General features: G+C 41.0%; 1 protein-coding gene and 1 long non-coding RNA gene across 4 annotated transcripts; both read right to left on the bottom strand.

Annotated features, from left to right (window-relative positions):
• Positions 1–21093: 21093 nt before the first annotated feature.
• On the bottom strand, positions 21094–26525 carry MARCKS (myristoylated alanine rich protein kinase C substrate). The gene is made up of 2 exons (XM_061623653.1): positions 25729–26525; positions 21094–23801 (listed from the first exon to the last, which is right to left on the bottom strand). Exons 1-2 carry the CDS (start codon positions 25825–25827, stop codon positions 23037–23039), a joined length of 864 nt encoding a protein of 287 aa, XP_061479637.1. The 5' UTR covers positions 25828–26525; the 3' UTR covers positions 21094–23036.
• A 226-nt stretch (positions 26526–26751) lies between these two features.
• LOC133383268 (uncharacterized) lies at positions 26752–38034 on the bottom strand. 3 transcript variants are annotated; one of them, XR_009762227.1, is made up of 3 exons: positions 37729–38034; positions 31398–31521; positions 26752–28383 (listed from the first exon to the last, which is right to left on the bottom strand). It is a non-coding gene; the product is annotated as an uncharacterized LOC133383268 (long non-coding RNA). The 3 variants fall into 3 exon arrangements; XR_009762225.1 differs by lacking the exon at positions 37729–38034 and adding an exon at positions 35251–35326; XR_009762226.1 differs by lacking the exon at positions 37729–38034 and adding an exon at positions 35236–35325.
• Between the last annotated feature and the right edge of the window lie 32669 nt (positions 38035–70703).

Raw genomic sequence — 70703 nt, 5'->3', positions numbered from 1 at the left:
CCAAAACTTTTCTTAAAATTCATTGCATGTGTAGAACCTCCAAGCTGTATCAGTGAAGAATCTACAACTCATTATAACCACAATAATACCACCTCTCTGTGTGTCTCCACCAAGGTACTAGTTCAATCAGACTGGAAGCCTAATTGAAAAGGTTGAGGAAGAACACTTCATCCAGGTGACCCAAGAATCTTCCAGCTGTGTGTGTGTGTGTGGGGGGGGCCAGGTCAGAAGCATCCCAAAACCTGAGATTTTAGGGATGGGCCCAAGTGGTGTCATGGGGTGGGCCCGAGTGATGTCACGGGGCTGGGCCGAGTGATGTCATTAAGCATGATACATTAAGCATCAATCACAGTTGCTTGGAGTGTACAATTAAAAAAAATATCTGACTGGAAATTAAGCTAGACACCTTAGCTAAAAGATGGAGCCTGGGTAGGGAACATTTAATCTTGCTTTTGGCAAGAAGGGTTTAAGTGCCTTCGGGCCAGGCCAGTCACCAGGCCAGGCCTTCGGGCCAGGCCAGTCAGTTAATGCAGAATGCTGTGGTATGATTGCTGACATGAGTGAGATCCTATCAGTACATAATACCTCTGCTCTGAAATCTGCATTGATTGCTGATTTGCTACCAGGCCAAGTTCAAGCTGTGCTTTCCATGTTATGGGTGCCACATAGTACTTGTTCTGCTCTTGTAAGAAATCAGTCCTGTAAAGTGGCAGCATTTTGGATACTCTGTTCATAGGGTTTTCGTGGTAAGAGGTATTCAGAGGTGGTTTACCATTGTCTTCCTCTGACTTTGGACACATATATTTTGGACACATAATGAGACGACATGATTCACTAGAAAAGACAATACAGAAAAACAGAAGGGAGTAGAAAAAGAGGAAGACCAACCAAGAGATGGATTGATTCCATAAAGGAAGCCACAGACCTGAACTTACAAGATCTGAGCAGGGTGGTTCATGACAGATGCTATTGGAGGTCACTGATTCACAGGGTCACCATAAGTCAAAATTGACTTGAAGGCACATAACAACAACAACGAAGTGGCAGCACCTACGCTTTGGAACTCCTTGCCTATTGACATTAGGCAGACGCCTCTTTTCAGCACCTACTAAAATCATTTTTGTTTAGGCAAGCCTATCCACGCATGTAGAAGCTATTGTGTTTTTAAATCTGTTTTTAACTCATTATTGGTTTTATTAATTTGAATGTTTTTCAATCCATGTCTTTAACTATCTTTGCCAATAATGTTATTGTTTTAATTCTTTCTGTAAACCGCTTTGAAATTTTTCACAATAAAGCAGTCTATAACTGTTGTAAATAAAATACATAAATAAATTTTGGAGTCACAGCTTTTAAAAATGTTTTTAAAAATATTTTGTTTCAATATATTTTAAAGTCTGTTTTTATTATTTTTAAAGTGTTTTTAGTGCTCTTGTTTGCCGCCCTGGGCTCCTACTGAGAGGAAGGGTGGGATATAAATAAATAAAAATAAATAAATAAATAAATAAATAAACTTCATTCACCCAACCCAAAATTCAGATTCATGCCACTTTAAGCTGTTTTGCAACTGTTTATATTTTTTTTATGGTTATTGGTTTTTAAAGGGATTTATTTCTTATTGTGAGCTGCCTTGGTTTCCAATCACCAACCCATGCACACGCATGCATGCACGCACGTGTAAAAATGCACCCCATATAATAGTTTATTGTCAAACCAGTTGGTCATTGAGGAACATTTTTTTTAAAAATCAGTATTAGTTTCCTACATAATAAAAACTGTGATACCTAGGTAAACCCTGCCTAATTGCTTTAAAATAGGGTTGAAGGGGGAGAGAAAGATTTACAACACAACCACAAGTCTGTGCTATGTTTACTCAAAAGTCCCATTAATTTACAGCACAATCCTAACCATGTCTACTCAAAAGTAAGTCCTAATGGAGTTCAATGGGGTTTACCTCCAGGTACATGGAAAACAAGTATTGGATTAAATACTTTCATATTTCATAGCCCAGGGTCTGATTCTTGCACACAAGAGAAAAAACTTTAAGCCATATTACTTACACAAACTGCAAGACCTCATAGCCACCATTTTCTGACGTTGAAATTAAGCCTAGGCATGCCTGGATCAACAAGTCACAACCTGGCTTCATTTATTGGCTACAATCCTGAAAGGGCGGGGTTAGAGCCAGAGCTTGAAAAAGTTACTTTTTAAAACTACAACTCCCATCAGCCCCAGCCAGCAAAGCCACTGGATTGGGCTGATGGGAGTTGCAGTTGGAGCTAGGAGCTGTTCTAAAGATCTGTAAAACAGATTTAACAGTCACGCAGGGGGGACAGTTGATGTTTTGGTGTATATCTCAGGAACCAGACCACCTAGAAACTTAATTTTTTAAAAAATTGAAGCTGAGAATCTGGAGATTAAGGGGTGCTACCCGGAGAGCCCCCCAAAAAACCAGAGACTCCGGCCAAAAATGGAGACCTGGTAACCCTACTGTGTGTACACCTTTGAAAGATATTATTGTTAACTGTGGGGAAGAAAAAAACTGACTTCAAATTAATCTCAATATAATTTTAGTTCATGCGGATGTTAAAAGTAAAACAAGTATTTTCCCCAGACAGTTCAGATTTGTCTGTCTGCCAAGGGTGCAGACCGATTTGAAAGATATTTGTCAGATAAGTAAGGTTACACTTGTCAGGGACTTCTTTTAAGTAGGCCTTAATGGTTGCTCACTATTTGAAGCATACCTTCATTAGTAATTTTCCAGTGAATGTACATGGAAATTTAGGATTGCTTCATCTATCCAACTTCTGTCCTGGCTCCCGACCAAAGAAGCAGACTCAGGACTCAAAGACTGAGTTTGGCATGAAGGTTTATTCAAGCAGTCAGTACAAGAATGCAGCATCAAAACATATGAGGCGTATCATGATACAGAACAGGTGAAAACTGGCAAGGAAATAGGGATAGGATTGCCTTTGTGTCTTTTAAAGACTTAGAATTATTTAAAATCAAGGTTGAAAAATGCAGAAATTAAAAATGTCCAGCCTATTCCAAGTGTTCCCCTGGGAAGATGGCTTGAATGAAAAAATAAGAAATAAACTGAATAATTTTCTGAAGGCTTACCACCTAAAATAAACAAAGAACACATGAGAACAAAGGAGCAAAGCAAGAAAGTTATTATAATTCCTTCCTTCCTACTTACTACCACAATATGTGCCCCACCACCAAATTAAATCCCCTTTACAATCAAATCTTATCTATATCTCATTCACTACATTATATTCTTTCAGGGATGTGTGTGTATGTGTATATTTACATTAGGGATGGGGAAGAATATCCACTAAATCAGACTTAGTACCAGATTCCAACTAATGTAATCCTATTACTGACCTTGCCCCATACTCTGACTTTCATCTTCTGCAGTTTAAAAGTTAAAAAAATGCCTGGCTGAGTTTTAATTAATTTAATAAATTTTGCATTGAACTGAATGATAGTGTCGGCCATGCTCAGTAAGAAACAACTGTCAGTGTTCTAAAAGCCAGACTTACAGTTGCTGGGCTTGCCTAATCAGGGGGCCACACCCACACCAGACTTTGATTTCCTGTGAGACAGTTATGGCTTCCCCCAAAGTATCCTGGAAAGTGTAGTTTGTGAAGGGTGCTGAGAGGAGACTCCTATTCCCCTGACAGAGCTCCAGTGGCCAGACTGGTTTAACAGTCAGCCACTCTGACTGAAGGTCTGTGAGGGGAACAGGGCATCTCCTAGCAACTCTCAGCACCCTTCACTAACTACACTTCCCAGAATTCTTCGAGAAAAACCATGACTGTCCAAAGTGAAATAAAGGCCTGGTGTGGATGTGGCTAGGGGCAGCTTTGGTTTAAATTTGGGTGGGAGGCTACATGTGCCTGCTGTAGAATAAAAAGGTGGAGGAAATGCTGAAAAGCAATGATACTGTTCACAATGTTTTCCTTTTGAAAAGGAAAGGGGCTTCCCCTCCGCCCAGTGCCCACCCACCCAATATCCTACCCTTCCCCTCCTCCAACCCTCCCTGCCCCTCCACCGGGCCAGTGTTGGACTCCCCACACAGCCGTGTAGCTCACTGGGTGACCTTTGGCCAGTCACTGCCTCTCAGCCTCAGAGGAAGGTAATGGTAAAACCACCTCTGAATACCGTTTACCATGAAAACCCTATTCATAGCATTGCCATAAGTTGGGATCAACTTGAAGGCAGTCCATTTCCATTTCCAAACATGATTGCACAGAAATAAATTCCACTGAACTCAAAAAGTATGCAAATGATCAAACTTACCCTTCCTTCTCCTTCCTCCAATTCCCTCCCTCTTGCCCCTTCCCTCCCCCTTCCTTTGCCCCTCCCTCCCCATCCCCTTCCAATCCCTTCCTTCCCCCTCCTCCCCAAGGTCAGTTTTACCTATCTTAAGCATGATTGCTTGGGAGTCAATACCATTGAACTCTATCAGCATGCAAATGATCAAACCTGCTCTCCCCTTCCCCTTCCTTTGCTCCCCTCCAATCGGCTCCTTCCCCTTCCTCCTCCCCATGGTCAGTTTTACCTATCCTAACAATGATTGCATAGGAGTAAATCCCATTGAACTCAATAAGCATGCCAATGATCAGACCTGCCCTTCCCATCCTTCCCATCCTTCCCCTCTCCTCTCCCTCCTTACTTCTTCCTCCCCTCTTCCTCCTTCCCTGCCCACTCCATCCATTCCCCCTGTCAGTTTTACCTATCCTAAGCATGATTGCACAGGAGTAAATCCCACTGAACTCAATAAACATGCAAATGATCAAACCTGTCCTTCTCCTCCTCTCCCACTCCTGCCTGCTGCCATCCCCCTCCTCCTCTCCCCATCCCCTGTGGCCAGTTTCACCTATCCTAAGCATGATTGCAGGTGAGTAAATCCCACTGAACTCAATAAGCATGCAAATGATCAATCCATTCTCAGCAAACTTGCACAGGATTCCATTTCTTAATGGGATTAATCCCAGATTAAAAAGCAGACAAATTCACTAATAGACAAAAAACCCTTGTGGTTTAAGAACGTATAGCCCACACATATTTCTATCGAAGTTTAGAAAGCAGGGAAATTGGGCAACTATAGTAAATGCACCAGGGGAGCAGGAGATCTGACCTCCTGTCTGAGCTATTGTACTGCCCTATAAATTTGTTAAAATGCAAATACAATTTGGGTTGGTCTTTCACAGTCCAATCCACTTCCTGTGTAGCTTGGAAGAATTTGGTAACGTGCCTCTGAGCACTTTAAATATGTCTGATTTACTTTGCAATTTTAGTGAAGTTTCCAATAGGAAATCATTTTCTTTTATTTCTGTTTCTGTGAATATGTGAAGTACAGCAACACTTTGCAAAATTTAAACTAAAAAAATTCCAAAAATAATTGTAGAATAATGACACTGACTATTCTGCAGAATACTCCAGTGGACATGAGGAGTGTCTCAGTTTGCACAACATAAAACAGTAGGAGGGGAAATATATTCTAGCAAAATTCTAGGTGTGCTCTGTTTTTAATTAACCATGCCTACCTTGCCTTAAATGAAGTGGTTTAAACATAAGCAGGCTGAAAACATGCATCGTCTTTTTTCCAACAGCTAGTGTCATTACTATAAACAGCTGGTATAGCACAGTGGGGAGGACAGCCTGGCTGGGAGTCCAGAGTCTGTGAGTTCAAATCCCTGCTCGTGTCTCCTGGGTGTGAAGGGCCAGCTAAAGATCACTCCCACAGTGAGTGGCTCAGGGGTTACGTGCCATGCCACCTGTGCAGCCGTGGGCAAGCTGCATAGTCCCAAGGAGACCAGTTGCCCCCCAACTGGCAGTTGTGGACAAGGAAGGGTCTGGCTTGTGCAGCTGTGGCAAGCTGAGCAGGCCCTAGCCAGCTGGGGAGGACTAGCCTCAGACGGAGGCAATGGTAAACCCCCCTCTGAATAGCGCTTACCCTGAAAACCCTATTCATAGGGTCGCCATAAGTCGGGATCGACTTGAAGGCAGTCCATTTCCATTTCAGCGTCGTTACTGAAGGAGCAACATATTGGAATCCATCTGATTTTACATCAAACTGCAGTTTCAGATTCAACTGTTAATGCACCCAAAATAGAAATAGAACATAACCTCCAATTTGAAACGCAAAAGGCTGTCTTCACCATCATATGACATTGACCAATAAAAAGGATTTGAACTTAAAAAAAATTAATTTGACACAGATTTCTAGGATGAATAATGAGGGAAATAAAATTTTCTAGGTTAGATTCTCTGTAGAAACATTAGTAACACAGGAAAGAAACAAAGTAAGAACACCAACAAACATACAAAAATATTATTCTCCATCTTTGGAGATGGCAGATGTTGCCACCACTCACTATATGCTCAGAGGCACATTACCAAATTCTTCTAACCTACACAGGAAGTAGATTGGACTGTGAAAGACCAACCCAAATTGTGTTTGCATTTTGACAAATTTGTAGGGCAGTACATTATCTCAGAGAGGAGGTCAGGTCTCCTGCTCCCCTGGTGCATTCACTATAGCTGTCCAATTTCCCTGCTTTTTAAAGTTTGATAGGAATATCTGTGGGCCCTAGGTACATTCTTAAACAGCAAGGTTTTTTGTCTATTAGTGAATACACACACACACACACACCACTACATACCTATATTAGAATGACTGCACTTTGGTACTGAGCAGTCAGTAATGAGCAAAGGATTTTTATTTATTTATTTATTAAATCTATATTATATCACGTTGAGTCATTTACCACACTTTGTTCCTGTGTTGTTCGAAAGGTCATAATCAAAAGATTTTCCTAGGGGAAAAAAATGTCAAGGTCAGAACCTTCATATACTAAACAGCCATCCAGGTGGGTCTGTTTGTTGTACATATATGGGATTGGTTTCCCAGATACAGCCTGACAAATTAATTAGAACCTAGGTTCTGGAGGAAAACAACATTATTGCCCTGAACTTTTTACCTATGAGCTACCTAGCTTGCTGGCTGGCTGCATGACATACATGAATTTCTAAACAGAAAGAGTTCTGTAGCTCAGCTCAAAGGTGTTTCCTGCTGAAAAGGTCTGCTGGATGGAAAATGTTCATATGCCATTTTTCAAAGAGCAACTTTTGCTGAATCAGTAAAATTAATTCAGCCATCTGAAAAGAATTACAGAAAAATTATGATGCGAGCACTCAAGAAAAAAGTCATGCTCTATCGGGGAAACTTAAATGTATATAAACCAGCAGTCACACAGAGATCTATTAGGAGGTTGCATGGAATGTTATTTACAGTACTAATTTCATACTGGGCTGTGGCTGATTCATGCCCTTACTGTTATTCTTTATTACAGTGGCTGCCGATTTTTTTCTTGTTACTATGAGTTTTTGCCTAAATTTGCTTGCTCTATCATATCATTATTTTCACTACTATATCTAGTAATCATTATGTTGCCTTAAAATGATATTGCAACACAATTAGGATACATTGCCAGGTTAACATTTAACATGAATTAATATTTAGAACTGACTGGAGCGATTCTCATTAAGTGGAAACATGAGAAAGGTATGTAGGAGTGAATCATCCACCCAAATGTCTCAAAGAGAATTACCACTACTCAACCTTAATTCACAAAACAACATTAGAAGTTGTTAAATCTGTAGAGGATTACCACTACCACCACCAAAAGGTTGCTGCAACAGACAGATACATTTGCACAAAATCAAGAGGGCTTTTGAAAGACCAGGATTAAGCAGGCCACAACTTTTGCTAAATGCTTTAACTTAACAACAACATAAAACCTAAGGCTAGCGAGGAAAAGGGCTGCTTAAGACCTATTCATGCCTTCTGAAATCACACCCAGAGCCTTCTAGTTCAGTCCTGAGTCACACCCTCTTAGAAAGGCTGCTCTAACTTCTATGGATGAATAGGGTGTTCACCCTCTCAGCAGCCACCCAGATGCTGTTGTTCACTCTTCCTACAAAATCACTGCATATATTCTGCAGTGATTTTCCACCCATCATCATACTAACATGTTCGGGGTTCTTTTCCTTATTTCTCCTCTAAAAAGCTCATCTTCCATCACAGGCCAGAATCAGAAATTATGAACCAATCAGACTACCATTGACCTAGAATACTGTGCGTGTATCTATATCTATGCCAAACCAATGTAATTAGGTCAGACATGAAAAAATCCTTCTTCCAATAAAGAGCAACCAGACCAGGGCATTTCTCTTCAAAGTGAAGAAAGGTATGCGGTGCTGCCTGCCCAACTCCACAAGAACAATTAAAGGGGGGGGGGAAGAGGCTTATGTAGCCACTCTTCCCACCTTGCAAAAGTCTTGCAGTAAGTCATTGTTGGATAATTGTGAGACGTCACCCTAGATCCTGTGTACCCTGTAGTGGGCTGGATGGTGGGTGACACTTCACTGCTACTGCAGTCTTCCCCTGCCCTGAAAGCTGCATGACACACAGCTTTCCCCAAAGAATCCTGGGAACTGTAGTTTACTATCACAGAGCTACAATTCCCAGCACCCTTAACAAACTACAGTTCCCAGGATTCCACTGTTTCTAATTGCATGCATTCAATCTGATTCTATTTTTAAAGGCTAGTTTTAGAACACTTATTTTGATAAGATTTACAAGTTCCTGTAAGGAAAAAAGTTTACAGCAGCACGCCACCTAAACATTGTAATGTCTAAATGTTCTTAACCTTGTGCACTGCACACTCACGAGGCTCCTATATGCACATAACAGTGTCAACATGCCCCTGACAGTAGCAGCACCGGAGTGCATGGGATAACAGCACTTCAATGTTACAGCTTCAGCACAGAGCACATCCATGCTGCAAAGCTTTCAGTGATGTTCATATGGAACAGAAAGATCAAAACTAGCCCTTGATGAATATTAAAACAGCACTGTCCAAGTGAGATAATAATCAATTTAATGATTAATTTAGACCTGGGGAATTGGAGCACAAATACCTTCTCCACCACAAGCTCTGTGGGTGGTTTTCAGCCTGGTCCTACAGTAGTACAATCAGCTCCCATAGCTGAGTGGGGAGAAAACCAAGGTAAGGGAGTGTGGAGATAAAGAGAGCTGCTTCACCAGGCTATATTGCAAATAACTTGCTGGATCGTGCCCAATAAGAACACAAGTTATGAAGAAAGCCTACCATGTACTTTCTTTACTAGTTTAATATAGCGTTGAAGATTTTTTCCCCACCCAGCAGAGGTGTAGTTGTCTGGGGTCTTGGGGGGGGGTCTTAGACCTCTCACATTTTTGGGAGCAGGGTCCCAATATCTCCAGTATCCTACAAGCAAATCAGCATGAAAGGAGAATGTGGTAGTCACTGAGAAGAATCTTCTAACATGCTTCCTTGTCCTTTCCTGTTGTCGGGAACCAATCAGAGTGAAAGAAGGTGAGTCAGCCACTGAGAAGAATCTTTTCAGTAGCTAACAGTCCCCAGTTTCATGCTTACAGTAGGGCCCCACTTTTTGGCATTCAACTAATACAGCAGTTTTCAATTAGAGTAAGACCCCACTTATATGGCACTTGTTCCGCTTTTACGGAGTGTTTCGCGCATCAGGCACCATTTTATTGATGGAGTTTCGCTTTTAGGCAAGGGTCTGGAACGTAACCCGCCATATGAGTGGGGCCCTACCGTATTGGCTCCTAGGGACGTCTGTTGTGGAATTCTTGTTAATCTCATTCTCAAACCAACAGGAAAAACGGGTGATATGTGTGGCTGTGACTATCATGAAGGGACCCTGCACTTCTGAATTTGCCACTACTCTACTGCCGCCCAGAAACTATTTTGAAACATCTATTTTATACTCAAGAATAATCATATTCCCTCTGGCAGCATGTTTAGCAACGAATTAGGCAAAAAGGGGGCTCTGCAGCAGTACATTACAGTGGCCTCACTGTGTCACTAGAGAGCTTTCTATGAAACCCATACTTCTTTCATGTCCATTTTCTACATAATGATCAAATCTGTTCAAAATGTATCTACCTTTAATACAATGGCTTCTGCCCACTCTTTATTAAAGTGCTGCATTCAGCCATGTTAATATCATCTATCTCTAACAATCCACTTTTTCTGGAAGGCTAACACTAGTGAAAAGAAAATGAACTAGGGAAACCCAGCTTACATCGATGTTTAAATTAAAAACCTCCCCCTAGGGGCCAATGATGATTTAAATGCTATCCTCCATTGAGAAATACCTGTCAAGAAATAAGCACACACAACACTACATTGAGATTCAAAATCCATGTATTTTCAGAACAGATATGTGAACAGACACTCCAGGTAGGAATCTCATCTCCTTACATTCCTAATATGATTATAGCCCTGTGACAAATAACTTTACTTCCAAATTGGTCCTATGTTTTGGTTTGCAGTACAGATTAGTGCACTTTCAATATATTTTGCTTGATTTTAGAGGGCCAACTTATGATTCTCACATGTGAAATGAACAATGACAGAAAACAAGTACAACCTGTCCATCATTTGTTGCCTGTCATTAATTCTATACATGCAAACAGTTGCTTCCCAAATCCAAAATCCAGGGTGACAAATCTGTGCTGGATAGCTTTTGGGTAGTTCCAGAGAAGGAGTAAAAACCCAGAGTGGTATGTGGATTTTCCCAGCAATTCAATAAGCAATGAGAGAAAAGGAAACAAATTGCAGTGATCTAGAGGCTGAGGCTGCCAATCCTAGGCACTTACCCGGCATAAAGCTCCATGGAGCACAATAGGGTAGTGTCTGAGTAGACACACATCAGATCATACTGTGAAGGAGGAAGGAGAAGTGGAGGTTGTGAGAGATACAATGTTTATAGCTGGCAAGACAGGAAGAGGACAGCATAACATTTATCGTATCACAATTATTTAATAATTTAAATAACTCAAATGTATGTATTATTCCAATTTATTTTGTTCTGGGTGTTTGTATATACAGTGCCTTGCAAAAGTAATCAGACCCCTGACCAACGCTCTTACGTTACTTAATTACGAATAGTACATTGTAATTTCGTTCTGCATATTTTATTTTGAAACACTGAAACTCAAGATCAATTATTGTAAGGTGACATTGGTTTTATGTTGGGAAATGTTTGTAAGAAACATAAAAAACTGAAACATGTTGTTTGCGTAAGTATTCAGCCCCCACACATTAATATTTGGTAGAGCCACCTTTCCCTGCAATAACAGCTTTCAGTCTTTTGAGCAGGTATGTACCAGCTATGTACACAGTGTTGGAGGGATTTTGGCCCATTTCTTCTTGGCAGATTTGCTCCAGGTCATTCAGGTTGGTTGGATGTCGCTTGTGGACCGCAATTTTCAGAAAGCGCCACAGATTCACAATGGGATTGAGATCGGGACATTGACTGGGCCTGTAGGACATTCACTTTTTTGTTCTTGAGGCACTCCAATGTTGCTTTGGCCTTGTGCTTGGGATCATTGTCCTGCTGAAAAGTGAATTTCCTCCCAAGCTTCAGTTTTTTAGTGGACTGAAGCAAGTTCTTTTGCAGTATTTCCCTGTATTTTGCTCCGTCATTCTTCCTTCCATTTTAACAAGATGCCCAGTCCCTGCTGATGAGAAGCACACACACCCCCAGCATGATGCTGCCACATACTTCCCTGTAGGGATGGTGTGTCTTGAGGCATGGGCAGTGTTAGGTTTGCACCACACATAGCACTTTGAGTTTTGGGTAAAAAGCTCTATCTTGGTCTCATCTGACCACAAAACCTTTTCCCACATCGCAGCTGGGGCACTCTCATGCTTTCTAGCAAACTCCAGATGTGCTTTCAGATGGTACTTTTTGAATAACGGCTTCTTTCTTGCCACCCTCCCATAGAGGCCAGTGTTACACAGAGTTCTTGATATGGTTGACTGGTGCACCATTACTTCACACTTAGCCACTGAACTCTGTAGCTCCTTCAAAGTGATTGTTGGCCTCTCTGTGGCTTCTCTCACAAGTCTCCTTCTTGTTCAAGCACTGAGTTTTGAGGGATAGCATTTTCTTGGTAGTGCCCAGGTGGCGTGATGCAGATTCCACTTCCTGATTATTGATCCAACTGTGCTCACAGGGATATTTATGCATTTGCATTACATTATCTTTCACTTCTGTTGAATGCTCTTTGGTCTTCATTTTCCTTCAGATCCGCAGCTGAGCAATAATCCTTCAACAGTGGGTTTTTTATCCTGACAATGTGACAGCAACTTTAATGGTTCACAGGTGGAGGCCAATGGTAAGGTATTTGTGTCCTCGACAGGGCAATTTCTTTCATCTGTGTAAACAGGGAGCTTCCACAGCACAGGGGTTGAATACTTATGCAAGCAGCATGTTTCAGTTTTTTATGTTTCTACAAACATTTCCCACCATAAAACCAGTGTCACCTTACAATAATTGGTTTTGAGCTTCAGTGTTTCAAAACAAAATATACAGAAAAAAATTGCAATGTACCATTTGTAATTCAGTAATATGAGAGGGGTCTGATTACTTTTGCAAGGCACTGTACATAGGTGTAAAAGGGGGGGGGAGAGGAAAGGTTGTAAGTAGTTGGTATAATGACCTACCACCCAAGGCCTGGAGAAGGACGTCTTACTGTCCAGGATGGGCTATAGTTCACTGAAGATATACTGAAGTGGTTTTAGCTGGGAGAATGATCTACAACCCATCCTGGACAATGATGCTTCACTTACACACCTTGGGTGCTAGACCAATCCTAACTTACTCCACCACTTACATTTTCCCCATTTACACCTATTGTATATAGGCATCCAACAATAAGAACATCAAAAGAGCCCTGCTGGATCCGGCCAATGGCCCATCTAGTCCAGAATCCTGTTCTCACAATGGCCACCAGATCCATGTGGGAAATCTGCAAGTGGAACCTGACAACAAGAGCACTCTTCCCTCCTCTGGTTTCCAACAGCTGGTATTCAGAAGCATATTGCCCGACTGCGGAGGCAGAGCACAGCCATCATGGCTAATAGCCATTGATAGTGTTATCCTCCATGAATTTGTCTAATCCTCTTTTAAAGCCATCCAAGTTGGTGACCGTCACTGCCTCCTGTGGGAGTGAATTCCATAGTTTAACTTTGTGCTGCATGAAGTACCACCTTCTTTTATCCTGAATCTTATAACATCTAACTTTATGGGAAAAGCTTTTCTCCATCCACATTCTCCATAGCATGCATAATTCAAACATTTCTATCATGTCACCTCTTACTCACCATTCTCTAAACAAAAAAGTCTCAAATGCATCAATCTTTCCTCATAGTTCCATCCACTTGATCATTTTTGTTGCCCTTTTCTGAACCTTTTCCAGCTCTACAGTATCTTTTTTGAGGTGAGGTGACCAGAACTGTATACAGTATTCCAAATATGGTCACACCATAGGTTTATTTAAGGGCATTATATAACCCCTTATATACGCAGGTGATCACTGCAGGTGAGGGCCTCCTGCAGATACCATTTCATCAGGAGGCCCATTCTGCACAACACAGGAAATGGACCTTCAGTATTGTGGCACCTACCCTTTGGAATTCACTCCCCTTGAGTATTAAACTAGTGCCATCTCTTGTCTTTTTGCACCTATTGAAAACTTTCCTCTTTCAACAAGCCTTTTAAGTAGGGACCTTATCTCAGTCTGCACCTGTGTTGGAATTGTTTTTAGATTTTTAAAAAAGAAGTTTTAATGATTTATTTTTAAAATATGTTTTTAAGATATTTTAAATATATTTTTTAGTGTTTTTGTTTGCCACCCAGGGCTCCTTCTAGGAAGAAGGGTGGGATATAAAGTTAAATAAACAAATAAATAATGATATGGGCACTTTTGTTTTCAATTCCTTTTCTAATAATCCCTAGCATACAATTTGCCTTTTTCACAACTGCTGCACACTGGGTTGACATCTTCTTTGAGCTATCCATGATGACCCCAAGGTCTTGTTCCTGGTCAGTAACTGCTAGTTCAGACCCCATGAGTGTATACATGAAATTAATATTTTTTTGGTCTCCAGATGCATTTTGCATTTGTTTGCACTGAATTACATTTGCCATTTTATTACCCATTCACTCCATTCGGAGACATCCTTTTGGAGCTCTTCACAATCCCTTTTTAATGGGCCAGAACAATTTAACTCCAGTGAACGTGACCACTTTACTTCTGAACCCTAACTCTGGTTCATTTATGAACAATTTTAAAAGCACAGATTCCAATACTGAACCTTGGGAGACTCCACTTTCTAAATCGCTCCATTTGGAGAACTGTCCATTTATTCCTACTCTCTGCTTTATTTCCTAGCCAGTTCCTGATCCACATGAGGACCTCTCCTCTTATTCCATGACTGCTAAGCTTACTGTGAAAGCTTTTGGAAAGTCCAAGTACTCTATGTCAGCTGGATCACCTCTATCTATATGCTTGTTGACACTCTCAAAGAATTCTAATAGGTTTTTACAAAGTCTAATTAATGTGGAGTTCAAATTGGAGTGATTTTATTAATGACTTTATTCATGAAATAGTCTACAGATTGGTCATAGCAGGCTGCTGGGGGCTCTTCTGCTCCATCCCTCACCCCAAACACTACTGAGAACAGTATGAAATAGACACTTCACCACTTGAAACAATCTGTAGCATGACACGGAGCAGATGCAACTGTGATGGAAAAGTCAGCTCTCTTTGCAATCACTGCTACAGACTCCAAATTTAGTTCTAACCCATGTTCCACCAACTTCAGACTGAGTTTCTCCACTCCCTACTGTTTCATCATGCCAAGCTCCTTAGAAAACCAGTGGAAGAAAGCATTTAAAATAAAATGTCACCAATCCAGGTCATCCTCCCATTGCAGAGATCAACAAGGGCTTTGACAGGGTCACCACTCAGGACAATAGGAAATGTTCTCAGAGCTGCTGGGAAAATCTTTAGCCCTTGGGGTAGACCATTTGAATTGTCCTTAACCTGTGGAGTTTAGGAATTCCTATAAGCCTAAACCTCACCAGGTAATGATGAACTATCGATGACAAGGGAAATACATCAAGTTCTACTGTGTATAAATCCTACTGTCCAGCACAAAACAGCAAATCAAGAGTATGATCCTATTATATATGGAAGAACATACATAATTTGAGATAGATCCATAGTTGTCATAACAGACATGAAATCCTGAAACACACCTTAAGGGGGGGGGGCTTGAAATTATCCAAAACAATACATCTGGAGGTCCTCAACATCACATCTGAGAACACCCGCACCAGCTGAAGCAAGGAGACGATAGTAGAATGGGTTGGGCGGTACACTTAGAACATCTCCAGTTTGTGCCTTGTGCACAAGTAGGTACACATATTTCAGCGGTGAACATTTTTCAGCCCAAGAATGACATTTGCTCATGGACAACCTTCCAGGGGTTACATGCCAGTGGTCGGTGGGGACAGAGGCAAAAAGTGGATGGAGAAATTGATGTGATTTTTACTTTTGTACAGCAGGCTACATACCATCCATGCAAAGTCACACACATACCCAGTTCTCCACCCAGGCAAGAGGCATTATCACAGTTCAAAGAAATATTCCAGCCAGGCCAAAAGCAATTGAGGAGGGCATAGAGTAGAGACATTGTAAGGTGTGGCCTCGGGAGGAGGCATGGCCTGAGAACAGTCCTGAGGGCTAGACAAAGGCCTCAGCTTCCCCATCTCTTACATACACAAAATTAACAAATTGCGAGATAAAGTGTCTGAAGAGAGAAATGAAATCCTTAAGGAACTCAGCCATACATTGGAATAGGTCTTGAACAGTCTTCTGTAGGACCCATGGCAAACACCAGCAAAAATGTTAAGCAAAGGTCTGAAAGCAAAGTTGCTCTTTGGCTGAAATCAAACAAGCACATTCCCTATATTGTTTTAGGGATATCTAAATGAATTTGATCACATTCACATTCCAAGGCAACCCAAGACTCGTAAATATGTATCAATGATCTCATGTGGATACTTGATATGAACTCAAAGTTCAACTTCATTAAAATTCTATTTTCTTATTTGATTTCTTAGTCTGGTCAAATATCAATGAACTTGGATTCCTTAGAAATAGAATTGCATCTTAACTTGTGCAAGTGGTAAAACACTGATCACATCTCACATGTAACAAGACAGTTCTTCAATTTAAGTCACAGCATATTCATACTAAATAGAAACCTTCGTTTTATCTTGAGGCACCCTCATGAAACCCTAGTATCCAAATGATTAAATTAGTGCTTTCTTTGTAAGTTGCTTTGCTTACCACAGGGTACATTGATTAATGGCAACTTTACATCTACATTCCCATGTAGTCATACACAATTATTGCCCTCTTGTCTCCCTGGAGCAATTGTGGTGTTGAGTTGCTGTATAGTCTTCCCAGGTAAATATACTGATTTGTCTCCAGAAAATGTTAACCAGGAACTATCAATTACAACATTGTATAACAAGAAAACACAGTTCTTCAACATATTTCAGTCTTGAATGTTAATATTTTTCCAAGTCTCTGAAAAGGCCAATTCTGAATATATTCAAGTGCTTTCTAAAATTACACCTCACATTACTAAATGCTGTACATATTACATATTACTAAATGCTGTACATATTAGCTATTAGGTACAGAACCTTTAAAAGAGGCTTTAGGAAACAAAGAAATACATCTTGCAATTCTCATAATTATTCAAGAGCATACAGGCATAAACAGATACTGTATCTTTATCACAGCTTCACCTGTTACTTTCAGATCCAGTTGTATGCAGAGAACTAACTCCTGCTTATACAGTTTTCAATGCTTTTTTGTCAACACAGACTTTTCCAGCTAGAATGCCTGCCTGGCTTTTCTCTGATATTATGAATAGCTGCTTCTTACTTACAGAAAAAGAAGATATACCTACATTCAAGCCATAGTCCAGGTAAGCTAGTAGAAATGAAACTAGGCATAGTTGTAATTTATTTATAGATAGGAATAGGAATTGAGAATTTTGTTCTTAAATCTAATTAAAGGCACAATCCTATGGAGTCATAGGATAAAGATCTCCCCTTTGCCTGCAGAGAGGGAGATTAACTCTTGGAGGCCTCCCTACTTACAGCCAGGGAAACCTCCACAACCACAACCACCCCTCTGCTGACAGCAATATGAGATGCAAGGAAGAAAAAAGGGGTGTGTCAAAGGCATGCTAGGACAACTTGAAGGCCTAGAATCCACAGGATCCAAAACATCCCCCATTCCCCTAGTACAACCTCAAACCAGGATGAAAACTGCTCTAGTCCTAACACTGGCATGGTGAATTTCCCTCCCATAGGAACAAATGGGAGGAGAATTTAAGGAGAAGTAAATCTGTGCCTCCTCTGGCTGATGCAAGCCCAGCTGGCCTTGAATATGGTTCATCTGCCATGGATGCTCCTTTCCTGCACCTTATAGGATTGCTGTGCCCATCAAATAGTCAAACATTGCTCAGTTTAGTTCATTAACATTCATTACACTGAGTTAACACCACCACCACCTAATTTCAGTGACTATAAAACAGGAAGATTATGGCAAGAATGTATCCCAAAGTTGATGGTTAATTTTCACCAGATATAGCAGAAAGTATTGGGAGTGGGAAAGGACAAAACACATCACTAATTACTTTACAAAAGATGTTGCTGATTTTCCAAAATTGGAGTATTTCATCCTTGAAAATTCCAAACAAAAAAACTTATCTCCAAAGATGGAAGTAAGATTGTGTGCGTGCAATCACACACATATATTTGGGGGAATATATTTACCTGAATTTCTTCCCACCACTTTAATAAGGCTTTGGCTTGGAATATTGGAAATTGGGTATTACAGATGCAGTCTAAAGCAGGTCTGTTTGTATGGAGGGTTCCGCTGCAGTGCAGGTAAAGAGCTTGGTAGACCCTGTTATTTTTCTCGCTATCTTAAACGACCACCAGTTATTATATACACTGTGGATTCTATAAAAAAATTCCAATATACAAGTGGAAAGTGTCTGCAGTTATGAAGAAATGAGGCCCCCAATCTATCTGCATCCTTCACTCCCCCCTCCCCCCCAAAATTGATTTCTGGTCATTAGGGCATAGTCAACTTTTTCCAGACATGTTTATTTTCTCTATTAAGCTAAGATTATAAACTTCTTCTTTTTTTTACAGAACACAAACGATTTATGATGGATTTAGATAGTTACTGTTCTAAAATGTGTGGTAGTCTGTGCAGTCACAGTACAATCCTATACATGTGTACATAAAACTAAGGCTGCGAACACAACATGCATTTATAGCACATCCCCTCCTCCCACCATCACCAAGAATCCTGGGAACTGGGATTTACCCCTCATGAAGCTACGATATCAAACACCCTTAACAAATTGCAGTTCCCAGGACTTTTTTTTTTTTTTGCAGGGAGGGGTGTATACAGCCTTGGTTGCCTTGAATTCAATGGAACTTACTACTACTGGGTATAGGTTGTCAGCCTAAGGGAACAAGTAGACTAGCTTAGCTAAAGGATACTACTGCATAACAGACTCTACAGCTGAAATTTATTGAACAAAGGAGGTGTTCATAGAACACAAACTGATTTTGCATGTGAGCTTTCAGAACTGACAACCAGAAGTGCAATGTTGAGCAAATTATAATTTTGAGTAAGTCCACCTTGTCAGTTAAAACACCCACTGGAACTGTAAATTTTAAAACTATTGGGTGACATCCAATGTTGTCTGCCCACTTGTGCAACAGAAATCTACTTGTGCAACAGGACTTTCGGTTTCTCTTCTCCCTCCTCTAAGACCTCCATACTCCCAAAGCCTGCTCCAATCCTCCAGAGCAATTTTTTTTGGGGTGGGGGTGATTTGCAGGGGAGAAGTAACTTGACCTGAACCATCTTGCAAGCTGTACATTCATATAAATTTACTATAAACTTGTTGAAAAACATTGTTAGCAATCACAATGGGCCAACCAACAGGGCATCAAGACAAAAATTTGTATTCAAATCTCAACAAGACAGTCTTGGGCCAATAACTCTGAGATTGTAACAGTACCTACGGAAATCAATAGTGTTTACATCCACTTTGAATTGGAAGTCAAACTCCAACCACATTTACACAGAAATGGTATTTATTTCCACACATGCATGCCTTGGATTACAAGCTTGATTCTTCATTGGTTTAAAAAATGGGAATTAGGATACAGTTCATAAGGCTTAATAAGGTATCAGCACCTAATCCTATGCACCCTTAGAAGCAAAGTGCTATTTAATGAACGGGCTACTTCAAGGTTAGAATGTAGCTTTAGTAATTTTGTTCATAAGTGCTGTATACATTACAGTCAACAGTACATTTCCATTGTAAACTGTTCCATGTAGCTCTTTTGAATGCTACTGTTTTTCAACATCCAATTATTTCATGTTCCACTTACTAAGCAATGGTGCCCATTTAACTAGTTAGTTCTACTATGGGACAAGCCAGTATTAAATTGTCTGAGAAACAATCACTCCAGAACCCCCAAATCCATGGTATTGTTTTCTGTACTACTAAAAGAAACCACCGTCCAACATTAAGATGACTTATCCAACTTCAGTGTAGACTGGAGTCAGTGTATATTGACAGACCTGCTAGATCAGGCCACAGACCCCTCTAGTCCAACATCTTGCTTACTTGTGGCCAAATAGCTGAATTGGTGACAAAAAGGCACTATTTGTGATATTGTTTGTATAAGCCAAACACATCCTGGGAGAAGTAGCAGAAAATTCTAAGTATGCAGCTAATTCTACAGTGACCAACAAACTCAAGCCATGTAATTTACATCTTTGTGGGATGAGTGGGAAGAATTAACATTTAACATAACTAAGAAACCTCGACTTGCAATCTGCACTTAATTACAAGAGCTTAAGAGCCATTCTATATATTATACAGGGCAGTCTAGCCCAACCTGGTGCCCTCCAGATGCTTTGGACTATAACTCCTGTCTGCTAATCCAAACCATCTGGAGAATACCAGGTTTGGGAAGACTGGCACATAGGCAAACCTGAAACTACCACTAATATTACCCTAAAGTAGTGGTTCTTAACCTGGGGTGCACCCCCGCAGGGGTGCGAGATACTTTTTCTAGGGGTGCGAGGTGGTAACTATACAACCAACGATTTTGGAAAACTCATTTATCTTAGCTAAGTTAGGCTAAAACACACATTAAAATAAAATAAAATTAAAAATGAATGGTATTTTTTCAGGGGGTACGAGAGCATATTTTGGAAATCCAAGAGGTGCTGGCAGTGGAAAAGGTTAAGAACCACTGCCCTAAAGGGAACTGCAACCAACCATCTCCCAGCTAAGTGTATCTTACAACACATGCGCTCCCAGTTTGCAGCATGTAAACTGGCTGTCCTACTGAAAGCAGTGAGACTTAATATGTACAAAATTGTGTCCCAACTAATTTTGGGGTGGAGAGGAGGATAAATCCATTTAAGTCAAACTGTGTGCAGAGTATGTCAAGTCATGCCTGGCTTTATGTTGTTGACTTAAGAACACACAATCATATTGGGCCATGCACCACAAAAGAGGTGTACAGCCATGTTGTCATCAACATTTTATCAAGAGGTAACAATGTTAAGTGTTCCCAACAGATGCAGTCCAAGAACGACACCGGTATGGAAGATCTCATTTTACATCCATTTATTTTATCCCATGGCCATTTAAAGCATAATAGTCAATACATTTCTAACACTACAGAGAAATACCAGGGTGACCAGAGTATATATACAAGCCAAAAATAAAAAATAAAAAGATGTGGACAGCTGAATAAGAGTATGTATTCAGTATGGAATCCATTGAACTTCATTCAGCTCAGGCTTTGTTCTTTAGGGAACAAGGTGCTAATGTGCCACTCTCTCATAAAGTAAGTATAATTGCTTCCAAAGCAAGTTACTGCTGAAAACATAGATGGAAGCAAGTTAAGTGTAACACTAAATTTCACCTATAAACCTAGGAGCAACACTTCCTTGAATCAATTTCCACCCTTCAATACCATTACTACTCTATTTTTTTTTTTTACAAAAGCCTACTGTTTTAAGGCATATTGCCCTGAGCAATATGGTGGAAATTAGCCCAAAAGCCTAAACAGTTAAAAGGCAAGCACCAAGTGACCCTTTTGTAGACAAACACAGCAATCTTTTTGTCTGTTAGCTCACCTATTAAGCTGGGAGTAACATACAAAAAGTTTTGCTTATCAATTTGGTAGAACAAGAACTTGTTACGTTAGGCCAAACTTCCAAGGCTGGTTGCTTAAAGTCAGGCACTGAAGTAGATGTTGAAATGGTGAAGAACTCGCATGTAAGATTGGACCTTTGCTGTCTTAACACCTGAATTCAGGCATCCCTGTTTGAAAACATAGGCTGAAGCCTAAGACATCCCAAACAACCACAGCCAAAGTGTCAAGTCAACTCAAGCTAAGAGATAATAATCTAATGTACCATAAGGTGGTCCTCAAGGCTCTGACTATGAACATACCTATTCTAGCTAAAATCAACTTGTGCAACTTCTTGTGAACACATTAATCCTCTTTTTCCCCAGACCTGATAGATTAGCCAATCAAGTGTCCAAAGTGGCACAGGTTGTTTAAAATCCAATGAACATCCGTATTTAGAAGGCCTTAAAGCTCTTCACTCTACAGAGACAACTTTTAAGTAGGGCCAGAAGACCTTACAATATGTAATTTAGAAATAAAGAGTAATGTTAAGTGGCAGAAGTGCCTTCTTTTATACAAATTTAGACAATACAGGCAATCTACTAAGCTATCAAGAGTATCCAGAAAAAGAAACACAGCCAAATTCTACATTTTATTCACATTTATTTTTCGCTTTTAGTGTGCTCACAGAAAATTAGAACACCTTAAGCAGGAATTTAATAGCAATTTTGTAAGCAAAGTTACATTCCATCTCTAAGTCAAATTGGTCAAAGCTTCTCCAGTATTTACAAAAACATGATAGACAAGATGCTACACAAAAAACCATTGCATCTGAAATTGGTTTTTCTTCTTTATTCTCAAAGACAACTGGAAAAAGAAAGTATTGTCTGCTGTCATCAAAAACATACCACAGTATAAACAGTAACCATTCTACTTATCACAGCTTGGTTGAGTTTAAAATTTTGTGTGGTTTTTTTTTTAAAAGGTCCAAGATTACTGCAATTTTACAAAAAAATGGGCAGGGTGGAAAAAGTTGCAAACTTAATGTGCTTCTGGATATCAAGATTTGTTTTTATACAATAGTCACAGTTAAAAACACCCTGCTGGTAATACATAATTACACTTTATTAAGGTCATAAACCAGCAATAAACAATAAAGCCTATACAACTTGTATTTCTACTTAATCACTGACTGGTACAGCTAACATGAGATAAGTGAAAGTTCCTATGGTTTAAATGAATTTCCTAAGACTATGATTTTTTTTTTTAATCTGAGTATTGGAATTTTTCTTCTTCCTTCTTAGTCAAGACTTGTAGTGTTGTAAACCTTATAGAACATCTGCCTCACAAAATACATTGTAATAACTTTCTTTTTAAAAAAAGACTAACCCCTTATTTCTTGTGGCACATTTTCTTGGCAAATTATCTGCACCACTAATTCCCCATTGTGACCCCTATCACTTCATTTGCTATCCCTTATTGACCCATCCATTTCCTTCATATATGGGCATGTCCATAGACTGACAAAGAAAAAAAGTTTACATTTTTAATAAAAGATGCAAAGTATGCAAAAACATTAATACTGATGCAAAAAAAAAAAAAGGAACGAGGCAGAGGGAGACATTTAATCTCCTCTCTACCAGTTGGAATGGTGGTAACAGAATGATCTGAGATGGGATCTGTGGGTAAAGACCAAAAAAAGAGAAAGACATCTTTTAAATCAATCCCTGGTTGTAGACAAGTTCTCCAAAACCAGTACCTGGCACCACTCCAAACAAACAAACAGGGGGGAGGAAGAAAAGTTCAATCATCTCAAAATTGCCAAATTTCTTTTTTTACTCTGCCGACTCAGCTGGTGGAGCTTCTGGACTAGACTCAGATGGAGCTTCCTGTGCAGGAGCTGCTGCTGCTGCTGGCTCCTCTGCTTTGGGTGCCTCTTGTTCAGTGGAGGTGGCTTCAGTGGTAGCACTAGGGGCAGGGGCACCTGGCGCCTCCTCCTGTTTCTCCTCCGGCTTCTGCTCTTCAGCAGGCTTAGCCTCTCCCCCAGTAGGCTTCTCTGGTGCAGTCTCTTCCGATTTGGCCTCCTGTGAGTCTCCAGTCTCCTCCTTTGTTTCCCCTGTGCTGCCAGGGGCGGACGGAGCAGAAGGAGACACCTCCTGGGCAGCAGCTTTGCTTTCCTCCTCAGTGCTCGCCGGCTCCAGGGCAGCAGCTGCTTCGTCCTTCCCTCCTTCGCCAGAAGCGCCTGCCCCTTCATTTTCAGCTCCTTCCCCAGACTCTTTTTTGTTCTTTTTAAAGGAGAAGCCACTTAGCTTAAAGGACTTTTTGAAGGAAAAGCGCTTCTTCTTTTTTTTCGGGGTCTCATTGCTGGAAGAAGGGGTGGCTCCTTCCTCTGCCTTAGAGGAGGACTCCCCTTCGACGGGAGAGGCTGGTTCTGTGCTCTCAGCTTCAGCAGCCTCCTTCTCAGAGGCAGGCTCCGAAGGGGTCTGCTCTTCCTTCACCGACTCTTCGGCCGGGGCAGTGCCGTTCGCCTGGACCTCTTCCTTGCCCGCCTCAGCAGCTGCTGGCGAGGCATCGCCGTTCACCTTCACGTGACCATTCTCCTGAAAGAAATTAACTCAGTGTTATTGGAGGGGAAACACACATCTGGAAATTTCTCTCATGTCAAGTGGAGGTTGTCAGGAGACCATACCCTGTTTGTTTTAGGTTCCCTTTCTTTTTTCCAAAGACAGATAGAGAGACCTCAACACTGGAATTCTTATGCCCAGCAGTGTCATTCAGGTACTTTCAGTGAACTATGGCCAAAGGGTTATGAAATTTCAGAGGAACTGAGCCATGCCCAAGTCAATTCCTTAGTATTAGGCTCGGTAGGCCGCCCACAGCAGCACGTTGCCAAAGACTTTCCCGCTGCTTTTCTCGAGGAAAGCGTATGACGCATTGCCAAGCCTCTGGCAAGGGGAGGATACGCCATTCAGACCCAAGCCACTCCCCACGTCTTTTTAACTCTGGCTAGTCTCTTAAGAGCTACCCCCACCCATTTGGGCAGGGCGGGAAGCCAGCAACGTCGTTGTCTCGAAACACGCCGCATGGCAGATATCCACGCTTCCGCCTTCTCCGATTCATTTAAACCCCCTCATCTCTCTCCACACCCAGGGAGCTCCGAGAACGAAGGCTAACACAGCAGCGCGTCTCCGCCGGTAGAGGGCGCTGTGGCTCCATTTTGCAAAATAAAAGTAAATCACGAAGCGGGGCGGGTCAACGCTGTGGGAGGAGACAAGAGCTGGCGAAGCAGTAAGAAGTGTCGCTCGCGACTTGGCTGGATTCAGCCCTGCTGGGCGAACAAAGCTCCGTGTCGTTTTTCTCAGCCTCTCTTCCTTGTCCCACCTCCCGCGGCCCAAACACAAAAAGCAAACCACCATCTCCTTCCCGCCGTAGTTAAGGAGCGGCATCTCCACTCACCATCGCATTCATTACATTTTTTTAAAACGCGCCTCAAGCCGGTATGCCTGGAAAGACAAACCAACGAAGGCACCAACAAGAACAGCTGCAGTTAAGAGGCGTGGTGCAGCCCAGTGCTCCAAGCGCCGTCGCCAAGCCTGGACTGGCTTGAGGGCACGAGCGGGCAGCGCCGGAACGCGCAGAGAACGAACCGCCGCCACATGTATGCCGCGCGGGTTACAGCCTAGCAAAACGACAAGACTACCCCACGTTCACCCCTATGCTCTCCGCACGCTCGGGCATCCTGAGGAACAGCCGCAAAACACATACACATACACACACTGCCTCTCCGAAATCTCACACTAATCTCCACAAATTCCAGAAGAATAGCCTTGCTAGCTGTGTGACAATAAAATAAAACGCTGAGGAAGTCTCGCAATGTCTTCTACGATAACCAGATTTATTGTGCCATAAGCTTTAGGCTATAAACAGATCGAAGGACCTAACAAGCAAGATGGAGAAGACGGTCCATAACCCCTTCCTCAACGTACACGGCAAACTCTCCAGCCCCCCCCCCGCAAGTAACCGCTGTCGCTTATCACTGCCAAGCTCCACTATGCCCCCTTCACGCGCCAAAGAACAGAAAGGGGGGGGGGAGAGAGAGGAGAATGGAGGCTGTTACAGTATAGGAAGCCATCGCAGCGCATACAATCAATCCCAACCATCCTTCTCAAGAGCTCGCATACAGCAAAAGGTCTTCAAAGATGCCGCCAGTTTAAGCACCAAACTATACTGCCGGGCGAAACAGCTAGCCGAAGAAAATCACATCTCACTGAAGACAAGCATCTTGCATTTTTCCTCTCCACCATACTCCGCCTAAAAATTGGGTCCAAAGAAAAAGCCCCTCTCAAACACACAGTCGTGCGAAAAAACCACTCCTTTCCATATTTTTTTTTGGGGGGGGGGAAAGAGGTGATGATCGGATTTTAAAAACCAGGCATGCCCGCGCAGAGAAAAGGTGGAAACAGACTAAAACACCATATACACCATTTCGAAAATGCGATAATATTCCATTATTCTTTCCCCTCTTACCTGTCCATTCGCCTTCGAAGGAGATGCGGCTACTGCTTCTCCCGGTTTCTCAGCAGCAGCTTCGCCTTTTGCAGCGTTCTTGGAGAACTGGGCACCCATGCTGGTTTTATTCAACAAAGAAGCTCAACAGATCCAAAAGAAGGGGGAAAACAAAGAGCGGTGGATTCGTATAAAAGCTGGGAGACCAGCAGCCCGAAGAGTAGCGACACAAACACACACCAGAGGGGGAGGAGGAGAAGGAGGAGGTGGTGGCGGCGGTGGCGGTGGGGGGGAAGAGAGAAGACAACCGATTATTTTAAAATTTATACACTCCTGGGGGTTTTAAATAAAAAAAAAGCTGGAAAGGTCAAAAAAGCTGCAGCACAGAAGAAAGGGGGGAAGCAAGAAAAAAGTCGAGCAAAAATATTAGAAACCCAAGGTTAGTATAAAAAAAGAAGTAATAAAAAATCCCAGATTTGTAGCCGTACTGTAGACAAGGGGAAAATGGAGAAATCTCCCTGGTCGCTAATAAGATGCGGAGTCCAACGCCCAAGTGCACAGATGAATGGGCTTCCCGAGCGCTGACGGCAGCCCCCGCCCGCTGTCGACCAATCACCGCTCCGCCAGACAAAAGAGGGGGCGGGGCCTCCAATTGGAGCGAACAATGGAGCTGCGATTGCAAATAATTTGAAATCGGCCTTGGACTGATAATTAATACTCCGAAGAATATAAATAAATTAATGAGATTAAAGCATGCACCCTGATTTCTCCTTAAAAAGGAAAAAAACCGAACCCTACGCGGTGGAGTTTATTCCCCTTTCCTTTTGGTGGCGGACGAACACTCTTCTTAAAAGAGGGGGGGAGAGAAAGTATCCCTCTTGACTTGCAGTGGTGGTAGCCTCTGTTTGGTGTCTGTCTCCCCGTGTGACCCCCCCCCTGTTAAGTTAGAGACAATGGTTTGACTTGTGTGTGTTTGTGATTTCATCTTCTCGCCCCCTTCCACTTCTTCCTCTCCTCCCCCTTCAGCTCTTACAGAGAAAGAAGGGGGGACGGAGAGAATCAACAGATAGGGAGGTTTGAGTTTTTGCTTTAATTGGTTGCAATTGTTCAATCGTCCCAATTTGGAAAGTATTTAAACCACGCAGATCGCGTTTCGCCACACGAGATCACGAGTTGAAAATTATTAGGTCTGTAGGCCAGATGTGAAAAATGCTTATAGCAGCTGCTGCCGCGGCGGCGGCGGCTGTGAAAGAAACATTCCCTTCCCCCATCGATATTGGTTTGAAATAAAATATTTTGCGAGGAGCCTACGGGTCTAATTAAATCTCGCTGCCTGATTAGCTTTGATTTGTATCTTAAAATTAAAAAAGCTGCTGAGACTGCAAAGCCTTAAAAAATGAAGTTGATGACGCCAATACCATCAGGATATCTGTTTGTGTCTTTTCCAAAAAAAGAGAAAAGCATCCACGTGTACTTGAAAACGCTCCTAGCCACATGGAGCCAATAATCCTAGTTCGTTTTCATGTACTGCACGTCGGAGCCATGATGGTTTGTGTGAAAAATAAAAGGTTCTGAATTTCGACAGGAGTGGGGGAGGGGCTTTCTATTGTAAACAACGTGCAGCCCAATCCTATGAAGACTTCCCCTTCTTTTCCACCCTACTGAAATCCGTGAATTTAGACACACCTAGCTCTGGACAGGATTATAGCTCAAGGTAGCTCCATGGTGGGCTGATTCTTCCGTGCCTTCAGTTTAAATGGCTACAGTGGAAAGATAAGAAATGTCCAATAATCTCCCCTCTCGCTGCTTCAAAAGCAAACAAGAGGTAGTTTGAGAGAATTGTATATACATCCCCCCCAAAAAAATGCCGCTGTGCTGGCAATGCGTTTTAAAAGAACGTTTAGAAGACAGCAGCGCTCTAAGGTTTAACAGCCCATCCTTTCTTTTCCCTAAAGACTTCATTGTGTGATGAGTCCAGATTTGTGCATTCGCTGCCGCTCAAGACCCCCCCCTTTGCCAACCCTCTAGTATTTTTAGCACGATGGCACTCAGTCAAATAATATTTCGTTTCTTGTGGGCAAAATACACCACGAGGCATTTGGTTTTTACATCAAGCTTTCCTTCTTCCTTTCCTCCCCCGCTGTATTCCTTCCAATGCAATTCCTTTTTCCACCTTGGACTACGTGAATATGGATCGCATGGTGGAAAACCATTAGTGCCAACCACGACGTCTTTGTTTTAATCATCATTTCTCTCTCTTTTTTGGAAAGGGAAGGGGGACGATGACGACGGTTTAAAGACACGCTGCTTCGGCTCGGTGCATTATTCACTCTCCTAGTTATATTCCCCTAGAGCGACTTTTTTTTGTAGATGTGCATCGTGCCAACAAACAGCTTATCGCCCTTTAGGGAAATCGGGCAGGCAGCCGGCAACACTAGTTGATGGAAACCGACCCTTTTTTGTGCACATATGGCAGTCCCCAACCGAAACGTAATCTGGATAAATCCATTAACATCCAGGTGCTTGTAAAATGCACTTTTGGAGCCTGTTGATTTTCTTCAATGGGAAAACCACCATATTACCTTCCATCTGCATTATTTGGGAGCTGTTGGTTCAAACTGCTGTTTGGAATCCTGTCTGGAAGGAGGCGGCGGCTAGAGGCATCTCTTCCAGCATCTGCATCAAAGGGAGGGCAAACTGAGTTAGTCTGGTCTGGGGACTTCTTTCTTTCTGCCGAGTCTCATTCGAGAGGCTCGGCTCCTTTATTGCTTCTTTGTTGCCCAGCTGCATTGCTTTTGCAGGGTGCCTATTTACACGGTATCGGCTGGTTTCCTAGGCGACGGCCGGGGAAGATTCGAAGGGGGGAGGGAGGCGGTGGATGGGAGGAAACGCGAGGGAGAGTCGCAGAAGAACCAAACAGATGGACCCTAAAGAAAGGGGGGCGCTGGGGGGATAAAGATAGGCTTGCCCTGGGTTGGGAGGAGACTTCGAAAGGAACGGGCTGGAAGAAGCTCCAGAGAATAAAGGAGCAGAAAATCCATCTGATTTCCTTTTCTGATCCCCTTCAGTCTTTTTCTTAAAACAATTCCACAGGGGCAGCCCTATTAGCTCATTGCAGCAAAAAATCAACAGCAAAGTGTCTTCTGGCACCTTACTGTTGCATAAGCTTCAATGGGCTATAAGATGCGTCTGATGAAATGGACTCTCGTTCATTAAAGCTTGTGCTAGGGATGGGGAACTGGCTGGCTGTGGTCCTCTAGATGTTGCTGATCTCCAGAGCCCCTCCTCCTTTGGCCAATGGTCAAGGATCATGGGAGTTGGAGTCCAACAGCAACTGGAGGGCCAGAGGATCCCCATCCCTGCCATAATAAAGTGGTTAGGCTTTCAGGTGCCACAAGACTCTTTGATGTTCTTTCTTGGATGACCCTCAAAACACTGCAAGGGGGGGGGAGTAGGCAGCAGGCCACTTCTGTCATAATAGGAAGAGGAGGAGACAAAAAGCAATAATTTCAAAGCCCAGGAGCAAAGCCAATATATGAAAGGGAAAAGGTGCAAAAAGGAAAGCAAAGTGAGACAGGACAACGGGTGGACAAAATCACACACACGATCTTAAATTCAGTCTTAAGAGAATTGGTAGAAGTTGCTTAATTTGGGGATAAATAGTTTCCTTTCACAGATTATTGGGGAAATTGGTGGCTCCTAATTAGGGTTGCCAGGTTCAATCCCTGAGACTGATCCTGTATCTTTAGGAGAAGAGAAAGTCAGCCAAGTGCAGGTTTCTTGCAACCCTGTAATGGGGAAAACCACAAGGTGGAATTCTCCCTTCCCCCTGCACAACTTTTAAAGATACAAAAGACCTCTTGGGGGATGGGCCTGACAACTAAGAGGTCTTCTGTATCATTAAAAGTTGTGCAGGGGGAAGGGAGAATTCCACCTTGTGGTTTTTCCTATTACAGGGTTGCAAGAACACCTGCACTTGGCTGACTTTCTCTTCTCCTGAAGATATAGATCAGTCTCAGGGATTGAACCTGTCAACCCTACTCCTAGTACAGGCAAATGAATTAAGCATTGATCCGATTCTTAGGATTGGCTCATAATCATACTGCCATATGTGTGAATGGCTAGCAGTTTCTTTCCTGGCTGATCAATGTTTCTTAGTACTTCTTCCAAACTATTCAGTGTGATTCCACAAACAGCCATGGGTTGAACAGGCTGTCCTAAATCAGTTTGTGCTGATGATGAACTGATAGGCTCAGACAACCACTTCTCTGTAGGCACACTGGGCAACCCAGCTAAGGATTCTGCAGCATTGAGGTTCCCAGTAATTTAAGTTAAACTTTGTATTGACTAAGTCATTACAGCATGCCAAACATCTCTGACAACTTCCATGTAGGGGTGGTAACATTTTAACCTGTCTTAAGCCATGCTAAATGTAACTTTTGATTTCTATGGATTTCACTATTTTATCCCACCATTCTCTGTATCCACGTGAATAAAAATAAAACTTAATGTGACAACATATAATTAACATGCTAGCTAATTACATTGTATCAAGTCTCACTGAACAAAATGGAACTTACTTCTTAGTAAATATAGATTGGATTGCACATCACAAAACAATAGCTATTCTTATGTTGTAATAAGTCCCATTGAACTCAACAGGTCTTATGTCCAAGTAGTCATTTGTAAGTTTGCACTATAAGTGCATGTTCTACATTTTTAAAGGCTGTGATATCATAAGACCAGTGAAGTGAAACAACGGAGGCAAATGAAAGAGGAAGATGCATTTATACATTCATTTGAATTCACACTACAAATCTCAAATAAATGTGCTATAAGCATCAGGCATCCATGTACCATCCCTTTCTTCCCCAAAGGATTTCACAGTGCTTAATTAATTGAGATATAAATGTAAGCTATATACACAGGGAACACTTATGATTCCCAGCAGCAACTATGCACAATTTGGAAAATTTACGCCCTGATCTTGAATATAAAGTTGAAGTAAGTACCATTGATTTTGGAACTTACTTCTGCATACTTTATTCACCATAGCTGTATCCTACCTTTTCTTTAAGAAGCTCAAAGAAGTTTAGTGTGCTTTTACTCACCCTGCAAACCTAAGGCTGGAAGAAAGAATGAATTCTGCAACTCAGTAAGCTTCACTGCTGCACAGTGGGGTTCCCTACAGCACTCTAATCACTATGCCATACTAACATAGATAAATAATTGAAGCCACCTTCTGTCTGGACAGATCATTAGTCCAATCTAGCTCAGTATTGTCTTCACTAACAGACAGTAGTTCTCCAGGGTTTCAGACAGAAGTCTTTCCCAGTCCTACCTGGAAATGCTATGGATTTAGTCAGAGTCCTTTTGCATCAAAGTAGATGCAGTACTATTCACCCTTCCTCTAAGCCCCCCCCCCCGGTTCTTGCAAAATATATTTTCTTGTAGAATATTGCCATCATATTACACTGCTGCTGAAAGCATTACACTGGCTGCCAATTACCTACCAGGCTACGTTCAAGGTGCTAGTACTGTTATACAAATACCAATACTTCTTGGGACCAGATACCAAAAATAGCATGTCATTCTTTATATATCCAATTAATCTTCAGGAGAGGGAATCCTGCAAATACCATCTTATCAGGAGGTCTGCACAATGCTGGAATTGGTGTGATGGCACCTACCCTTTGGAACTCCCTCCTATTGCATATTAGACAGGAAATGTATTCATTGTCTTTTTGGCACCTGTTGAAGATAGGACTTCATTCAACGAGACTTCTAAGTGGAGATTTATATCCCAGGCAGTATCTGTATTGGATATGAAATTGTTTTTACATGTGTTACTGTTTGAACTGTTTTTTAAAGTATGCAATTGTTTTCTATATGTTTTTATTATATTATGAAATTGCTTTGAGACATTTCATGGGGAGTGATTCATAAAGGAAATATTATTATGACGATGGATCAGGATTCTAGGCATCTGCCAACAAAATGCTTGCATCACAACAGCCCCACTAAAATACAATTTCAGTAACTAGATGAAGGACTAAGGAGGAAACATACTTAACTGTAGATGTGAAATGGAAAGGAGAATAATGGGCTTAATCATACACAGGCGTTGTTAACCATATATCACAACACCAGTGTATCTGTATTAGTATTGTCTTGTGGATATAGTGAGTACCTGCCAATTAGAAGAGATGTTTGTTGAACCTTACTGATCTGCTCGATGATGAGGTGGAATAATAATGATGTGGTGGCTGGCCAGTTGGCAGCACACTTGGATGAAACGGATTATTTGGATCCATACCAATCGGGTTTCAGGACTGGACATAGTACTGAAACAGCCTTGGTCGCTCTGGTGGATGATATGAGGAGGGCATTAGACGGGGGAGAATCCACCTTTCTTGTCCTCCTGGATCTCTCGGCGGCTTTTGATACCGTCGATCACGGTATCTTGTTGGATCGCCTGGAAGGATTGGGAATAGGAGGCACTGTTTTGCAGTGGTTCCGTTCCTTTCTCTCTGACAGGCATCAACAGGTAGCATTGGGAGATGAGGTTTCAGCCCCTTGGCCCCTCACATGCGGAGTGCCACAGGGTTCTATCCTCTCTCCCATGCTATTTAACATCTATGTAAAGCCGCTGGGAGCTATCATCAGGAGTTTTGGGCTGCGATGTCATCAATATGCAGATGACACGCAGCTCTATCTCTCCTTTAAATCTTCACCAGAGATGGCTGAGGAGACCTTGTCCAAGTGCCTGGAATCCGTGAGTGGATGGATGGGAAGGAACAGACTGAAGCTCAATCCTGATAAGACCGAGGTGCTACTTGTGGGTGACAGGGGGAGGTTGGGTGCTGTTGACCTACAGTTTAATGGGGTGAGTTTACCCCTGAAAGATCAGGTCCTCAGCCTTGGGGTGGTTCTTGATTCCAAGCTGTCCATGGAGGCTCAGATTTCGGCAGTGAGCCGGGCAGCTTGGTACCAATTACATCTCATACGGAGGCTGCAACCCTACCTCCCTATTCATCAGCTCCCACTGGTGGTACACGCCCTGGTCACCTCTCGATTATACTACTGCAATGCGCTCTACGTGGGGTTACCCTTGAAAACGGTCCGGAAACTACAACTGGTGCAGAATGCGGCGGCTCGGTTGCTTACAAACAGCCGCCGCCGTGATCACATCACACCAGTATTATTTCACCTACATTGGCTGCCAGTTGTTTTCCGGGCCCAATTCAAGGTGTTGGTATTAACCTTTAAATCCCTATACGGTCTCGGCCCAGTTTATCTGAAGGAGCGCCTCCAGTACCACAAATTAAGCCGCCCAACCAGATCAGCCACACAGGGCCTTCTCTCAGTCCCACCAACGAAAACAGCTAGGTTGGTAGGGACTAGAGAGAGGGCATTTTCAGTGGCGGCCCCCACTCTCTGGAACTCCCTCCCATTCGATCTTCGCCATGCCCCTTCCCTGGATATATTTCGCCGGGCATTAAAAACTTGGCTTTTTGGACAGGCCTTCAGGAATTCCGGGGAGGGCTAACTTTTTTGGGATATTTTATTATCTATTGATCACCCTAACTGATTTCATGCTGCTGTGATTAATGATTGTACTGATTTTATTGTATTTTATCTGTATTGTATTGTAATTTACTGAATTTTAGTTTGTACGTCGCCTAGAGTGGCTTCGGCCAGATAGGCGACACAAAAATTAAATTTATTATTATTATTATAATCAATCTTGGATCAATTATATTTACCAAATAGGGTTGCCAGGTTCAGGGCCTGAGACTGATCCTGTAACTTTAGGAGAAGAGAAAGTCAGCCAAGTGCAGGTGTTCTTACAACCCTGTAATGGGAAAAACCACAAGATGGAATTCTCCCTTCCCCCTGCACAACTTTTAAAGATACAGAAGACCGTTTGGTTGCCAGGCCAAGCCTCCAAGAGGTCTTTTGTATACAGACAGGCCCTGAGCCTGGCAACCCTACCCCACATAGAGCACACTGCAATAATTGGGTCTTGAGGCTATCAATGCATGAATCACTGTGGCCAGGCTGTCCCCATCCAAGAACAGCCATAGTCAGGGTCCTAGCCATAGCCAGTAAAAGACACACCTAGCCACTAAGGCTACCTTCCAGTGACAAAAATGGATCCAGGATAGGGTTGCCAGGTTCAATCCCTGGGACTGATCCTGTATCTTTAGGAGAAAAGAAAGTCAGCCAAGTGCAGGTGTTCTTGCAAACCCTGTAATGGGAAAAACCACAAGGTGGAATTCTCCCTCCTCCCTGCACAACTTTTAAAGATACAAAAGACCTCTTGGAGGCTGGGCCTGGCTACCAAGAGGCCTTCTATATCTTTAAAAGTTGTTGTGGAGGGGGAAGGGAGAATTTCACCTTGTGGTTTTTCCTATTACAGGGTTGCCAGAACACCTGCACTTGGCTGACTTTCTCATCTCCTAAAGATACAGGATCAGTCTCAGGGATTGAACCTGGCAACCCTAATCCAGGAGCATCTCCAAACTATGAACCTGTTTTTTCAGAGGGACTGCAATTCCTCCAGAACAGGCAACTAGTCACTCTCCTGAACACAGGAAAGATGATGACCCACCCCCACCTCTAGTATCTCTGTCTCCTCCATATTACCTTATGATTTGAAATACACATGGAAATTGTAGCTGAAAATGGCTTTAGCTCTGCACGCTAGATGCGTTGTTACCACTACAAGCAATCTTTTAGAGTAGTAGAAGTGAAATTAATATTTTGTCCCACATAATTACTGTATAAGGATTTACTCCCAAGTAAGAATTTATAGAATTGTAAAGACTATTTTAAAGCAACCTGCTTGTTTTACTGTTTACCCCCACCCTGCCTGAAATTATAGGTTCATGGACAAATCTACATGTTAAAAATGACATGCGTATGAAATCTTGGGTCAGTAAAGCTGCAGTTCTTTGAACACTGACCTGGGAATAAACCCAAATGAATAGAGTGAGACTTACTTCTGAGTAAAGATGTGCAGGACTGAGCTGTAAATTATGCTTTAAAACCCCATACGTCTTCATCAACCATTATTTAAAACTTGTCCTGCACTTTATATATGACTGTAGTTTATGATGTTAGTCTGTTTGGCAGACAAGATGGCGCGTAGTGCATAGCATATCCTGTAAATGACTGCAGACCTCTTCAGGCATTTGGCCTCAATATGAGAGGACAAAAGCATGGAGGGGAGCAGGTGTGTGACATGGGGGGTGGGGCTAATGTGCATGCCCTGGTCCCTGAACACACTTTTACCTGCACATATCAGGCTGAATGATCCTGCTTGTCCTTGGCCCAATCACTATTTCCTAGTCTTTACTTCACAGGGTTGTTGTAAGGACAAAATGGCAGTGGCAGCAGCAGGGGGAATCCTACGCATGCCACTAGGAGGTCTTTGAAGAAGACAGGATGTAAAATGTGGCAATTGCTTAGCGCTACCAATAAATTTGGCTTCAAAGCATTTATTTCATATTTTTGTTATCTTACCTGTGAAATAGTTACCTAAGATAAGTAAGGATAGTCACCTACAGCTTTGCTCATTCTCCAAATGGTACAGAAGTAAGGACCTTATTAACCATAATGCCGAGTTGTGTGGGGTTTTCCTGACATTTACAAAATGATTGATCAATTTAGTTTATGTATATATGCCACACTCCTATAGCAAGCTGTGCTGAAAGCAGCTTACAACAAACATTCAAAATACAAAGCACAAAACACAATAAATTCAAATAGAACAAAAACCAACAAACAAAATAAATGCAGTATTACAAAACAAATAACCTAGATTTAAATACAGAAGGACAAAGCAAAAAAAAAAGAAAGCTGACAGACAATAGAGCTCCAGGTGTTCCTCTTGCTGCACTCCAAGGAACCTCAGCAGCTCAGAGGGGAAGAGGTCCTCTCACCAGGCCAGATGGCTTACAGCTGACTCCCTCTTGTCTCCTTCAGAGGAGCCCAACAGCAGCAAAAAGATAAATGCTGAGGAGGGCAATGATGGTACATCCTTTCCCCCAGCTCCTGGAAGTTCCAGCTGGTGGTGCAGGTCTTATTGCAGCTGCAGAGGCCACAGTCTACAGGTGTTTGTTAAGAGTACAGCTTCTAAATCTTTCTTCTCCAGCAACATTCTACTTAAGATCCCACCCTCAGTTGTTTTCACCAGCTGGAGATACAGATACCCATTGTCCTTTACCCCATGCCTGGAAACAGCTAAGGTCAACTTTTAGTGGAAAAACCATCTGAGTGTAAATTTACAAAGCCCTTCTCGGCTTCTCTTCTGCACCAGATTGCAGCCTCCCTTCCTAGATTTTATAATAGGAAAAATGACATTGGAGTATAATGTTAAATTTGGCTCTCCTCACAGCAGCATGTTGGCTCAGGGTCAGTTTCCTTCAGAAGGCAACTGGTAAAGGATGGAACTGTATAAGGTAGAAACAGTACAAGCCCCATGAATTGAATCGCATACACATTTAAAAGCATTTTAGACTGCTACTGTCAAGCTTCTGTTTCCAGCACTCAAGACAACCAGATATTCCAAATCCAGGCCTACACCTGCCTCTCTTGCATTAGATTTCCATGAAATCCAGGACAATCATTGTTGCTAGCTATCTAAACTAAGTTGTGGGGGTCAGACCAAATTTTTAAAAAGGCAATTTTAGGGAGTTTGCCTACTCAGTATCCCTAGACTGTGGCATCTTACCTTATATGCCACATCTTACCTTGTCACCCTGGGCTCCTGCTGGGAGGAAGGGTGGGATATAAATCAAATAATAATAATAATAAATAATATACAAAACCTGTCTTCATTGGTGCTAAATGGGCACGAGTGATTTCTGTAGGTTCACAGTGTAAATTCATTTCCAAGTTCATTATTAAGCAGGCGATACCAAAATGCCCTCAAACATGCCTTTCTTTGGAAGAAACCTAATAAGCTAGAAACATAAATAAGGAACTGCTGGTATACCTCACTAAGTATTTGGTGAGTGGCATTCATTAGTGGTCCAAAACTGTAAGCTGCAGCCCCTTAAGGTGTTTTGTTGTGTTAATCATTGTTTACTGTTTGATCTCAGCCACTCAGTTGTCTGAGCCGTGTGCCTTCAGAATGAAGATGTTGGAACTGCCTCACAGCAATAGGCTGTAAAAATGGATATTTATAGTACATTTTACATGATATGCTCCCTTTGGAATATAAAACATAAAAGTTGGCAGAATAATTGATCACATGTATAGCACTTTGCAATGCACCAAAGTGCTTTAATATCTTTATCTCTCTTTTTTGCCCACACATAATAGCACAGTAAAATTAAGGTGGGGGGTTTTGTTCTATGCATGGGGAAAGACAGAAACCCACCTGAAGCCACCCATTGAGATTTAAACCCCAAACTCTGAGGCTCAAGTCTGATAACATCATATTGCCAGCTCTACTGCTATGTCTGGCTGATCTACAAGAAGAGGAAGATACATTTGGTAATAGGGTTGCTAGGCTCAGGGCCTGAGAATGATTCTGTATCTTTAAGAAAAGAGAAAATTCAGCCAAGTGCAGCTTTTCTTGCAACATTATAATGGGAAAAACCACAAAATGAAATTCTCCCTGCACAACTTTTAAAGATACAGAAGATCTCTAGGTTGCCAGGGCAAGCCTCCAAGAGATCTTTTGTATACACAATCATTGTCCGGCCCCGAGTCTGGCAACCCTAGCCCTGACAGGTTGGAAGGAATATTCAGCTTTTTGTCTACCCCCATTATAGAGGCAGCTTCAATTGCTGCAAACATACCTAAGAAGAAGCTCCACTAAACACAGAGGCACTTACTTTGAAGTCAGGGATGGGGAACCTTTTTCAGCCCAAGGGCCGCATTCCCTTCTGGCTTACCTTTTGAGGGCCACATGACAGTGGTGGGCAGAAGAAGCAAAAGTAGGTGAGCCAAACCATGTCAGTTTTACCTTTCTACAGTAGGTTAGTTTCTACACACACTCACACACACCTCTCTATATTCCATCCAGGCAGGCAAGAGGCGTTATCAAAGTTAAGGAATATATTCCAACCAAGCGAAAAAGCAGAGTGATGGGTGTGACCTGGAGACAGTTTTGAGGGCCAGATAGGCAGGCCTGGATGGCTGCATTTGGCTGCTGGGCCTGAGCCTCCCCATCCATGTTCTAACACATAGGCTTGCACAGTTAATTTAAAATTGCTTTCCATATTCTTAAGAATTAACCTCTCTGACATTTTAGACCTCTAGGAGAGAAAAGATAGGGTATGAGCTATGCATACAAAAATCTGCCATAGTGAAGGAACTAATACATTCCTTGGGAACAGAAGGCACTCTCTGGCCTATTGGAAATGAGCAGCAGCTGCTCTGCTAACATTGACGTCTCAGGCACTGATCCAATCCAGCTAGTGCCCAGTTAACACACAGCCTAATAGGCTTGTAAAGATTCTTATTCAAACTGTAATCCTGTGCATACTTAGGTGGGAGTAAGCCCACCTCCTCCCCACTTTGAACACATGGGACATGCTTTCGAGTAAGCATGCACAGGATTGTGTTGTAAGCGTCTTGAGTTAAGACTGTCTTTTTTACAGCAACCTCCTAAAAATAAATAAAATCCAAAAACATGTAAGAAAGTTGTTAAGGGGAAAAGGAAAACCTTTTGCTCAAAGTAACTTTGTATAGTATGTGTGTTCTTTTTGTAACTATGTCCCTAGGATAATTTTCCAAAAGTTACTCAAAGGTTCCAGTCTCAACAGTCATCTGAGAACAAACTGAAAAGGCATTCTTTGGTATGCATTGAAAGCCTATCTCTCTATTTAAAAAGAAAAAGACAGAAGCAACACATAAAAACAAGGTTACATTAACGAATGATGGTCCCTGTGTATCTGCCTTCTCTGAAGCCATTATTTCTATTGTCCTCTCTCTTTTGTAGAAACAACATAGCATATGCACAAGAAAGGTGGAGTGTCATTGTTGTCCCAGGGAACCTTCTGCTTTTTTTGGGGGGGGATAAGGTCTTGTTTTGTGTCAGAAATGATTATTTAAGTACTGAGAATCAGTCATTTGGGTAAAAGAAGCAAACTTTAGCAATCAACTTCTACTAACTTACTCCTGTTCTAGATTAGAAATGACTTTTTAACAATCCATCCAGTGTTGTTTTCCTTTCATTATGCTATTTCTTTTTCTCTCCCAGCATTGTGCCCTGTAATTCAAAGCTTTGCTATCTGCCATAGCTGCTGAAGTCTGGGTTCAGCCTTTTACTAATATTTACCAAGCTTTTATTAAGTAAGACCAACATTGTTTGCTAAGTAATGTCTACATTGCTTGTATGTCCTTTATAGGAGGAAGATGACAGTTCAACAAGACCTGGTGATGTGTAATAGGGATTCAACTTATGTCAGCTGGCCCTACAGGCAGATGCCCTTTCTAGGGAGCTACATGGCAGTCATTGCACTTGGTGCTATTCCTATCCAGGTGTTAACAACTGTGTAGGAAAAGGGCATGTATATCACAAAGGGTCATTTTTGTTTCATATACATGCAAAGTGGAAAGCTGGAGCCCATTAGGTGGACTAAGCTCTACTTTTTTTATTAAGCAGAAGAATCTAACCTAGCATGTTATACCTTTCTCTCTAGTACAAGCAAAATATCATAGGGGTTTTTTTTATGCAGCACTTTTGAGATTTCATACAACAGTCAGTTCAAGTGCTAAACAGAAAATGTGCAATCTTACTCCATTTAGGGCCTCTCCAAACTTTTTTTTTTTTGCAGGTGTATTCTGCAGCATGCCATTAATGCAATAATAGTGCATTAGTGGTGGATTCATACTGAACCATCCACACATCTTTCCATTTTATTAGTTGTTCTGCAAAGCTTCCCAATTTTATTGCATGATTGCTGTCTGAAGGGGCACTCTAGAGCTGCATTCAGACATGGGGTTTACTGCATTATTTCCCCCGATTATAATGCTAGTGCTTCTGTCCTGATTTCTAATGTCCCTTTCACACTGCAGTAACTGTTGCATTATGGAGCTGTGGTTTTTTTCATCAATATACCATAATGTTGTACCAGGTTTCATTCACATCAGTGGGCGTGGTGTGACACAACAACAGTGGACATCACTGGACATGTTGCCACCCTCCAACCCTTTATGCACATGTGTGTTTCTGCATGCAGCAATACTGCCCCAAATTTCATGAAATGAATGGCAGTGGTGTGATCCCAAGAAAACTGCAGGAAAAATACCAAACACTTGTGATTTTTGGGGTTTATGGGGTTGCAAATGGATTTTTTCCTTGAAGGAATTAACACAGAAATAAGCTCAGTCTAAACTTCCATTGGAGTTCACTCAATTTCCAGAAGTGACTTTGATGTTGTGTGAAAGATCACATAAAACACGAAAAATTACAGGTAAGGAAATATCAGGAAAATGGAATAACGTGCTGTTTGCATGCAGCCTAGGACTATGGTGCAACAGAAGCAGGACAAAAACAAAACCTGGAACATTTGTGATATAAAAAGTTACAGGATTTCAGCAGGAAGTTACAGGACACGTACTGACTGGAAAGAAAGCAGAATTGTCCACCCCAAAACTTTTGCAGGTTGAAAGTGGGATCATGTATAACTGCCCTGATAGTATCATGATCACAAATCATCATGAATGTACAATGGAAAGGACATCTGGAGGGGTCTTTAGTGTGTGGGCATATCTATCATCAAATTTAGTGTTTTCAGTGCCATGGCAAAAAGAAGTGCCTATCATTTGCTGGCATGTTCATTTCTTCTGTTCTGCTGATGATACCATGGAAGAGTCTTTCCAGGGATCAGCAGAGTTCCTATCACAGACAGACATTTTTAAAGAGGGGAGGGCGGGGAAGTACTTTCAGTAGAAAGTGGTCAAGTTAAGGCAGGACTTACAAAGTGTCAGTCCTTATAAAGCTCAAATTCTTGTCCAAATCTGGGCATTAGATGCACATGACCTTGCTAGCCATCTGTAGCAAGGCTCAATATGTTCTTGCACCATCTCTGGGAGAAGGTCTACCAGACGATTATGGAGCATTACATGCAGCACTACATCAAAAAAGAAAAACTCAAAATATTTTCCTCCTGCGCAAGGCAAGGCTTCCTTTCTTCTCCATTGGACTGCAAATGGCTTGCATAAATCCTCAAGCAATCCATGTGGCTTTTTTGTTGACAAAAGCAGATGGCCACATCCCTCCAGTCGGTTTCTGTGCGCTTTTTGCCAGATGGCATACAAGATACAAACATAGTATTACTACTGAGAGATAAGCCAAGCCTCCTTATAAGGCTCACCGTTACTCCTCTGTATATCACTTTATGCACTTTGCAGCTTATTATTTGTTGTGGAGTGGATGCTGACAAAGTTCATGTTTACACTCTTATTTTGATTATGAATTTCAGAGATGTAGCCACATTCCTGTCTGTTTTAGCAAAAAAAACAACACCCCAAAACAGTTAAAGCTGCAATCTTAAAACACACTTGGCAAGGTAGTACCATTAACCACAGAGGGATTTCTGAGTAAACATGCATAGGCTTTGCACTGTAGAAGAGTCATATAGCACCTTAAATTTAAAAAAACAACCCTATTGTTTTGTAGCACAAACTTTTCTTCAGTTATCTCTAACATGAAATCATTAAAAGCTTCTTTATTCCTTTGCATCCTATCCTATTTCTAAGGGTTTAAGAGTTGTGGACTGGCTTCACAGCAACCTTGTGAAATAGGAAGATTAGGCTGAGTAATTTGACTAAGGCCACCATATTGACGATTGTTAACTGTGGAGGAGTTTGAATTTTCATTTGTAAGCTCCTTGGGACAGGGACTTGACCTCTTCTGCTTTGCAAAGCACCTTGCACATTGATGGTGCTATATGCATAAGCATCAAATATTTATTTGCAACATTTATACACTGCCCAATATCAGTATCTGCTTACCATGAAAACCCTATTCATAGGGTTGCCATAAGTCGGAATCTGCTTGAAGACAGTCCATTTCCATTTACAATTAAGGTAAAAACAATAAAATAAAATAAAATCTAATGCAACATAAAGGATACAATCAATATAGCAAAATTCACAACAGCAGCAACATTTTACACATCTTAAAACTCCAAAAATATCTAAAAGCTCTATAAATCACTAAAAGATTTCATAATGATGATGATGATGATACTACTATTACTGCTGCTACTACGTGATGATGATGATGATGATGATGATGATGATGATCCACATCCCAAATAACGCTCTAGTCCAGGGTGCACCACACTGGCTTGTTCTTCATAGTTAGTTAATTAGTATATTTCTGATCCAACTTATATCAGTTGATCCTAGAGTGTCATGGTGTTAGTGTTCTGTCATTAGAACTCCCCAACATCATTTTCTTTTACAACAAAGATCCCGCATAATGTTCCTGATGCTGATCAGGACTGCTGTGCAGAACAGTGGGAGTGTAAATCTTTCCCCTATGTGTTTTCCCACTACATTTTTCCACCTGAAGCTAATAGTTGTTAACGCTTGTGTGCATAGTCATGTGTGCCCATATATTGGGAGGAAGGGCAGAATATAAATTTAATAAGTAAAATAAAATAAAAAGGAGATGGGGAGATTTCCACAGGAAAACAATGTATCCCCCTCAATTCATGACATTTTCTTAATCTGGATCAGGGCTCTTTACAGTTGTGGGTTTTTTTGTAAAAGGAAAAGACAAAGATTTCTAATAACAGAACTTCCACATTGTGTCCAGTTTGAGGCATAAGTAAGCGCTAGTTCATGCTTCCACTACTGACTGAATATTGCTACAAAACTTTTCAGTTTTGTTGTAGGGTGGAGAGGTATGGAGGGGGCTTCCCCAGTCAATTTTTAGAATTCTCTTTGAACATTTTTTCTTTGTTATTATGCATTACATAATATTCACCACAGAGAATTCCTTAAAAATGTGTACACCCTGGAAACTGACAATTCCATCTGTTCAGCTAACTCGTCTGAAGCAAGCTAACAGCACACTATCATTTAGAAATGTTCTCTGGGGTTGTAATCCTTAATTAATTTCATTTTTAATTAATGGGTTATGGATTAACTTAGAGATATGGGAATCCATCCAGTCACTTCCAGCATTTCTCTGTAATTTTTAAAAAAGATTTTACTATGTGCATAAAAAGGGAGAAGGGTAAAGGGTGTGTTGAAACTTTATCAAACAAGCCCTTATATTTCCTATGCATAGTTCTCTTCCAGTGAGTGAATATACAACCTACAATTAATGAACCTTACATTTTAAAAATGAAAAGGTTATGATTCATCATTTATTTATCATGCACCCATCTATCTATCATATCCTCTTATTCACTAATCAACTAATATTTTTAATATATATTTTCATTGGAACTGGTTAGAACAGGTTGGAAGCTTAGTCTTGGTCTGTGTGGTAAGGCCTAGGCCTAGCTGCTAGGCTGAGATGTTGTTCTGTATACTATGAATAAATATAATCAGTGAAGTTCTCCTGACTCCTGCTGCTTCCTGGTATTAGGACAGAGTCGATTTCTTCATGCAAGATAAATGCCCTACTACTGGATGCAATGTTTCTTCTCCCTCCAGCCCCCAAGGTAGACTGCACCTTAAGAGGCATGCATAGGATGAATGGCATCAGGTGATCTGTAACAAGAGACATCAATATGGTTCCCTCATCAGGAACCGATCTGTATCTTTACCTGACTGAATAACTTTTGGGAAGATGCTGGATTCTGAAATTTAGCAAAGATCCCTAATGTTCCATACTGAAGATGAAACTCATTCCACTACTTTTAATTCAGTTTTGTATACACTTGATATCTGAAAGAAGATGGCCACCACCATAGCCCGGTGAGAGAAGAGATAGAGCCGCTGGTGCCAAGACCCCGCTGTCCACCCCTGAGGAGAATGTGCACATTATTAATGATATTGATGATATATTGATTATATTGATTGAACAACAACAGCCACAGCTACTGCCGTCACTGCTGCCATAGCGGCGGTGTTCTTTTCCTTGATTGAACGACAGCTGCTGCCGCTGCTGCCACATTCCTTCCCTTCTCCTCCGCTGTTGCCGCTGCTGCCACCACATCCTTTTCCTCCTCCTCCTCCTCCAGGCAAGACCCAGGCCCCCGAGCCCTTGCTCCCACAGTTGCTGCCAGACATGAACTACAACCAGCAATAGCAGCGGTGGCAGCAGAAATCCAGGGAGTAGCAGCTCAGTGAGCCCGAGGACATGGAGATGGAAAGACAGATATGTGAAGGGTGCCTCTGCATCCACTGTCTTCAGGCTGTGTTGTCTTGGAAGCCCCCCGCAAGGATTGAGGCCTGTAATCACCTCCAGCTTGGCTTCTTTCCCTACCATCACACGTGCAATGGAGAGCAGGCCCTGTGATCGCCTTCAGAAGGCGTGGCTGATATTGTAGCAAAGTCTGCTGTCTGAGATCTTAGAAATGAGAAATTGGGCATTTTAGTGCCATCAGTTTCCAGTAGTCTTGTGGTGTGTGTTACTCCTGTCGTGGAGTTTCAGCAGGCATCCACTCTGATAACTGTTGGGTGTCTCATTAAGACCTTTTGTGCTGACATACCTAAGCAGTTCTCTATACTTCATTTTGATTAGTTAGTTATTTTGATGATTATTTTGTATTGTTTGTATGGTGTTTTATGTTTTATTGTAGATTTTATTGTATATTTTGTATGTTACTTTGATGTTTTATATGAATTGCCATCTACCTTAGTGTCTAGTTTTTGATGATGATGTCAGCAGTTCCCAGGTCCCTTCTCTGTTGTGAGATTCTGGGGGTGAGCTGTGTTTGGGTCCTTGGTGAGAGCCAGGATGGATGTATGGAGTCCTGGGTGACAGCCAGGTGCCTGAGAGGATGTGTATGTTAGAAGTAGAGGGAATTGATATGGGTTTTATTTATTAGTGATTTTTATTGGTGCAATACTTGTATATGTAATATTATGTATGTTTGTAACATTTGTTGTTTTTTTGTATTATTTTGTAGCATTATAGGATGATATGATTATTTCTGTATATTTTTGACATTTCTATGGTTGGAAACTGCCTTGAGTGCAGTGATGTAGAAAGGCGCTATACAAATTAAAAATGAAATGAAATGAAATATGCAGAATTTCAATTGCATTCCAAACCAAGGCGTTGCAAATCAAAGTCCATAAGAAGAAGAGTTCTGCTGGATCAGACCAAAGGCTTATGTGCTCTATTATCCTGTTTTCTACAGTGGCCAGCCAGATGCCTTTGGGAACTGCTTTGAGTACATTATTTGTGGAAAATGCAGTATATAAATAAACTTAATAATAATAATAATAATAATAATAATAATAATAATAATAACAACCACCTCCAAGTAGAATCTGAGAGTAACAGGGATTTCCTTCTGTTGTTCCCAATTAACTGATATTCAGAGGCCCACTGCCTCTGAACCTGGAAGTAGCACATTGCCATCATGACCAGTAGCCACTGTGATGGCCATATCCTACATGAATTTGTCTAATCCACTTTTAGAACCATCTAAGTTGGTCATCATGAGTACACATCTTGTGGAAGTAAATCCCATGCTTTAGCTATGCACTACATGAAGAATTATTTATTCAAGGTAGTTTTTCAGCCAATCAAAGGCTTCACTAGGTTGAAAGCATTTTGAAAAGATGCTTTTCTAGACTAGTCTCTCTCTTTTACTCCTTAGTTTTATTGCAGTTTTCACTATATCATAACAAAGAAGTACAGTCCCCTATTCCCCTGCCTCCTCCCAGCATCCTTCCCTCCCTTTGCCAACAGACAATACTCCTATGGGCATACTGGACACCAACATGCCTTAAGAAGATGGGCATTACACCTATGGATAACTGCTGGAGATCTAACCAGCCTCAAGCAGACCCAGCCCACCTACTATGGAACTGCCCAGTAATCAAACACTTCTGTAGGAAGCACAGGCTAGAATTAACTCGGTCCTGGACAAATCCCTGTAGATGGAAAGAACCAACATGATAATTGTCTACATATTGCTGCCCTGGGCTCCTGCTAGGAGGAAGGGTGGGATATAAATCAAATAATAAATAAATAAATATCTGCTAGGTGGAGGTTACTGAAAGGACAGGAACTATGGTTCTACCAAATCAAGTTAGCAGCAAATGAATAATCCTTTAACATTGGAAACTTGGGCCACAAGCAGCATGGAAAACTGGATACAAGACCTTCAACTAGCAGCCCATGAGAATATTCTGTGTCATAAACTACATAAAAAGTGAAGCTTCCATGAGATTTGGTGTTTATTTTTTGAACTCTTCACCAAAAAAATACCCATAACCAGTAGAAATGAGAGGCACAATGAAAGGATGGAAACTTCTCCAATTTAACAGTTAATCTGGGACCCCAACACAGCATTGACATTCATTTTTGTTTTCCTTTTTGTATGTATTTTTGTTTTCCTTTTTGTATGTTGCTATGAGTCCTATTTTTGGAAAAAAGCAACTAATAAATGCTAATAATGCTAATGCTAATGCTAATAATAATAATAATAATAGTATATTTTAACCCTTCTCTGATCATGTGAGCTTGAGTATAACACACCAGACAACTGAACATCAGAAAATAAAACTCTGTAACTATAACTGTGTTTTTAAATTGCTTTTTAAAAATGTGTTTTTAAATTTTTATATTTGTTTTCAATGTTTTTAATTGTTGTAAACCACACCAGAGAGCTTTGGCTATGGGGCGGTATACAAATGCAATAAATAAATAAATAAATAACTAGTCTATCTCTAGTCTCTTTAAAAGTTTCTACAACTTTGTATAGTTTTTGTTTCATGAGGCTAAGCATATGATGCAATTTCTCTAACAGATTTTCTTTACTATATTCATGAAACTCTGAATCACTTCATTCCTCTTCTAAGTGTGGTACCCTGACAGTACTCTAGATAAGGGCTTGTCAAGTGCTTAGCAGAGCGGTACTATTATTTTTACGAATCTTGCAAATGATGTTGATACATTGGTTTCTAATGTTTGACATTTGTTTTTATTAAACTTATTTATTTATTTATGTATTATTTATTTATTACTTGAATTTATATGCCACTTTTCCATACAAATATGCACAACGTGGCTTACAAAAATGCAAATGACGACATCGATAGCAATCAATTCAAACATAACAATCGTTTTAAATCATTTCAAAACATAACAATCCAACAATAACTCCAATTGATTACCTAAACATTATCACATTTAAAGTCATCATAAAACATCATAAAACAAGCTATCAATCAATTAAAGCATATCAAATTAATAACAAAACATTTCAATATTAATAACATAACATTACAACTTCATTGAATTGCTTTCATACCCATATGTTTGTGCAGGTTTTAATCCTGTCTTCCATAGTGTTTGCTGTTTCTACTGTTTGAAACACATATGTTCTTGGGAAGATGCAATAGGTGCACTGATATACCATGCCACTTGCTTTTCCAGGACATCATGCTCTTTCTGTCTTTTTAGGGTTCAGTAATAACAGCTGACTTCAGACATCAGTGTCACATAATTACAGTACTCTTGTGTGCCTTAATCCTGCCCACTTCCATCCCCATCCACAAGTCTCTGATCATCCGTTGCCAGGCCTTAAGTGACTTGATGTTCACAGTTCAGGGCCTAGCAACTCTGTCAGAAAGGGCTGTGGCTGAGTGGTAGAGCATATGCTCTGCATGCAGAAGGTGTCCAACATCTCCAGGTAGGGCTGGGAAGGACTGCATTATCTGCTTTAAACATAGAATGCAGATGGGGCCAAAATGTTGCAGTGTGGAGTGCTGCTGTTCAAGGTTCTAGCCACTCTATTCCATTCTACCCCTACCCTCAGTTTTTCATTCATTCCACATTCCATGGGTACTGAGCACACTCAGTCTTCATTGGGCTGCTCTTAGAGATTTTCCCTCTTTGCGTCTTTTCTATTTTTTTTTAACTTCTGCAAAACTTTGAACTTCCCACAATCCTGCTGATACCTCCGTTTTGTGTGTGGATGCTGCAGTTTTGGCTACATAGCCAACAGCACTCACAACCTGAACAAGAGTGGAAGATAATGCTGTGCATGAAAATGTAATACCCATTCATCTGCTGGTAAGACTCATTTTGAACTGTTGCAAACAATAGTGTTTTCCAAACATATCTTTAACCATAAAGACAAACGCTGTCTTGATATTTAAAATAGTGCAGGACAGAGTAAATGAACACAGCATAAAACAGAAGAGAACCTTCAACCATATTTGGTGGGGTGAGTGCTTGGATGATGCCCTTGACCTGAGAATAAGAGTGAAACAGCCAAGTTTACCTATTTTCATGTTTTGAAATGTTGGGGAGTATGTCTCTGATCTGAAAATGTCATTGTGGAAGTATTTAGGATGTTGAAAGTGGAGTTCCATTATCAAAGCCAACACTGAGGATATGAAAGAAGCTAGCTGGTAAATCTATTGGGGTGCTTCCAAATGGGTACTTATTGTGGAATTGGTGCTGCTCATGTATGCAAGGAGTGTTTTTGGCAGCAATTTTTGGCACAATGTTTTAGGTGTCAAAATGCTAGCCCACATCCCCTCCCCAGTTTAATCCAGATTTACCTGTTCTGCAGAAAACCCAAGTTAAAAAAAATCTGTTGCCAATGATCCATTCGCAATATTTAAATGGTGCATGTGCAGTAGTGTAGTGGCAAATTCAGAAGTGCAGGATCCCTTCATGATAGTCCTGCCCCTCCTCCCTTTTTGCTGCTGGGTTGAGAATGAGATCCTTGTTAATGCTTTCTCCCCCAACAACAGACCTCCACAGGAACCAATAAACATGAAAGGGGAGAGTCTTCTCAGTGGCTGACTCACCTCCTTTCACCATGATTGGCTCCGATAATCAGGAAAGGACAAGGAACCATGTTAGAAGACTCTTCCCAATGGCTAACACATTCCTCTTTCATGCTGATTGGCTCATAGGATGCTGGAAACATAAGGACCCTGTGGGGACCCTGCTCCCAAAAAAGACCCCCTTAGATGCTGGACAACTGCACCCCTGAGTGTCTGTGATATTTAAGTTACTGTCTGGAAGCACCCTAGGACCTAATAGTACTGCTTAGGTCTTTTTAAAGCAACACATGTGGAAATGGATAGGGCCACAGGGGCACATATGTTAAGTAGGAAGGTCCAAATGGGGTGTCTAAACACTTTAAGATGAAAGTGGTTAGAAATCTCTATGCAATTAGGAACCTTATAACACAGACTTCTAACCTGGTTCAGTGAAACACATTTAGAAATTCTCTTCAGATTTTCCCACTCAATAAGCAAAAGTTTCCTACAGGGCAGACACATTAAGTGCAGGGCTTGTGCACGTGACCTTGCCGCCCCCTTCACACATTCACTTTGAATGCCCACTTTGAGCTATTATGTGTGCTATTCATGTATCCTATCCACCATAAGCCTTATTAAGTGCTTTCTTGGTAACAGTCTATAAATATTTATTGGTTTATCCAACCCTTTCATGTCTTTAAATTAGGAAATATTTTGCATTTTACTAGATCATAAAAAGAATGAAAGGCAAGAGCTTGCCTTGCTTGCAATCCTATAACTGTCCACTGACAATTTAGGTTCTTTAGAAGCATAGAGAAAGGGCATAATAAAGAATGGCTAAAGATCAATAGAACTTATTCCCAAGTCAGTGTGCACAGAGCTGAAGTCAAAGTGTACTTAACTCCGTATTACCTTAAGTCTTTGTCACTTATTAATAGTATATAGATGCAAACTTCCAATCTGTTTCTACTAAACATGTCATAAGTAGTCCAACTGGGGGCACTTCCAGACAGCATCTTAATACTGTAAATATTATATATTGTAAAATACATTGTAAATATATTATATATTGTAAATGGGGTGTTCATATATATATATATATATATATATATATATAAACGGGTCATTTTTAAAAAACTAATTGGATTTTCCCCAGAATGGGGAAATTTAAATTAAATGGAGAGGGGGAAAAAAGCAAATACATATGCTGGCATTTTGATGCCAGTGATATCATGTGGACACTGCAAAATATTTTCATGCATGAGGAGCACCCATCAACACTCATCTGGAACAGAGCTTGGAAGATTACTTTTAAAAAGTAATAAATTACAGTTACAGTTACATGGCCCAAAAAAGTAGTAATTACTGTTACAATTACAATTGCTCTGAAAGTAACTGATTACTTTACTTTCCCTCCAAAGTAATCACTACAATTACATTTCAGTTACTTAGAAAAAAACACCTACAAGGTGCTGGCCTTGGCTGCTGCACATCTAAGTAGCCTAAAACAACATTAAAGATAAACAAGCACATACAGAGGTAGTAGAATAATTATTTTTATTCATAAGACAGCAATGGTGGTCTCTCTGCTGGTACGGGTGGTGGGGAGGGAGGCTGAGGCCACTACTCAGATCTTTGCCCGTCAAACTAAGTGCAATCCCCCCTCAGCCAGCAAGCATAATCTCTCTCACTTAACCACCTCCCAGACCTTGCCCTGCCACCAACTAAGGAACACTCACCCAAGCACACATTTTCCCCTGAGATGCAAAAAAGTTAAAATACTGCAAATGCATCACAGTAACCAGAGAGGGTGGTGGAGGCCAGTTTGTGTGCCAAGTGCAAACACAGTATTCTGTCTGTCTGTCTGTCTGTCTGTCTGTCTCTCTCTCTCTCTCTCACACACACACACACACATGTTGTCATCTTTCACCTCCACAGTTATCTCCATTCTGCTGCTGCCTCCTTCTCCTCCTTTATCCATGTTCTTGACCTCTGGATCCTTTTCCCCCTCCACTCCATTCTTTTTTTTCAATAATTTTTATTCAGATTTTCATAAAACATACAAGACAAAATCATAAAACATTCAAAGACAAAAAACAAAATCAAAAATAGTTAAACAAAAAGAAAAAAAGAAAAGAAGAAAAAAAAAAAACAAAAATAAAAAATAAAGAGTAAAATATTGACTTCCCATTTGTCAAAGATCAAATCAGTTATAAGTCTATAATATATAGCAATCCTGTCTCTTAAGTCATATTATAAAATCACTTTCCTCCAGTAGTTATCTTACTTAATCATCAAATCTCATAAACATTACTTTATTCTTTCCACAAAAAGTCAAAGAGAGGTTTCAATTCTTTAAGAAATATATCTATCAATTTTTTTTTCCAGATAAGCATATCGATTAATCCATCTCATTACTAATTATGATAATCTTATTGTCATAACCATAGTCAAAATAAACATTTCAATTAATCCATCACATCAGAATCTGTTAGGTTCAGTAATTTCAGTAGCCATTGTTCTATTATCTCTATTAGTTCCATTTTCCATCTTCCATCTTCAGTAGTCTTGTTAAGTCCAGTAATTTCAATATCCAATCTTCCATTATCAGTATTCCATAATAATCTTGCTGTCAAAGCCATAGTCATATAATAAGAGTCTGATGGGAATTACCTCTATCCCAAATATTTTCTTGCCATCCATTCTGAATAAGTTGCTGAAATACTGCTGTAAAATCATATCTCTGTTCTTTTTTTCAAAATACACTGGGTCATCTCTTAAAAGTTTTTCCATTGTCACATGGCTGCAGTTAATTCCATAGATTTTCTCTATATTGGGCTCCATCACATCATTCCAGTCCAGAAGATAATCCATGCCATTGATAACTTTATCTCTAGAATCTTCATTAATTTCTTCAGAGATAACATTGAGTTCCAAACAATAGATTTTATTTCTAAAGTCCATAGACTCCAAATCTTGTTCCTGTTCCACGTTTGTTCCAATCTCCGGGATCTCCTCTCTCACAGGGACCCCTATTCCAGTCTCCAGGGTCTCCTCTCTCACAGGGACCCCTTCCAGGGTCACCTCTCTCACAGGGACCCTTATATCTTTAATCTCCTGCTTCATTTTACTCAATTCAATTTTCGTTATCTCAATCTCATTCATTATTCTCTGAAACATAGTTATTTCCAGATTCTCAGCCACTTTCTTAATTGCCATTTTAAAAGAAAAATATAGGAAAACCACTTCTTATTTCAGCAACAATTGGGTTAATACTCCAAACTTGGTGACATCACAGTATAAACAGAGCAGACAGCCTTATCTCTCCAATAGTTAAGTAAACAAAATGCAGTTCCCAGGATCGAAGCAATTAATGGCAATCGTCAAGAAACAGATTCGTCAAAATAAAATAGACCAAAAAGAGAGTAGTCTCAAAACAGTATAATATTTTTCAAAATAAAAATCTGGAATAGAAATCCCTCTTCTGTGTGTATCTTTAGAATGCAAATCCAGGACAGCTTTTTGCAACAAAAACAGAGATAAGCTATTAATTAGTGCGTAGCAGAGAGAAGTTACGGCTCCCCAGTGAGATGTCAAAAACCGATCAATCTGGCAAATCTCTTTTAAACAGCAACAATTTAAGTCAAGTAAAAGAAAAATATAGAAAGAAGGGTGCTTGCCTGTTAGTGCGTTCTCTCTTAGAAGATAAGATGAACGTTCGCTTTAACAGATAGAGCTTGCTGTTGAAAATCCGTCCCACCTTCGTCGGCTGGACCTCGTCCCATAAATTAATGAGATCTGGTCGTCCCAACAAAAATAGGCTTTGAGGTTAATCTCTTCGTTTCTCCCTACCCGGGAGAAGTTTAATCAGTCAAAAAAAAAAAAGAAAAAACTGACTGATATATCTGAATAAGCTTCTTTTGAGGCAGGAGCCCGTCTCAAAAGCAGGCACAGGCTAAGTCACCCTTCCCGGAAGTCCCCCTCCACTCCATTCTTCACCACCACTATCCATTTTTTTAAACAATTGTTTTCTCCACTCCACTCCATCTCACTCTCCGCCTCCTCCCTCGTCACCTCCTCCCCATCCACAGAGCATGAGGAAAGAGCAACACTGCGCAGAAGCCCAGTTTGAGGCACATGATTTTCATCCACAAATCAGAGGAGCAGAAGACTTCCCCTGCTCCCCCCCAAGTAATGCCCAAATGTAATTCTGGAAACATTACAATTACTCCACAAAAGTAGTAAAATTACTCCTAGTTCTATTACAATCAAAATGTAAAGGAATTACCCACTCGTTACTCAAAAATGTAATGAATTACAAGTAATTCGTTACTTGTAACTAGTTACTTCCAAGCTCTGATCTGGAAGCACCCTAAGTCTTCAGTGAAATTACTGAAGGATAAAAATCTGGGGTAAAACTTTTTTAAAAAAAATTGCTAGGTACACACTCCTGCATTGCAATGGTATTTTAGGGAAACACTTGGCCTTTAAAATGGTTGTTACCCAACTGGTACAGCCATAGGCAGGGGACTATGTCACCCATGTCCACTCACACATCAAACTGGTGTCTCTGACACTTGTCCGGGTACTATCATATTCTGCATTGTAATTGCATCAACAAAGGATGTGACAAAGAAGAACTAGATTGTTGTGTGCACCCCAGTCTCCGAGTGCTGAGAGACCTTCAGTGGTTTCGGCGCTTTACCCAGAATTTGGTTTCTTGGAATGAAGCGGAGACTGTGGTATCTTATAGGATATATGGTTTATTTATACATATATACAATCTGAGTGTAAGATGGAGGGGTTCTCAGCATTAACAGTCCAACAGATCTTGCTCTCCCACCAGGTTCACAGGAAGGCACCTGAGAACCATTGCTTGAGATTCCACACAGAGGGCAAGCAAGTCTCTCAGTCTTTCCAGGTTCACCTCAAGACTAATATTAAAAACACAGGTCACTTCCTGCTCTAGGATGAGGGGCCTCCAGCCAGGTGAGGGAGGAGGAATGCCCTTGTTATTATGGCAACAGTTCTCCTCTCAGCCATAGCCTTACATATTTAAATTACTCCATTAGGGAATAAAGAGACTCACTAGGCTAGAGTGATTAACTTATCAAAGGAACTTTTTTGACCTGTGGGACAAGTTTCTCCATTGCAGATCCCAACTCTCATGTACAGTACAGGATTCCAAATCAGAGGCTGGAAAGGGTACCTAAAGACACCATCCATCTCAATCCCCCCAATAACAGACAATAATGTACCTCTCTTGCATTAAAAAGTGATCATTTCAAAAGGTTCTGAAATGGTTCATTACTTAAATAGTATGTAAAAATAGCTACAGAAGCAGCTCTTTTAAATGAGGGTGAGTTTCTTGTGGGGAATGTCCCAATGATCTTATAAACATTCCCCTACAAGGTGAAATAGAAATACAATCAGAAGACAAGCAACCATTGATAATATTCCACGGTACAAATTCATTTGAGTGCCTGGGAAATGTCCAGTATAAAGTAAAGAAATAGACTATATTGGAAATTATGACTTTTAGTTTTAGTTTCTAATTTTTGTTATTTGTTTGCTGTGGAGCCATCTATAGGCCCACTATATTGAATGGGGGCTCATTCCCACGTAAGTGTGAATTGCAGCCATGATTACAGATCTTAAAAGTAGAATGTACTGTAGCTCTGGATAGGACTTCAATAAGAAAGGCAATAGTTACTTTAAAAGCTTAGTCCATTTTATTTGGCTTTTTTATTTTAAATTCCAACACTTGCAACAACAAAAACACACCATAAATCTGTGATTTCCCATTTTAATCATCAAGATGTTTCAAGGTTTGCATGTTGATGCAAAATAAGGAGAAAAGAAACTGTATAAAAGACACCTCAAGGATATCTTAGGAAAATTAATGGTTTGTTATAAACCATAACTGATATGCCAAGAAGTACTCAAACATCTAATACTTAATGGCCTTGTGTACATTAAGATATTTTATCATGTATAAACACAGTTTCAAACAAAATGCGTAAGCTAAAATGAGATTGACCATGACTTTTTGCAGTACAGAGGAAATTTTTTCACTATTAAGTCAGCCACTTAGATAATGCCAAAGTTAGAATTAAAAACATTGTAGTGTAAGAATCAGAAGTGTATGTGTGTACATGTGGGGAATCATCTGAAAGTTCCACATATATAGGCCATGCACATTTGTGTACACATGAGCTCATATAAGAGAACACTTATTTGGTCCATGAACGCATGAACAAGTGGCAGTCCTGATATTCATCAGGAAATTAATCCCTATATTGATTTGTGTACACATGCACAGATATAAAAAAATACAGGAAAACAGCAACTCCAATGTTGCACTCTACAGCATTTGCAGGGTTCCGTGCACTGGGTCACCAGCATTGCCTCCCAATCTCAATCTCTCCTGCCGATCCCTATCCAAGGCTCTTCCTGCAGAAGAATAGAGCTCTGTTGTAACTGAGGAATTATGTGGCAGACATGCAACAGAGAGTGGGTAAAGAAAGCACTGTTAAAGCTGAAGGTCTCTAAGCAGCTGGTTAGCTTGTCATTTGTGCTGGTCACAAGCTTTGGTTTCTGGAAACAGTGAAGGTAAATTAAGATAAGATTACTGAGTCAATCTATTTTGTTAAATTTCATATGCCAGTCCTAAACCTTGCTGTGTGACAACATTTAAGTGTCTAGGATAGGAATTACAGGGAGCTTCAGCAAGACTGTTGACATTGGAACCAGAATGCCATAGTATACCAGGATGTAAACGTACTGGCCTCCCTTTTATAAATATTTGGAAATTCTCCTTTCCCTTTGCACTCAACAAAAAAGAGAAGTTTGCAGTTAGTAGACAGGTGTGATCTAAACACAAATGACATTTTAATCTGCACACTGAACTACTAATGAAGCCTTGATTTCTTTCATTGTCCCTTAATATCAGTAGCAGCTGGTGCCCACTAGAATTGGTGGGGCTGCTAGGAGTCACAGGGGTGGCCAATGGCAGTCATGGGGTATGGCCAAGTTGTTCTGGTTTTATCCCCATCCTCTTCCCTTGCAAGGCTACCGTGGACACCGTGGACATATTCTGCCCAATCAAAGTTTGATGCAGCCTAAAGGATTTAACCATCAACTCCTCCTCACAAACCATAGCCTCCTCTTACAGACTTGAGCAGAGGAGACATGATTAGGAACTATAAACCTCAGATGAAAATGGCATGAGCATGCACAGGGTGCACCTGTATCACGAATGAGGGACCTCTGTTTGTATTTAATAAGGTGATTCCATGACAAGTATCCTTTGCATAAACAGTATATCTTATAATCACCATAGTAGTTTATCTCGTCCAACATCCTGTTCTCACAATAGCCACACACACACATCAGTTTTAAACCTAAAGAGAAAAAGGAATGCCAGCCTTCTCTCAAACATTAGGGACACACACAAACCCTACAGTTCCAATAAAATGCAAGTATTGAAAGTTGCAACACACACACAAACCACCCACCATTTCTCTTCCCAATCCTCCTCCCCCATTCACAAAATAAATGCAAATCATTAAGTTAAAAATAGATACTATAGAAAGATGTTCACAAACTCTATACATTATTGTATAGATTGAATGGAAACAAGTATTAATAATTTTTTTAAAAGCCCAAGTTGCTCAAAACAGCAATAACACGCTTCTCCTGGCTGGCTACAAAGAATGTGGCTGGCTACAAAGAATGTGCTTTGAGGTGTGGCCTTCAAGAAAACAGCTCTGAGCATGCTTGCCTCAGACTGCCCTTCAAGGCAGCCCTATACCAAGACTGCTGGTTAGTCCTCATAACAACAGATGGCATACAAGCCTTCTCAGACTGGGCTGGAAAGCAAGCAGTCCTCCTACAGTTCAAATCTCAGACACATGGGTTTTCTGCTTAGAGACAGACTTTTGGATTAGGATTGGCCAAGTGCGGTAGAGACCTGGTTGGCCAGAGAACAATAGATTGACAGAAATGTTTGCAGAGTTTCTCTGAGTTCAGATAGAAGTATAAAATGTGTGTGGCTTTGAGATTTTGAGAGTATGTAGCTTTGAGATTTTTGGGTGTGTGTGTGTTAAAAAATGCTTGACATTCTCCTTGGGAGGGTTGTGCCCTGGCAGCCCTAGCGGACCAACCTCCATTGCTTAATATGTTAGAACCAGGACACACATTTGAGTTCATTTTATTTACATTAGTCCTCTTGTCAAATATATACAGTCCAATCCTATGCAGGTACATTCAGAAGGAAGTTCACTAGCCCTATTATCTGGCCCTCTGAACTCTTCTCAGGCTATGGCTCTTCCCAGGTTACATTCCCTATTGTCAAGCTATGCCCTTTAATGACTCTGCTCCACATTCTCCTTTAGTTCTTTTGCCTAGCTAGAGTGTGTCCTTGAACTGTGATAATGCCTCTCTCTTGCTTGGATGGAGGATGAAGAAATGTGTGGGGTGTGTGCGTATAAGTATAAACATAGCTGAAATATAACCTCCTGTGCAAAGGTAAGAGCCACACCTGTTGCTCCACTCACATTTGTCTTTTCCTACCTGCCACTGGCATGTGGCCCCAGAATGTTGCCTATTAAGGAATGTGGCCCTCAGACTGCAGAAGGTTCCCCACCTCTGATCTGGGGGGCATCCTCTCCTTTGGTTGGATGGAAACAAAATGTCTAGCTTGTGCTCAGGTGAGGAACAAATGGAAATAGGGTGTGTTGATTCAGCATCCAATGAAACATCATCACTTACATAAAAAGCACATGCCCACAATGTGATCTCTCAGTGCACTTTAGTGAAAGTCTTGCCATCCCTGACCCCCTTTTGTATTCATCTCCTCTCCTTCACCTTGCAGCTTAACTTTTACTTGCTAGAAAATAATATCCAAGTTACTTGAAAACTCGCCTCAAGAAAGCTTCTCTCTCAGACACTTTTAAACCCATCCTGGTCAGCTATTTTTAGCATGGTAAATTATGCTAATATGGGGGTTGTGACATATCCTGGCATATTATGAAAGGATCAAACATTTCCTTTTCAATAATTAACCCACAACATTTAACAGCTAGTCTTCCAAAGTCCATGGAAAGCCAGCACACCCAGGCTCAAGTTCTGTAAGTAACAGGAACTCTCTGAATGACCTTGGACAAGTGTCTTGTAACTTCTTATACATCTGTAAACTGGAAACATTTCCCTGCCTCATAGGATTCATGTAGATATTGTAAAACACTAAAGTGTGATAAAAATGCTTAATACTAAGGGTTGCTTGATAGTTTGTAATGAGAGACACAGCATAGCAGCTGGTGTTGCATCTAGACTGCACTTTCACATGGTCAACAGAGGGTTTTCAGTGAGTTCAGTCTGCCTGCAATCTACCCACAAATGTTAATAGCATCTCACAGAATGTGTTTGACCAATCATATCTTGGTTTAACAGGTCAAGGTGTGCACAAGCCTTTTCTCTGTATGCACAACCCTTTCTTCCTTTCTTTGTCAAACCCAATCAAACCCAAAAGTCTCCAATTAACTATTGTTTCCTCTTTGTCTGAATCTGAAAACTATGGTTATCATGTACAGAGCAATCCAGGATCTTAAACCATGGTATCAAGTTGGTTTAAGAGTCTAGCTTATTCCAAACCTGCTAATCATAGTTTCTGACTTGGATAAAACAGGAAGCAATGGTTAGGTGAAGATTTCTAGGTAACATTTGACAGCTGCATACCGTGAAGGGAATAGGGAAGGGGCTGCATGTGTAGGCAAAAGCCTTGTGCATATCTCAGCATATTAAACCAACATATGACTGTCTGAACCAGATTATAAAAAGTATAGACTATTTCAAAAATATTTCATGCCTACCTGTTTGGTGTGAGTGTTTCCCCATAAACAGAACCAGCTTCATCAAGTACATAATGTTTCTTCTGTTTCCATTTGGAAGCCATTAATTTGTCACCATTAGTGTTCTAGTGATGACAGTCGTCCCAGGTAGATGAAGTATTTTATGACACTGAATTATATTCGCTGAAGAGTTTGATGTCCATACACTTAAGGAGAAGTGTTATTGAAGATGACAGAATAGTCCTAATCTAAACCATTAAATTACCCCAAAATTTACTATCAGACCCTTAAAGTTGGTTATAGACTCTCCTGTGATAAAATACGGATCATCACTCTGCAAATAGAAGAGAAGGACATAAATTGGTTGTAAAAGTAAAAGGAGCTTAGCACTCTGAAGACTTTGGCTAGACTATAAAGTAGGTCAGTCCTAAATACACATGTTTAAGAGTGGAGGCAATGTGTTTAAACTTTTTATTTTTAAAGCTGGGATTATTATTTAACTGGAAGAATGCATAAAAGATCTTAGGGATGCCATGTTTGGCCAGTGGGGTAGAAGTTACTTTCCCCTGATATCAGCATTCATTAAATAGATGTAGTCTGAACTGGGGGTGTGACTAACCAGGAACAAGACTTTGTAGTGGATACCTTGATGAAGAGGCTGACACAGTGTATGGCAGCTGTGAAATAGGTGCATTCCTTGTTAGAAAACATTGGGAAAGGGATTGGAAAGGACACTGACAAGATCACAATGCTGTTATACAAATCTATGCAACAACACTTGGGTTACGGTGTGCAGTTCTGGTTGCCTCACCTAAAACAGATATTATAGACCTGGAAACATTTCAGAATAGGGCAACCCTAATGATCAAGGGATTGCAACAACTCCCTTAGGAAGAAAGGTTGCAACATTTGGGGCTTTTTAGTATAGAAAAACTAAGGTGTGACATGATAGAGGTGTATAAGATTACGCATGGTATGGACAAAGTGGATAAAGAGAAGTTTTTCTCCCTCCCCATAATACCTGAGCCCACAGCCATCCATTGAAGCGGAATGTTGGGATATTCAGGACAGACAAAAGTGCATCTGTTAAACTATAGAAATCACTTCCTTTTTTGTAATGATAGCCACCAACTTCGAAGGTTTTAGGACTAGACAGATTCATAGAGGATAAGGTTATCAATAGCTACTAGCCACAATGGCTATGTTCTAACTCTAGTGTTGGAGCAGTATGCCTCTGAATATCATTGGCTGGGAATCACAAGTAGGGAGAATGCTGTTGCTCTCAGGTCTTGTTGTGGGCTTCCCATAGTGAGAATAAGATGTTGGATGAGGTATGTTTTTTTGTCTGATCCAGCTGGGCTCTCTTATGCTATGTTATTATGTTAGTTAGATTGATCCAGATGGAAATGGCGTAATTGGAATCTGTATTATAATTGAGAACTTGAAATTGTGTTATATCCAGGCACATTGAACTAACTGTGCACTGTCCCCTTGAAGACAACCGAGTCTTCAAACTCTCCCTCCCTTTCTTCCCTTGGACTAGGAGAAACTCTGCTGCAGGCCTGCCTTTTAGAGTTCTGCCAGGAAGGTTTAGGTTGGTTTACACAAGACGTTAAATGCATCACCTGCAACATTGTGTGAGGTTTTAAACAACATAATAGTAACCATGGAGGAACTGACTTAAATAAAAGGACCTCAGTGCACAGTGAGGACTGGCTTAAGAATAAACCAGACAGAAAAAGTGTCCAAAATATTGTATTGTTGCCTGATGCATTGCAGAAAGAAGAAATTCCTTCTTCGGGGCAATTCCATATCAGCACCCTGCAAAAATAATACACTGTAGCTTCTTTCCTTGTCAAATGCAATTGCTGCTATAGTATATATTTACAGGGGGCCATTCTAACATAGACTGGGCAAACAAAATATTTTTGAGGACACTGACAACCTTTTTTCTCTGGTTTTTTCCTGCATTCAGTGCTTCCCCATCCTCCCCCTTTTTTGCTGTTGAGGATTGGTTTACCCTTTCCCTTCCTGCCATAATCCTGACAAAAATTGCCCCTGTGGTACAATTAGCAGTACGTGGAGATGGGGGAAGGGGGGATTTTTGTCAACTATATGCTGAGGGAGGGAAGGGCTATACCTCCCAATGTGTGCCAGTCCCAATTCTAAATGGATTTTGCCCAACATCCCATGCTTGGCATTATATAATTTTAAAAAACCTCACATGACATTGCAAGTGACACATTTAAAGTTACATGGCCCTTCTTAGACAAGGCTATAGACACCTGTTATGGTACCAAGGCTGAATTCAGCAGGCAATGTTGAAAGGGCAGCATCTTGTGTTTTTTAAAGGAAAATCTAGAGCTATGAATGTGGGAGTGAGAAAGCTCTTTGGTTTCAGAGATGCAACCCAGAATAGATTGGGGGGGAGGGTGAGCAGATTTGGACAGGTCTAGAAACCATTGAGGCAGGTATGAGAGTGGTTTCTGGTAGGCCTGGAGAGGCAGCCAAGTGCAAAAGTTGAGGTGAAAAAGCTATAAAAAGGCTGAGAGGATATATGGCCTTACCTCTAGTTTTCCACAGCTCTCAAATAATAAACAAACAAAAATGGCCAAGTTGAGGGGATTTTATTTTTGTTTTCTCTTCGGTTAGACAGCCTAACTGGAAAGGTAGACCAACACAAATAATTTTTTGTTTTTGCATTACACAGCAATTTTCACAAAATTGTTTTTCAAGAAGAAAGCAACCAATTCAGCATTGTTGCTAAAACAGAGTGCACAGTGGTACACTGAGCAAAGACATACCACACTTCAGGCAAGCAAATTCATGGTTTCTTGATCAAACATGATTTGTAAAAAAAAAATTTGTCACCAATATGAAGAGATTAATATCTGAAATTCATAAAAATATACAATTTTGACATTTAAATTTCTAATGCAAAATATTTGCAGTTGAGATGTGAAATTTAAACCAGGATTTATATTTTGAGTATTTTAGACATTGGCATATTTTGTTTTTGTGAGGCATCAAGCATGCAATTCTCATAAACTGCCAACTACCAAACATGAAATAACATTGCATAGCATCTGTCAGATGCTATCAAAGAGCAAATACTCTTACATACCAACTTAAAATACTATTACACATTCAGTATCAAGTACTGTCAAGTATCAACTGTCACATAAAGCTTTCATACCTTTAAAAGGGAATTTAACAAAAAGGAGAAGTCTATCAAAATGCAACATCCAGTTTTAGAAGCCACATTCTTTGAAAAATAGTGGGAGGGATTTAAAAACATACATTGTTTCCTTTTTGGTCTTCACAATTCCTGGATATCACATTCTCCTTTTGATGGGTGCACTGTTTTGCCAGAGACAGTCCTGGGCAAGGTCCTGGAATGAGTGGTTGCAGGCCAGCTTCATACACTCTTGGATGAGACCGATTATCTGGATCCATTTCAGTCGGGTTTCAGGCCTGGTTTTGGCACAGAAACAGCCTTGGTCGCCCTGTATGATGACCTTTGTCAGGAGAGAGACAGGGAGACTGTGACTCTGTTGATTCTCCTTGATCTCTCAGCAGCTTTCGATACCATCGACCATGGTATACTTCTGGGGAGACTAGCTGAGTTGGGAATGGGAGGGACTGCATTGCGGTGGTTCCACTCCTACTTGGCAGGTCGGCTCCAGAAGGTGGTGCTTGGGAAACATTACTCGGCACCCTGGACTCTCCGGTATGGGGTTCTGCAGGGGTCAGTTCTGTCCCCCGTGCTGTTCAACATCTACATGAAACCGTTGGGTGCGGTCATCCGGAGCTTTGGAGTGCATTGCCATCAGTATGCTGATGACATGCAGCTCTATTTCTCCTTTTCATCTTCTTCAGGTGAGGCTGTCAATGTGCTGAACCGGTGCCTGGCTGCAACAATGGACTGGATGAGGGCTAATAAACTGAGGCTCAATCCAGACAAGACTGAGATGCTGTTAGTGGGTGGTTCTTCTGACCAGATGGTGGATGTCCAACCTGTTCTGGATGGGCTTGCACTCCCCCTGAAGGAGCAGGTTTGTAGCTTGGGGGTTCTCCTAGAACCATCTCTGTCACTTGAGGCTCAGGTAGCCTCGGTGGCACGGAGTGCCTTCTACCAACTTCGGTTGGTGGCCCAACTACGTCCCTATCTGGACAGGGATAACCTGGCTTCAGTTGTCCATGCTCTGGTAACCTCCAAATTAGATTACTGGAATGCACTCTACGTGGGGCTGCCTTTGAAGACGGTTCGGAAGCTGCAGCTTGTGCAAAATGCAGCGGCCAGATTGGTAACAGGGACCAGACAGTCTGAACATATAAAACCGATTCTGGCCCACTTGCATTGGCTGCCTGTATGTTTCCGAGCTCGATTCAAGGTGCTGGTTTTGACCTATGCAGCCTTACACGGCTTGGGACCACAATACCTGATGGAACACCTCTCCCAATACGAACCCACCTGTACACTACATTCAAGATCAAAGGCCCTCCTCCGGGTGCCTACTCCAAGGGAAGCTGGGAGGGTGGCAACAAGGGAGAGGGCCTTCTCACTGGTGGCCCCCAAATTATGGAATGATCTCTTTGACAAGGTGCGCCTGGCGTCAACACTGTTATCTTTTCGGCACCAGGTCAAGACTTTCCTCTTCTCCCAGGCATTTTAGCATGTGTTTTAAAATTGTTTTTATATTGTTTTGAATTTTAAAATCGTGTTTTAAATTGTTTTTAAAATATGTTTTTAAATTGTGTATTTGTTTTAATGTTTTCGATTGCTGTAAACCGCCCAGAGAGCTTCGGCTATGGGGTGGTATACAAGTGCAATAAATAAATAAAATAAGTAAAATAAATAAATACTGTCGAAGGCTAAGGTTCTTTGCAAATTTGGATACAGTAACACCACAGATAGGGTGAAAAGTCACAGGTTTATTAACTACTAAGCAAAGTATAGAGATACAAGAAAGCAAAAACAGTCAATCTTACATTCTTTCTGTTGTCAGGGAGCCCTTCAGAACAAATGGACCCCTGTTGGAGCTTTGGTACACAGCACACTATCCTAGGAGTTTGGGTTTACACTGAGTTACAACATGGGATGGTTTTGCAGGGCTTTTTATACTCTTGGATGCTAATAAGCCACACTTGCTGTTTATGGGTTATTGTGAAGATGTTTGTTTTTCACAAAGCTTAGACAGCCTTAGTATATAGAACTCATGAGAAATTGCTGAGGTCTGTAGTTGTCTAGTGAGCTTCATGACTGTGTGGGGATTCGAACCCTGGTCTCCCAGGTTGTAGTCCAACACCTTAACCACTACACTACACTGGGTATTTGTTTTTAATTTTTCCTTTTTTAAAATTAGAAATAATGCCTTTCTAAAATGCATGCATTATTCAGGATGGGTTAGAATAGTTTTAAAAGGCATGCCTCCTAACTGAATATTGATCCATCACAGAACTATTACAGGGAGACTTTGAATGCCTGATCACATCTTAGAGGTATTTCATGCTGCCCCAAGAAAAGTTAGAGAAGTTCTTGGTGTGGCAGACTTTGGACAAATTTGCCTGAAATGTGGCACTCCTTCCCTAAAGTAAGTATTACACCTCTAAGAAAAAAAAATAGCGGCTAATAGTCACTTAAAAAAAGTTAGGAATTTAGGAATTAGTCCTAAAACTGTCTGAGATATGCTTCACGTGCTATGCTGCATACCTAAAACACTTTATTGCTACATCAAAAGAATGTATATATGCACACAATAAACATATTTAGCCACATGTACTAGGGAGCTAAGACTGGCTGCAGCACCACATCACCAATAAAACACATTTAATCTGCACATTGCCATTATTTCACCAAGTATTTCTGTACCAAATAGATTTGTTAATAATAGAGCTGGCTTATTTTAGAAAGCTTTTTTCATTTACTTTTATATTTATTTATTACATTTTATTTATTTATTACATTTATTAATCACCTATCTGGCTGGCCATCAGCCACTCTAGGCAATGTACAAAGCAAAATGATACAGAAATGATACAGAATCTAAAAAACTAAACAATAAAATAATACCTAACCAGCATTAAGAATAACATAATACAACCAAACAAAATGATAAGAACAAGGAATCTTCCATGATCTTCTTCTGATCTTCTTCTCCAGGTGACCTCAAGGCGACTCCAAGTGGGATGCTAAGTGTGACGCTAAGTGCCTCAGGCAGCCCCTCTTCTTTATATACCTGGAACACGGAAGACACAGGATGGCAGAGTTGTGGAGTAATTGGAGCAAGTGGCCACAGCTGCAACAGCATACAGAGTCTCGCAAACATAGCATTCTTCCACACACACCCAGCTTCAGGCAGCTATTTGAAATAGCATTATGCCAGCTGTACTGAAATTTTGTATTTTTATAGATCCTATATTTCCATTAGAGAGCCAGTGTGGTGTAGTGGTTAAGGTTACGACCTGGGAGACCAGGGTTCAAATCCCCACACAGCCATGAAGCTCACTGGGTGACCTTGGGCCAGTCACTGCCTCTTAGCCTCATGAAAACCCTATTCATAGGGTCGCCATAAGTCAGAATCGACTTGAGGGCAGTACATTTACATTTTTTATATTTCCATTACAATAAAGGAAAAACCATGCCACATACTCCAGCATTTAAATTTTGTCAAAAGAAAATGAAATAAAAATCTGTTGCTAGTTCAGACAAATGGCCAGCTGCTATAGAATACTTCCCATGTGGACCCCTTTTGCATGTTTCCTGGTTAAAATGGCTTACAGTTAGCTTGTTCTTTCGCCAGAACAAAAATATATCCAGTTCACTTATATTTATGCATATTAAAAATTTTACTGGGAGGGGAAGAGGAGGTTTGTGCTGTGCAAATACATCAATGGGAGTGCTGAATTGGCTGTGCTGATATGCTAGTGTAACATTGACCTCCCTGCTGACTCACTGTTCATGGCTAGCAGTAGCGACTCCATTGCTGAGAGGCCAGCTGCATGGAACTGCCCCTTCTCACCAACTGCCCCTGCCACTCTCTTCTCTGCTGTTTTCATTTCTCTCTTTTTGCCGCCTCCCATTCTTGCTCTTCTTCACTCGCTCTTAGGGTTGCCAGGTCTCCGGTTTTCACCTGGACACTCTGGATTTTTGCGGTCCTCTCTGGGTCTCTGGGCAAGTGACCTTAATCTTCGGACGCTCAGCTTTCATGTAAAAAAAAAGTTTCTATGTGGTCTGGTTCATGAGATATACACCAAAACATCAGCCACCCACCATAACTTCTGCTAAATGAGCTCGTAGCTGGCTGCTCAAACCCTACCCTTTCAGGTTTGTTGCCAATAAATGAAGTTAAGTGGGCTCCATAAATAAATAAGTAAGTAATCAGGGTTGTGATTTGTTGACCTCCAGGCAGTATCTAGACCCCACTGCAAGTGCAGCAAACTGCTGTTTATTCCTGTTTATCTGAAAATCTCATAAATTGAGTAAGTATATAGTTTTCAGTCCTTTTTTCTCTTGCATGAAGAAGTCAAACAAGTTTACATTTTCCTGGGCTGTTGAACAGGGCAGTGTTTTGAAAACCTTCCCAATATGAAGCTTTAATCCAATACTCGCTTTTCTGGGAGTAAAGCTGCAATGCTAATCCCATATATGCAGAGTAAACCCCATTGAATTCAATAGGACTTACTTTTGAGTAGAGATGGTTGAGTGTGCTGTAAATTGATGGGACATTTGAGTGAACATAGCAAAGAATTGTGTTTGTGTTGCAAATCTTTCTCTCCGCCTCCAATCCTATTTTATAAAGTAATTAGGCAGGGCTTAATTAGGTATCACTGCTTTTATTATGTATGAAATTGATACTGATTTTTTTAAAATGTTCTGCAGTGACCAACTGGTTTTGACAATAAACTATTATATGAGGTGTATGTATTTTACATGTCCAGTGTGTGTGAATATGGAGGCTTTCCAACATCCCTGTGAGGTAGGGTTGCCAACTGGAAACCAAGGCAGCTCATAACAAGAAATAAATCCCTTTAAAATCCAATAACCAAAAATATAAGTATAAAACAGTTGCAAAACAACGTAGTGGCATGATTCTGAATTTTGGGTTGGGTGACTTTGCAGTTCTGTGCACACTTCCCTGTTTGGGTAAGTCCCATTGAATACATTGAGACTTGCTTCTGAGTAAACATGCATAGGATTGCACTATAAATATCTTTACAGGTTGGGTAAATAATAAGCATATTTGATAGTCATGCTTATATAAATATTTCACTAGTCGTGATAAGTATGATTTCACACTATGGCTGTACATGATTTCCTCTACTTTTTAAGTGTGCCCTTCTTCCTTGGGGTGGTCATGGTCTCTGTCTGTTGTTTTCACCCTGAGGGGCAGATTAGGCTGAGAGATGGTGCATAACCCATGGTCACCCAGTAAACTTTGTAGCCTATTTCCATTTTAAATTTAATTTATAATATAAATTTATAATTATAAATTTAAATATAATTAAAATGATTTATATGCAGGCAAAGTTTATGAAGTAATGCAGATCCACATAATACATTTAAAGCATATCCAACTCACATTTAAAGTGCATAACTTCCCCCAAAGTGTAGTTTCCCTCTTACAGTTATAATCCCACTACCCTTAACAAACTACAGTTCCCATGCTTCTGTGATGGGATTCATGTACTTCAAATGTGTGTTGAATGTGCTTTAAATGCATGGTGTGGATCTGCCCTAGTATGCTGTGAATTCATTAGTGAATTGAAAAGAACAAATTTAAAAGCTACTGTTTTAAGCAGGGCTGTAGCTTAGTGGTAGGGCATATTTTGCATGCAAAGGGTCCAAAATTCAGTCTCTGAAAGAGACTATTGCCTGGAATCCCGGAGAGCCAATGCTAGTCCGTGTCATCAGTACTGAACTTGATAGTACCAAATGCAGGGCCGGAGCAAAGGGCGGCTAGGTCAGGCCCTAAGGCCCCTCGTTAGGGTAGGGAAGTAGTGCTCCTCTTCTGTGATCTGCAGCAGGCTTCCTGCACTGGAAAGCAGGAAGGGAGCTGCCTGCCCGACCACCATCCCTCCCTTGCCAGCCAGCCTCCCGCCAGCTCACTCATCGTCCTGCCTTCCCCCCACCCCCTGCTCACTCGCCCATCTGCCCATCCACTCAGTAGGTAGGTAGGTAGGTGGGGCATGCGTGTGTGTGGGTGCCCAAGGGCCCCAGCATGCCTAGTGCCAGCCCTGACAAAATGGCCTGATTTAGTATAAGGCAGATTCCTTTGTGCCTAAAAAAGGAAAGAGACCCAAGGGCCACAGTGACTCCAAAATTTATTTATGTATTTTATTTACTACATTTATATACTGCTTTATTGTAAAAAATCTCAAACAGGTTTACAGAAGGAATTAAAACAATAAAATTATTGGCAAAAACAGTTAAAGACAGGTATGTAAAACATTCAAAATAATAAAACCAGCAATGAATTAAAAACAGATTAAAAAAATAATAGCTTGTGCATGCCTGGGTAGGCTTGCCTAAACAAAAATGTTTTTAGCAGGTGCCAAAATGAGTACAATGAAGGCGCCTGCCTAACATCAATAGGCAGGGAGTTCCAAAGCATAGGTACTGCCACACTAAAGGATCTATTTCTTACAAGAGCAGAAAAAGTACTATGTGAAACCCATAGCATGGAAAGCACACCTTGAACCTGGCCTGGTAGCAAATTGGCAACCAGTGTAGATTTCAGAGCAGAGGTATTATGTGCTGACAGTGTCTCACTCACATCAGCTGTTGTGCTGCAGCATTCTGCCCCAACTGCAGCCCCCAGGTCAGGTTGTGCTGCATGGGGATTTCTGTGACCTTGGCTGACTGGCTGCCAGGATATTTTAGTTTTAGTTAGGAACCCTGACTGGTTGTGAGATGCTGAGGTTTCTGTCTTACTCATAGGAATCTTGTTGTGGTTGGTATGGTATTGCATTTAGGAAATCATCACTGTCTTTTGTTTGTCTTTTTCTATTTGCATTTCATTTACCTCTGACCTTACTCCCTTACATTCATAGAAGCAACAACAGTGGTTCCATGTGGTTAGCTCAACCCCCCTAAACTCACTGATGATGCACCTTGTTATTTGCATGATGGTTTGTTTCTTGCCCAAAAGTGGTAAAAGAGAGTTCACATATTGAGAAGTGTGGCTTCAATTGCTGTTGTTCCTAAGCTACTGCCTGTGAAGGTAGACCAAACAATGTGTGTTTTCTCTCTGTCAATTATTATTCACCGGAATTGGGTTGGCTGTCAAAGTGAGTTTATAGCAGCCCACAGAGTAGGGAGGAGAGAGAAGCGAATCTTCTTAACTCATTTGTTTCTCAAACCTCTCTCTGTAGTCAAGGGTCAAGTCTGTAAATAAATTTGGAGCAGCCACTTTTAAAGGCAGGCAGTGCATACCAGTCAGGGAGTTGCCAGCCCTGCTTTAATATGGATATCTTTGCAGATGATCCCTAGTCAAGCCTTACCAATAGCACAATCCTAACCATATCTACTCAGAAGTAAGTCCTGTTGAGTTCTATGGGACTTAGTCCCTTAGTAAGTGTATTTAGAATTGCAACCTTCAGTGGCATCCATCTTTACTCCTGAGCAATCCCATCTAACATCACCACAACACTAGGCTTTCTTCCTACAAAGGCCTCCTGGTGACTGGTCTGGCCTGAGGGCACTTAAACCCTTCTTGTCAGAAGCAAGTAGGCTAGATTAAATGTTCCTTACCCAGGATCTCTAGGCAGGTGAGAAGGAATAATCCCGTCATTTCAGCTGGACTTGGAAACACCCTTATTACCTAAAATTTCTATCTTAATTTCCAATCAGAGAATTTTTTGTTTGTTTGAGTGGTATGCTCCAAGCAACTGTGGTTAAGCTTAATGTATCATGCTTAATGACATCATCAGGGCCTGCCCCATGACATCATCAGGGCCTGCCCCCTATGTCATCACAAGGGCCCATCCCCTATGACATCATCAGGGCCCACTCCTGAAATCTCAGGGTTTGGGATGCTTCTGACCTGGCAATCCTAATGTGGTACATTTGATACAAGGCGGATTTGGGTGTTGTTCCTATACTCCAGGATCAAAACCTCTGTAGCTCTGTAGTTGTTGGGGTACAGCTTGCATCATCTCTGACCATACTAGCTGGGACTCATGGGAATTAGAGTCCAACAACTTCTGGAGAGCCACAGATACATCCCTGCTGCAGCAAGAGTGAAATAAGTATACTTGACATTGTTTCCTGATTTTTGTCTTGACTTAACTCAGGGGTTGGCAATATTTTCCATCTTTTGGGTATATTTGCAAACTTTAAAACTGTTGTGGACTCCATAAACATGCTGTAGCCAAGCACACGCCTCACCCTATTCTACTGGTTATAATGAAATGATTTTGAGCCTAATTTTGGCAGGGGCAGGCACAGGGAGAGAGGATGGGTGACAGTGAAGGCTTTTGTAGGTGTATGTGTGCCCATGAGCACTATGTTGCAGATCCCTGCCATAACTGACTGGGCCAGCTCATGTACTTTTGTGAGTTCTAAGAAAGGCCCCAATTCAGCTAGACTTCTACCTTTATAACTTTGGATGGGAAAAATTGTTTGAAACTCTGAGGCTCACATGGGCCTGGGCCTGAGCCTAGAATTAATCACAGTTCACAGAAGAACCACATCATTCTCATTCCCATTGTGATAATCTAATGTTTCCCTTAGTACCTTTGCATTTAATTAAATTAATAGAATTGAAAAAAGATGGTTCTAATGTAAAGGGGTTAGTAGAGAGTCATCACAGGGCACATCTACAATATAATCTTAAATGAAAATATGGATTCCCCCTAAGACCCATGGGAATTGTAGCTTTGTAGGTTTTCTTAAGTCCAATACACACATTCCAAGACAAGCCAACCACAAATAGAACCATGTAAGTATCATTTCATGCAGAATAGGGATGGGGGAGAATATCTGCTAAATCGGACTTAGTACCAGATTCCGACTGAATTTGACAATCTATCTTTTTGGACTGGGACGGATTTCTTGCAGGAGGCTGCGGCTGTATTTGGCACAGATTTTGCAGCCATGGTTACAATTGGCATAGATTTTTTTCAATTTCTTCCTCCTATTTTATGTAATTATCTTTGAAATTTCCTCAAAGTTGCTGCATTCGTAACACTGTAGGTGTGATAACAATGGCCATTTATCCATTATATATTATGAAAAAAAATTGCATGATTATCACCATA

Source organism: Rhineura floridana, chromosome 4 (genome assembly GCF_030035675.1).
Source record: "Rhineura floridana isolate rRhiFlo1 chromosome 4, rRhiFlo1.hap2, whole genome shotgun sequence".
Lineage (NCBI taxonomy): Eukaryota > Metazoa > Chordata > Lepidosauria > Squamata > Rhineuridae > Rhineura > Rhineura floridana.
This window is presented reverse-complemented; position numbering and strand designations above follow the sequence as displayed.

What these genes read in the sequence shown, in the direction of transcription:
- MARCKS (XM_061623653.1), bottom strand. Translation starts at nt 25,827, where the DNA reads ATGGGTGCCCAGTTCTCCAAGAACGCTGCAAAAGGCGAAGCTGCTGCT. An exon ending in CTTCGAAGGCGAATGGACAG is followed by an intron (nt 23,802 to 25,728) that starts GTAAGAGGGGAA and finishes AATTTCTTTCAG; the next exon opens with GAGAATGGTCACGTGAAGGT.